Source organism: Macrobrachium rosenbergii, chromosome 55 (assembly GCF_040412425.1).
Source record: "Macrobrachium rosenbergii isolate ZJJX-2024 chromosome 55, ASM4041242v1, whole genome shotgun sequence".
NCBI classification, from domain to species: Eukaryota; Metazoa; Arthropoda; class Malacostraca; order Decapoda; family Palaemonidae; genus Macrobrachium; species Macrobrachium rosenbergii.
Window position 1 is genome coordinate 64,974,505 of NC_089795.1, and position 64,980 is coordinate 65,039,484.

The 64,980-nt window shown below is 36.5% G+C and overlaps 3 protein-coding genes across 3 annotated transcripts; all 3 read left to right on the forward strand.

Moving 5' to 3' along the window:
* The first annotated feature begins 738 nt into the window (after positions 1-738).
* Positions 739-4,929, forward strand: LOC136835345 (legumain-like). The gene is made up of 10 exons (XM_067098727.1): positions 739-853; positions 1,122-1,273; positions 1,411-1,508; positions 1,643-1,949; positions 2,295-2,364; positions 3,075-3,193; positions 3,463-3,633; positions 3,869-3,985; positions 4,110-4,277; positions 4,489-4,929. The coding sequence occupies exons 2-10, from the start codon at positions 1,145-1,147 to the stop codon at positions 4,612-4,614; spliced, it is 1,305 nt and encodes a 434-aa protein (XP_066954828.1). The 5' UTR covers positions 739-853; positions 1,122-1,144; the 3' UTR covers positions 4,615-4,929.
* A 5,035-nt stretch (positions 4,930-9,964) lies between these two features.
* On the forward strand, positions 9,965-14,148 carry LOC136835346 (legumain-like). Its single transcript, XM_067098728.1, has 10 exons — positions 9,965-10,082; positions 10,348-10,499; positions 10,637-10,734; positions 10,869-11,175; positions 11,539-11,608; positions 12,383-12,501; positions 12,757-12,927; positions 13,161-13,277; positions 13,402-13,569; positions 13,787-14,148. Exons 2-10 carry the CDS (start codon positions 10,371-10,373, stop codon positions 13,910-13,912), a joined length of 1,305 nt encoding a protein of 434 aa, XP_066954829.1. The 5' UTR covers positions 9,965-10,082; positions 10,348-10,370; the 3' UTR covers positions 13,913-14,148.
* Positions 14,149-17,499: 3,351 nt separating this feature from the next.
* Positions 17,500-28,584, forward strand: LOC136835347 (legumain-like). Its single transcript, XM_067098729.1, has 10 exons — positions 17,500-17,661; positions 20,192-20,334; positions 20,471-20,568; positions 20,714-21,020; positions 23,073-23,142; positions 26,713-26,831; positions 27,087-27,257; positions 27,499-27,615; positions 27,772-27,939; positions 28,152-28,584. Exons 1-10 carry the CDS (start codon positions 17,628-17,630, stop codon positions 28,275-28,277), a joined length of 1,353 nt encoding a protein of 450 aa, XP_066954830.1. The 5' UTR covers positions 17,500-17,627; the 3' UTR covers positions 28,278-28,584.
* Positions 28,585-64,980: the final 36,396 nt, after the last annotated feature.

The window sequence follows — 64,980 nt, forward strand, 5'->3', positions numbered from 1 at the left end:
AATCATCTATGGTAGTAACAGCAAGTAGGAACATGGTGCTTAACAGAACCATCCCTACCTCTCATACCTGGAGGACCTCTGATATTGGGGAATGTGGCGTCAGTACCTCTACAGAATGTGGATATCGGCTCTCGACAAAGCAAATAACACTATTTCTTCAGGTGTGACTCTAAAGATAGTAGCACAAGTACCAATTCCAAGACAGCTTACGGAAGATACTCAAAATTGTATTGTACACATAGAACAGAACTTCAAAAAATCCACGACAATGAAAAGGGCACTGTCAGATTACTGTAATGAACTGTGTAGATTCACTGGGCATTCACTAATTTAGGCAAACGTTAGAGCAGTTCTCACATTTTTTCTGAATGTTGTGCAATCTAAGACGTAAACAACGAAAAAGTGCCAAGAACAAAGAAAACATCGGAATTTTTGAAAATTTCCTCATGCATGTAGCAGTACACTGAATTATTCATAAAAATTTCTATTTATGCTAATTCATTACTCGTTTAGTAACTCATGCCTGCAAGAGAAATGTTGCTCAGCAACAATAAACATATAAAGAAATATCACCTTTACAATTTTAGTTTTTATTTCAATGAAAAGTTAATTGATTACCATCACAATAGACAACAAAATTTTGTTTCTTAACGCAAGATATATTTGTACCTAACCGTGTCTGGTACGATATTTAATGAAAGTCTTATCAAAACCAAATAACTTTTATCGTTTTTTCTTTTACCAATTTGCATCAAGCACCAGATACCATCATATCTGTCGCAACATCAGGTATAAAAAGACCTCAATCTCGTCAGCATAATCACTCGGCACGGTTGACTCTCCTGGTTTACAGGTAACTATCTCTCTCTCGTTAAGTCTGAATCCCATCCTATAACGGCAAAGTAAGAACTTCGCGTTTTTCCATTAATCAAAACAACCAAAAAGCGATTTACTCCTATTAATACACAAAAATTACCTTTTCACTAAGATAACAGTAAAAAATATACTCTACCTCTTATGATATTATATACTTCATACGGATCTCAAAAGTGACTGCGTTTTCATATTACTCGAATGTATTTCCAAAGTAACAACAAAGCTATTGACGACATCTCTTCCAGCACTATCAAGAACCCAACCAACAATGAAGCTGGCAGCTCTGTTGGCGCTGCTGCCTCTAGTAGCAGCGGCTGGAATACCCCCAGAAAATGAAGGAGTTAACTGGGCTGTCCTTGTTGCTGGATCCAGTGGATGGTTCAACTACCGACATCAGGTACAACCAAACGATTTTTGCAGTTAGAACTGAAAATCCGTGTGAAGCATTCACCACAGACTTTAAACTAATGTCAAGCTAAACATACAGTACTTTGTGAAAGATGAACGACTCTCAAAACATATTTTCCATTGCAGTCCGACATCTGCCACGCATACCAAATTATGCATGACCGTGGTATTCCTGATGAACGTATCATTGTGATGATTTATGACGACATAGCCGATAACTCAGAGTAAGTATAATTACCATCTCAAAAAATACTCATTCCAGCTGAAATTTTCTTGCATTTTCATTCCCACCCTGCACAGTCAAAAATTATCGGCGAGATTTTCCAACTTCATTCATCCTTATCTTCAAAATTCCTAGGAACCCATACCCAGGACAGATTTTCAACCATCCTGAAGGATCAGATGTTTACGCTGGAGTTCCCAAGGACTACACAGGTACAGAAATCACACCTGAACTTTTCCTAGCTGTACTCCAGGGCAATGAGCAAGCTGTCCAAGGTGTGGGCTCCGGAAAGGTGGTCAAAAGTGGTCCCAATGACCGTATCTTCGTCAATCTGGATGACCACGGAGCAGTTGGACTCTTCGCTTTTCCTTGGGGAGAACTAATGGCAGATGAATTCGCCGCAGTTGTCACAAGTATGCATGATGAAGGAAAATACAAGGAGGTAAGCAAACAAACTCTTCCTATTAAAAAACATGAAAAGACATGCATTCCTTATCAAGATGATTCGGTACGTGTGTATACACCAATTTATACATGACCTTAATCTGCTCTCTATTCCAGTAAAAACAATATTAAGAATATCCTGCACCGTTGTCACCATCAGAAGCATTTCTAACGACTTGATATATTAATGGAATAAGTCCTCTTCCAGTAAAAACACTACAGGTGATATTTAACAAACCTAACTCGATATGAGTAAAAACAGAAAATAAAAAGGTTTTGCAAGCACCAACAACAAGCACACGTGGGGAAACGGCTAAAGCTTTATTCTTTTTTCAAATGTCAGATTATGATTTACATCGAGGCCTGTGAGTCGGGATCTATGTTCGAAGACCTTTACCCAGCTTCTCTTAAAGGTGAGCACTCACATTCATGCTAAATATTATCACAAGAAAGTTGATACGTCAAGTGTGTGTGTGTGTATATATATATATATATATATATATATATATATATATATATATATATATATATATATATATATATATATATATATATATATATATATACATATACATACATACACACCGGTATATATATATAATGTAAATATGTGTGCCTGCGCACTCACAAAGCAACCATTACGTAATATCATTATTTTACAAACTGCGAAGGTGACAGTTAATCCAACAGTCAAGAGGAAAACTGCACAAAAAAAAAATCACATAATAACCTAATATATCTATTCCCTGTGGGTTGGCTACAGAGAATATACTATATAATGTATAATATATTTTCTAAAAAAAATTCCACCAGTTACCAATAATTATCACTAAATCTGAAACCATCTTGCAACACAGAAAAAATATCTCTTAAATATGATGACAATGAAATTCACACACAAATATTATAATGACCGAAATTCAGCTCAAGTTAAATCTAAAAAAATTAATCTGATACGCCATCGTTGGCAAAGCAAATAAAATGTTCGAGGAAATTAGGAAATCACAGCCAAACTCAAAATGTGAAATCTGCCACCATCACATCTAAAAGGAATAGCTGGCAGCCAATATTAAGAACTTTACAGACTATTCTTTGACAGACAATACTCTTCTTATCATTTAAGCTTATGGCCTGTCTGCATCAAGCCCCTCAGAATCGTCCTGGGCAACCTACTGTGACAATCCATACGGAGTTTGCCTTGGTGACGAGTTCAGTGTTAACTGGATGGAGGATACTGAAGCCGTAAGTTTTACTCTAAGAAGCTTCTATGTAGTGAACTGTAACGAATTCAGTCACAACTAAGTGCTAGTTAAAGCTCCAATTACAACTTTCCGAAATCCTTGATGATGAGTAACGCAGTCTAAACATTCAATACTAATCTTCTAAATGCATAATGGGGCACGTGTTGTATACTCCAGTTCCAGTATAAAATATACGAATGTCCAATTTATAAAACACACTATAGTAGGCACATAACAATCATTACAAAATGGGTCTAATTTTCATTACAGAATGATCCAACCACCGAGACCCTCAAAACTCAATTTGAAAACACAGAAAAGCTGACCTTAGGATCACAGGTCATGCAATGGGGTGACACTTCAATAGACGCACAAGTTGTAGCCACATTCTTTGGTCCTACCAGTTCGGCACCTAAGAAGTACTCCACCAAACGTACTCAGGTATCTTATTTTTAATAATATTGAGATTTAAAAAGAACCAATTTGTTGATAAAGCTACTCAAATACTTTAACCCTTCCTGCCTCTACAACATAATCATTCTCCAAATATATGAATGTGCAACTCTCAAATATCAAAAACTTTACTCATTTAGCACGATTCCTCTCTGCCTATTTTCATCATGAAGTAACCACCCAAAACTATAAAGACTCTTGAAGGATATTAATGCATTTTCAGGAGACTTCTATACCAGTTCAAGACGTGCCCCTTGTTATGTTGGAACGAAAACTGAAGTCTGCAACAAATGAGTTAGATAAGAAGACTAAAGCAAAGGAAATTGCTGCCCTCAAAGAGGTATGTGCATACTGTTTCCCGCCAATTGGAAATTACAAAATATCAACTTGCTAACAGTTTTGTACCAGCTTCACATTTTATTTGTTACATGAAACTTATTCTGTTTTTTTTTACTGAATTTCAGAGGCGTGAGTTTGTCCACACAACAATGAAAAACATTGCCCTTTCTGTAACTGGTGACGAGAAGCTCATCGAAGAGATGATGGTGAAGAAGAACACAAAGATTACTAACTGGAGTTGCTACAACCCAGTTGTTCATGCTTTCAGCGAGAACTGCTTCAATCTTGGCCAGGTAAGATCAACAATACACAGGCGTTCCTATTGTGCCAAATTTACAGTAATCCATACTTTTACTTTTATCAGAAGAACAAGTATTATATAATTCTACGCCTCTGACACCTACACACAATTACTGCAAATGATTCGAAAAAAAAATGCTTCCTATGAAAACATTGTTCAGTTATATATTAGGCCCTAGTCTTAACCATTCATTATCTTTTCAGAGCACGTACGCCCTAACTACTGTTCACACACTGCTCCATCTGTGCGAGGCTGGATATAGCACCAGTGATATTATCAACAGCATGAAGTCAGTGTGCTACTTCCCTACAATTGAAAATGCCTTCTAAACATTTCAAGACTGGTGAATTAGAAATGCCTGTAAAAATGAATTATTCTCAATCTAATAATGTAAAATCATTATCACTCTTCATATGATAAATAATACAATTCTCATAAGTCTAAGAAAAGAAGTGTCACATCAGAACTTTCACTCTTAAGGAAAGTGTAAAATATCAGTCTTTTTTAGAAAGTTAATGTTAGGAAATATATTCATACACTACATGCATGTGAATACAATATTAACATTTCACGGTATGATTGTGTTGGAATGAGAATATTCAACTAATCTAAGTAATCAAATATAATGCTCTCAACAGCTTTAACGGGAATTTTTATTATCTTGAACTCTTTGAGTCCTAAACCCAACAGACTCACTTGACCCAATACTACTTACGACATGCTTCTAAAGCCTGCTGTATGACTGTAAGTAAGACTTTTGGGATGAGGTTGCTAGTTCAGTGAACAAGCCTTCAAGATAGTCACTGGAGCTTCCAACCCAACAAAATCAGTTACCAATTTCGCGGCATTGCAAATGCATTACTGTTCTGCATTTATTCCCTCCATCTGTCCTAACCCTCAATGTTAAACATCACAGATCATACGGCATGCAATGTATCAAAACTCTAACATATGTCCGTAACAACGTATCTTTCATTTACCTTACTGACCTTCAGGGCCTCATTTTCACTTGTGCTCATATCTACCATAATCCTATAATTTGTCAGTTTTGACGAGTATTATTGGAGCTTACAGACAAAACTCGATCTATTTTACCATATGGGTTGAGGTGTGGTCACAGCTGAAACCATAAACTCCAGCGCCTTACAATTCCTTCCATGCCTAGCTGTCCTCCTAATCATAAAAAGTCAAACAGACCTTATGGAGAGGAACATAAGTTTTGAATGCCTGTCCCATGCGTTTGTTGTATCCACATCAATGGTTGATAGTTTACAATTTGATTAAAGTACAATTTGCCAGATACTTACTCATGAATAACTCTGGTTTTAAATACACAATATAAAACCTTAGCATAGTTTTAAGCTTTGTCAACCAATATTTTCTAAAAAAAATTGTGTAATGCACTAAAAAGCAGTTCATTTTTTTTATCTTTATTTAGTACTCTTTATAGAAATTACAAATTTTTTAGAGTAATTTGTATTTTACTTATGTATACAAACAAGGGTCTTTAAAACAAGTATCCTTCAGCAGGAGCTGGATATGGGCACTGAACTTAACAGGGTAGATAAATTGCTATTACGGGGGTGGTGAGCGGGGGATTACCAATAGCTTATCATCATCCACAAGCACGTTCTCCTTCGGCCTCAGGGACAAACAAGACTGACTGTGGGCAATCTGATAAAGTACTCTGGTTTGTATACTTTTGAAATATACAAATTATTTCAATATTTTTTTAACTGCTCAAACAGAATTAGAAACCACCACCTTTCTATAGAAGACTCAGATCCCAGGTGAGGCTTATCTCTGTCAACAGACAGGAAGCTACATGCAGAAATATCATGAACACAGTCATGAAAAGGGGACAATTAATGACTCCTGTAACCTCCTACTCAGTCTGACATATGGGCACCTGAGAGATAGGGGCCTGAGACTGATTGTGTGGGAAGAGCTCCTCTCCAATGGAGAGAGAGAGAGAGAGAAGAGAGAAAAAAAAGCGGGGGTTGGGGGGTTGGCTTAATGAAATTTTTACCAAGATGTTCCAGTTATCCAGCCACCAAGCAATATTCTCTCTGTTCAAGGGCATTAGCTGGGTGGAGCTGCTTGGGGCTGACCAGTGCTGATTCAGCTGCCACTGGAGAGAGCACAGGCGGAGACAGCACAGGTGAAGCACCCTTGTAGAACAAGCTTCTCCAATAATGACCGCTAGCCAAAGATGACCTGCCAAGTTGATCTGGTTGTTCCAGTCTAGAAAGGAACTGCAGTACTACTTCAATAAGCTTTGTTCACACTAGAGTTGGAAACTCAATCACTACTGGCTTATCTACGAGCTTGCCTTAGTACTTTGCCACAATCCCAAGTTAATGGCAAAATTGAAAGAAGGCAGACTGTTCTGAAATAACTGTCTCGTTTAGATAATGCAGCTGGCAAATACTTTGCAAGTGACGCCAACCTGAACCAAAGTGAACACGTGGGTGAACACCTGGGGGTGTGTGTTTTGCTTCTATCACTAGCCCTTCACATCATTGAAAGAATGAAGTCGCCCACTGTGAAGGAACCTAACTCTAAATATGACGTTTCCATCCTGTAGCAAGTCTTTATACAAACATACAGCAAATGGTTTCCACGGATAAAGTTTTTTATGCACAATACAGCTTATTAACTTTGCTGATAGTATGGGTACTATAAGCATATTTTAAAATGCTTATTATAATGGTAATAATTTTTTCACTTATGGCACAGGGCAAAGAAAATGGAACACTTTTACCCTTGCCTAATTTTTTTACCTCTATTAGCATTCAAGAACTGACTTTGAACAAGTAATTAAATAATGAACTTTACATCTTAATTAAGATGCTGCCGCGTAATCATTTTACAATCTGGCAATATTTTTCAACAATGTGGATACACTCATCATTACCATCATTGCCTACAACTCAATGTGAAGCGAGGGACCTCAGAGAAATTCCTTCACTCCTCTCTTTCTTGAGCTTTCTATTCCATGTCTCTGGGAGACCTCCTCATAATTCTCATCCACAGGCGCTCAACTCCTCGAATTAATCTGGCGCCAACAGAGCCCAGCTGACACTATCACGTATCATTCCCATGGGGTGGTGCGAAGGGCATGCCCAAGCAATTTTCCTTTACTTAATGCCTCATTTAATCATCGAGTTTCTGCATTTTCCCTTCCAATATTCTATATGCTAGTTACTACATATTAGAAAGACAACCTATTTCATGCTTTCCCCACTTCATCCCATTGTCATCAATATTTCTTACTGGATATATCTTAGGTCACGTATCTATACATGATGCATTCTATTAATCACACTTTGTAAATTTTGTGATATTTTTCTGATTAAAACAGAATTATCTGCGTATTCTGAGCAAACCGTCTTTCGTTTTCAATATAAACATTCTCTTCTAAATCCTACCACGCTTTTCATTATATAATCCATGACAACGACAAACTGCAAAAGTTAAATTAATATTATTGTATACACAATCATGTGTATGCATAACTGTTAGTATAACAGCGTAAATGCAATAAGAAAAATGCACATCCTAAATAGTATATACATTTGCTTCACTGTCATCCGAGGGGCAAGAAATAACCGTCATATCCTTTGGAATGTCACTGAGTTTATCCATATTGCGCATTATACACGCAACAGGTACTCTAAAAAAAAAACCCATTGCAAAACCTACTGGTACACATCTTATCAGACAACGAGTTTCAAGATGGAAAATTTCCTTTGCCTAGATCAGCATGACGAACCTGAACCCAGCGGCAAAAAACAATTGTGTTTAACTGCAATTCAGGGTAAGGATATGATGTAACTTAGCATTTAAATCAACCTGGGTAAATAATACCTGGAACTCCAATGACAAGCAAGTCTGATGTTAATAACAGAAAACATTGCCACAAAGACCTATACAAAGACAACACGATGAATGGAGGGAAAAATTATCTTGAAAAGTTATTATGACAATGCGTACAGAAAAATCGGTATTATTAGACTTAGTGGAACTTGAAAACAACCATTATTTGGATACTGTCATACATTCCCAAAGATAATCGATAATAAACTATTTAAATCTAACCTAGATGTCCAGCAATAACGTAATTATAATTTTTTGCTAATTGAATTGAATACAGAATTTAGGCCAAATGCCAAGCACTAGGACCTATGAGGTTATTCAGCGCCGAAACGGAAAATGACAGTAAAAAGGTTTGAAAGGTGTTACGGAGGAGAACCTCGCAGCTGCTCTATGAATCAATTGTCAGGAGAGGGTGGAAAGTAAGAAAGATGAAAGAGAATATGAAAGGGGGTACAGTAAAAGGAACGAGAGGAGTTGCAGCTACGGGCCGAGGGGACGCTGCAAAGAACCTTAAGTTTTGCCTACAGTGCACCGCGTGAGGTGCACTGACGGCACTAGCCACCCACGGGGTTCGTGCCAATTTAAATTCACTCAACTGAAAGAGGGGCTCTCAAAAGAAAATCACTTAAGAAATTCATTCACTAACAAAGGTCTAGTCTAAACCCATTTTTATTTGTTTATTATTGCGCAAGCTTTGTCTGTCCGTCCGCACTTTTCCTGTACGCCCTCAGATCTTAGAAACTACTGAGGTTAGAGGACTGCAAACTGGCATGTTGATCATCCACCCTTTAATCATCAAACATACCAAATTGCAGCCCTGTAGCATCAGTAGTTTTTATTTTATTTAAAGTTAAATTTAGCTCTAATCGTGCGTCTGGCAATGCTGTAGGATAGGCCATCACTGGGCCGTGGCTGAAAGCTTCATGAGCCGCGGCTCATACAGCAAACTTGATTGCGCCGAAGAAACTTCGGCGAAGTTTTTACTGGTTATTATTGAACATAATAAATGTCAAGAAAAATCAACAAGGGGTAAAACATATTTCAGCAATCATCTATGTCAGTAACAAGTAAGGACATGGTGCATTACAGTATTTTACCAATTTCTCATACCTGGAGGACCTTCAATAGCAATACCTTAAATGGAATGAAAGACCTCTGACACTGGAGAATGTGACACAGGTGCTTCTGCAGAATGTGGATACTGGTTCTCGAATAAACAAATAACACAAACGAATTCTTAAGGTGTGACTCTATTATCTAAAAGTAAACAGCACAAGCACCAATTGCTAAACCCCTCAAAGAAGATACCCAAAAATAAGTTCTGGACATTGAACAGAACTTCATAAAATCCATGACAACACAAAGGACACGATCAGAACACTGCAGAGTATTGTGTAGATTTACTGGGTAATCACTAATTTAAGCAAATGGTACACAGGTTTTGACGTTTGTTTTTTTCTGAATTCTGTACAATCTGAGTGAAAAAAATAATGAAAATGTACTACGAAGAAACATAGAAATTCATTTCATTTTCCACAGGCATCTAACGGCATACTATATTATCAATAAATATTTATATTTATGTTAATTCACTGCTAGTTTACGAACTCGTATCTGCAAGAGAATTCCTGCCCAGAAACAATAAACAAATAAAGAAAATAGTGACTTTACGACTTACAAAAAAATACCCAAAATATTTTCTTGCTCAACACAAAATATATTCGTACCTAACCGTTTCTGGCACGAGATTCAATGAACGCGTTATCAAAACAATCGTTTTTACCATATTTTTTTTTATTTGTAAAGTAAATTTCCCTCAAGCAATAGATACCATCATATCTGTCGCAACATCAGGTATAAAAAGACCTCAATCTCGTCGGAATAATCACTCGGCACGGTTGACTCTCCTGGTTTACAGGTAACTATCTCTCTCTCGTTAAGTCTGAATCCCATCCTATAACGGCAAAGTAAGAACTTCGCGTTTTTCCATTAATCAAAACAACCAAAAAGCGATTTACTCCTACTAATACACAAAAATTACCATTTCACTAAGATACCAGTAAAAAATATAATCTGTCTCTTATGATATATACTTCATACGGATCTCAAAAGTAACTGCGTTTTCATATTACTCGAATGTATTTCCAAAGTAACAACAAAGCTATTGACGACATCTCTCCCAGCACTATCAAGAACCCAACCAACAATGAAGCTGGCAGCTCTGTTGGCGCTGCTGCCTCTAGTAGCAGCGGCTGGAATACCCCCAGAAAATGAAGGAGTTAACTGGGCTGTCCTTGTTGCTGGATCCAGTGGATGGTTCAACTACCGACATCAGGTACAACCAAACGATTTTTGCAGTTAGAACTGAAAATCCGTGTGAAGCATTCACCACAGACTTTAAACTAATGTCAAGCTAAACATACAGTACTTTGTAAAAGATGAACGACTCTCAAAACATATTTTCCATTGCAGTCCGACATCTGCCACGCATACCAAATTATGCATGACCGTGGTATTCCTGATGAACGTATCATTGTGATGATTTATGACGACATAGCCGATAACTCAGAGTAAGTATAATTGCCATCTCAAAAAATATTCATTCCAGCTGAAATTTTCTTGCATTTCTATTCCCACTCTGCACAATCAAAACTTATCGGCGAAATTTTCCAACTTCATTCATCCTTATCTTCAAAATTCCTAGGAACCCATACCCAGGACAGATTTTCAACCATCCTGAAGGATCAGATGTATACGGTGGAGTTCCCAAGGACTACACAGGTACAGAAATCACACCTGAACTTTTCCTAGCTGTACTCCAGGGCAATGAGCAAGCTGTCCAAGGTATGGGCTCCGGAAAGGTGGTCAAAAGTGGTCCCAACGATCGTATCTTCGTCAATTTGGATGACCACGGGGCACCTGGATTCTTCGCTTTTCCTTGGGGAGAACTAATGGCAGATGAATTCGCCGCAGTTGTCACAAGCATGCATAATGAAGGAAAATACAAGGAGGTAAGCAAACAAACTCTTCCAGTTAAAAAACATAGTCTACTATCTACGCTAAAAAGACATGCATTTCTTATCAAGATGATTCGGTACGTGTGTATACACCAATTTATACATGACGTAAATCTCCTGTCTATTCCAGTGGAAACAAAATTAATGAATAACCTGCACCGATGTCACCATTAGAAGTATTTCTAATGACTTGGTATATTAATGGAATAAGTACTCTTCCAGTAAATACACTACAGGTGACATTTAACAAACCTAACTCGATATGAGTAAAAACAGAAAATAAAAAGGTTTTGCAAGCACCAACAACAAGCACACGTGGGGGAAACGGCTAAAGCTTTCTCTTTTTTCAAATGTCAGATTATGATTTACATCGAGGCCTGTGAGTCGGGATCTATGTTCGAAGACCTTTACCCAGCTTCTCTTAAAGGTGAGCGCTCACATTCATGCTAAATATTATCACAAGAAAGTTAATACGTCAAGTGTGTATATTATATATATATATATATATATATATATATATATATATATATATATATATATATATATATATATATATATATATATATATATATATATAATATATATATATATACATATATATATATATATATATATATATATATATTATATATAATATATAATATATATATAGTGTGTGTGTGTGTGCGTGTGTGCGCGCGCACACACACAAACTCACAAAGCAACCGTTACGTAATATCATTATTTTACAAATTGCGAAGGTGACAGTTAATCCAACAACAGTCAAGGGGAGAACTGCAAGAAAAATAATCAAATAATAACCTAATGCATCTATTCCCTGTGGGTTGGCTACACAAGAATATACTGTATAATGTATATTATATCTACTTCTAAAAAAAATATTCCACCAGTCACCAATAACTATCACTAAATCTGAAACCATCTTACAACGCAGAAAAAAATCTCTCTTAAATATGATGACAATGAAATTCTCACACAAATATTATAATTGCCGAAATTCAGCTCAAGTTAAATCTAAAAAAATTAATCTGATACGCCATCGTTGGCAAAGCAAATAAAATGTTCGAGGAAATTAGGAAATCACAGCCAAACTCAAAATGTGAAATCTGCCACCATCACATCTAAAAGGAATAGCTGGCAGCCAATATTAAGAACTTTACAGACTATTCTTTGACAGACAATACTCTTCTTATCATTTAAGCTTATGGCCTGTCTGCATCAAGCCCCTCAGAATCGTCCTGGGCAACCTACTGTGACAATCCATACGGAGTTTGCCTTGGTGACGAGTTCAGTGTTAACTGGATGGAGGATACTGAAGCCGTAAGTTTTATTCTACGAAGTTTCTATGTGAATTCAGTGTCACAACTAAGTGCTAGTTAAAGCTCCAATTATAGCTTTCCGAAATCCTTGGTGATGAGTAACGCAGTCTGAACATTCAATACTAATCTTCTAAATGCATAATGGGGCATGTGTTGTATTCTCCCGTTCCAGTATAAAATATACGAATGTCCAATTTATAAAACACACTATAGTAGGCAAATAATAATTAAAAAATGGGTCTAATTTTCATTACAGAATGATCCAACCACCGAGACCCTCAAAACTCAATTTGAAAACACAGAAAAGCTGACCTTAGGATCACAAGTCATGCAGTGGGGTGACACTTCAATAGACGCACAAGTTGTAGCCACATTCTTTGGTCCTACCAGTTCGGCACCTAAGAAGTACTCCACCAAACGTACCCAGGTATCTTATTTGTAATACTAGTGAGATTTAAAAAGAACCAGTTTGTTGATAAAGCCACTCAAATACTTTAACCCTTCCTGCCTCAACAACATAATCATTCTCAAAATATATGAATGTGCAACTCTCAAATATCAAAAACTTTACTCATTTAGCACGATTCCTCTCTGCCTATTTTCATCATGAAGTAACCACCCAAAACTATAGACTCTTGAAGGATACTAATGCATTTTCAGGAGACTTCTATACCAGTTCAAGACGTGCCCCTTGTTATGTTGGAACGAAAACTGAAGTCTGCAACAAATGAGTTAGATAAGAAGACTAAAGCAAAGGAAATTGCTGCCCTCAAAGAGGTATGTACATACTGTTTCCCGCCAATTGGAAATTACAAAATATCAACTTGCTAACAGTTTTGTACCAGCTTCACATTTTATTTGTTACATGAAACTTATTCTATTTTTTTTTACTGAATTTCAGAGGCGTGAGTTTGTCCACACAACAATGAAAAACATTGCCCTTTCCGTAACTGGTGACGAGAAGCTCACCGAAGAGATGATGGTGAAGAAGAACACGAAGATTACTAACTGGAGTTGCTACAACCCAGTTGTTCATGCTTTCAGCGAGAACTGCTTCAATCTCGGCCAGGTAAGATAAAAAATACACAGGCGATCCTGTTGTGCCAAATTTACAGTAATCCATACTATTACTTTTATCAGAAGAACAAGTATTATATAATTCTACGCCTCTGACACCTACACACAATTACTGCAACTGATTCCCAAAGAAACAACACATGCTATCTATGAAAACATTATTCATTAATACATTAGACCCTAGTCTTAACCATTCATTATCTTTTCAGAGCACGTACGCCCTGACTACTGTTCACACACTGCTCCATTTGTGCGAAGCTGGATATAGCAGCAGTGATATTATCAACAGCATGAAGTCAGTGTGCTACTTCCCTACAATTGAAAATGCCTTCTAAACATTTCGTGGCATGTTTACTGAACATCCCTATGAAACTGAATTATTTTTAATCTAATACTGTAAAATCATTACCCCCTCTACACAACATGATACATACTTTAATTCTCAAAAAAGTCTCGGAAAAGTAGATACGCTGGAACTTTACTGTAAGGACAACGTAGAACTATTTATATGTCTTTTTGGAATATTGTCTTCATACTTTATATACATGTGAATAAAATACTAATATTTCAAGGCAAGATATTTATTTGAATGAAAACATCCAACTAGCCATGGTAATTAAATAGAAAGCTTTCTATGTCTGTACTGTTAAGTTTATTTTACCATGAATTCTTTATAACGAGCCAGCCACTCTGCTAGGTTCTTAGGGACCCCTTTGACATAATACTACCTACATCATGCTTAAAAACCATGCTACAACACATGAAAGCACTGAATTTTGGAATAAGGTAGCCCACTAAACAAGCCCAAAAGTTGGTCGTGGGAGATTCTTATAAATCAACTTAACCTGTCAGCAAAAAAGGCCATATGGGATGGGCAACATAGCTCGCTGGATGAAAAAGGAGAGGTTAAGAATGGGTAATACCTCCAATTTGACTGCATCTTGACAGATGGGAGATTTCGGACACCAGGAAACAGAAATGAGAGGAATGAATTACAAAGTTTTAGTAGAGGAAATAATTCCAAAGTAAATGTGGAATAAGGTGTTAAAACTATGGAGTAGCTCTAAAGGAAAGGAATTTTGCCCTTCGGTTTGCCAAAAGAGGTACATGACTGAGTTCTAAACGAAAGAGGAAAAAAAAAAAAAACTTGGACTTTACACCTAACATGATTTCTCTTTCAAGACTCTTCTACTATTAAAGCTATATATGCATTAATGCAGGAAAACGACATCTAATAATAAAGTATACCGTCTTATATAGGACATGAGTCAACGGAAAAAACTGTAGTGGTATGTTAACACTAAACCCAATGATGGCATTAGGATTTACATGTTTTTCCTAATGCTGACGGTAATGGTGCTTATGCATCATATATTTCTACCTTTACCATAGAACTTGATGATACCTTACCAGTGCTGAAAAAAATTTAAACCAGTCATTTGAGAATTCTTATTTCACTTGGATATTTTTACTGGTACAGACGATTACAGAGATGATAGGTGGTTAAAAATTAAATTTTGCTTGGAAGCAGCACATACAAGCATGACAGTAAAGGAAGAGGCAGCTAGCCTGACACAGAGTATAGTAGTATCAAATACCATACAAAGAATGATTCATTTACCGTTTAGGGAGATATTACAACTACAGTAGGGAAAACAAAGACCTGGCCAATCTACTGTGAAGCTGATTATTAGTAGCCATTAAATTCTGGAAATATAAAATTGGCTCTCACTTGAGGATACAGCACTGTGCCTACAGAAGGTGCTAAACTACCCTTTGCTGATCGAGATTAGGCCACGCATAACTAACTCAGAGGTTTTTAATGGTTAGTCAACCTGGGCAATTTTGATTTGCTTAGTCCCCTTGACAGCAAGGTGACCTTTAGTTGAATGCCCGTCTTTAGGACTTGTAAAGATGTTTCTTCTCCAAATGCTAGGATGGAAATTATCTGCCCTATCAAGGATATTCTAGTTGTTTTAAAACCAAAATGAGATTAAATTCTGAGAACAGCTCAGTCGTCTTCATAAAATATACTTTATCTTTAAAGAAATGAGTATTTTCATACAATTTCATGATTCTACTCGGGCCATGTGGAACCCAAAGTTAACAAAAATGAATCAATGTCCATTTGAACGGCAGACGGCTTTAGAGAAACTAAGCACAGCTGAGTACCGAATTACCCTCATTTGGTCTAGCAAATTTAATGTAGTTCCGCTACCAACTTTTGTATTTATTACTGTTTCTCTCTGATCTCTACACAAATCTCCCTATTTTTTACCATGTACTGTTCCATAAATGGCATGAATCATTTCATGTATAACATTTCTATACATAATATACAAAATAGTTGACATTGCGGCCTCTGGTTTTTTCTTCACATAACATTTCTAGCCAGTGGTCTACTTGAGACTTAAGGTAGTGCAGAAATACACAGAATACAGCACCTATGAATAGCAGTACACTCATAGCTTCAACACCAATGACCACTGGCAGGGGATATAAGAAGGAATTTGCTTATGAATGATAGACAACTATGATGATGGGCAGATTTCAAAACAGGTTTTATATAAAACTTCTCTCTCTCATCAGAATAGTGAGCGGCAACTTCTGAAGCAAACAACAGCTTAATCTTTGAGAGACAACATTCATAGACAACGAAAAGTCTTGACGCAATAACTTCCTTTCAGAAGTGTCTATAAGAAAAAAACAAAGCTTTTTTTTCAGCAGCGACAATCAAGAATTAGAACATTTCGATTATGCCCAAGAATATACCATTATCATCCAGACGAGACATACCTGAGGCTAGAACATATTCTTGTGGTCTTTTTTCACAGGCGTAATTTGCCTTACTCAAAATTAAATTTCACTCAAATAGTACTAATTCATAAGTTGATGAAACATAAGGAGCAATCTTTCGCGGGTAAGAGTGGAAATACTCGAGGTAGTGCAAGCATGTAAGTTCATCGTAATCAATAATATGATTTTATGAAGTCTAACAAACTATTTACATGTGCTTCCTGGAAATATACAATATGACTCTGAAAAAGATTAATCTTCTAACACAGTTTTGGTGACATATTTCCAAAGTTAATGTCCATTTTTGAGAGAGAGAGAGAGAGAGAGAGAGAGAGAGAGAGAGGATACAATTTCACGTTGAATAAAAAGAATACTACTAATAATAATCATTTTACTTTTAATATATAAAAAGTAAGATGTATCCATTAATTTTTGTAATCAATCAATCAATCAAGTTTACAGAAATACACTCCACGTTTAGCCTCCCTGTAATCCCGCACCGGGGAACAGCGGCAGTGTTGCCATCTGCTGTAAGTTTTGGACCTACGTTATGAAAACAAAGTCGTTATTTCACAAGAAGCGGTACATTGTCATGTTCACTCATTATTAAGCGAGTTTTAGATTCAGAGTTCTTAGATCATATGTTCTCAAGACGTGTGTGAGCGACATTGATCAGATTCTACATACTAAACAGTATACCAAGATGTTAATACAAACCAATTCTAGTTATATCTTAAGGCAATGTTTGGTAGATTACTTATATATCACAAGATGAGAACAATTGCCCACGAACTTCAAGAGGTTAAGATTTCAGCTCTGAGTGTTATATCGTATATTATCAAAATTATGAGTGATTAACAACTCAATTCCAAAGTCCGAAAAGTTGAGGAATGTACGGTTAGGGACCTCTTTCACCAAGCACAGAATTCGCGTCTACTTCTAAACATTTTTAAGTAGTCCATGCTTTGTGGTAAAAGTGAATATTAAAAATCATGGATGTAGATGACCAAAAAAAAAATATATATATATAATAAATACTCATTCGATTAATTCTTGAGTATATGGCACCGAGGTTATCTTTCGATTCTTCAAAGCCGGAACTTGACGAGGGTCGCTGTTATTGTGCATGCATGTAACACTGAAATGGAAGTGGACATGTCATCTTATCGTATGGGCGATAAGTAAGGCTGAGCAGTGGGTTACATAGTTACTGCCTTGCTAACCTCCTCTCCACACAGTCAGTGTCGTCCAAAAATGTCTCCATTCAGGTGGCTTACCGCAGGGAAAGGTAAGTGCGTGTGTTACTGATTTTAAAAAGTCTAGAGTTGTAAGTGCCATAACCTCAAGGTTATAGCTAATTATAGATCATTCAGCAACTGCTTTATATAAATAAAAAAAAAACAGCCTACACATGCTGGGGAAAATATGTAAATTTGCGATTTCACTTGCTGCCAGTACAGTAATGGGTAAACGGAAGCGAATATCCCTTACGAGAATTGATATTAGCTCACTTACACAGAAAGCGTCCTTCCAATTCAGTTAAGCCGCTAAACCCCAACGACAAAACAGGCCTAAGGACACATACAATTACCCTGCACTGGAATAAAAATGAAGTCTAAAAGAATGACACAACGTTCTTAGATGATGACACAATACCATGATCCGTATTTTCACTAATACACTTCTATCTCTTCTTTACAAACATATAACTTAGCACTACGTCAGAACTTTTTGTTTCCCATAAAAGCTCCCTTGTATATCTATTTCCAACAACCAAACCCTTTTCCTAACATTTTGTACAGACTTCTCCATTAACCCCAAGGAAATTCATACCCAATGTAATTTCTTTCTGTTACCTACCGTTTAAACCACCAAGTACAACCACCTTTTCATATTCTACAAATCCTGTCAGACAGATTCCGAGTCATGGTTTATGTATGTATATTTATATATATAAATTATATGTATACAGTACATATATACATATAGTGTATATATACTGTCTATATACATATATATATATATATATATATATATATATATATATATATATATATATATATATATATATATATATATATATACACACAGTATATGCATGCATCTTACAGTTACTTTCCAATTAGCGTAAAAATACAACTTATGATTCTATAATGATAAGCAAGAATTATGTATAAAGCAATTATTTGAAACCATCACACAGAAAAAAATATTCCACAAAATCCTGCGTCACTAAGTCACACTGCCTGATTGTGTCAACAAGACAAATGGTGTCGATGATGTCAACGAGCTTCATACTTCTGCTATGTTATTTTGTGTGTCAACAAGACAAATGGTGTCGATGATGTCAACGAGCTTCATACTTCTGCTATGTTATTTTGCTATGTATGAGGTACTGACTATAAAATGTGTCAGTGCAAGAAAAAAGGATTGTACACATTCATTACACATTTCTATATGGTTAACAATACAGTGGACTATCTTGACTCGAACTCGGATGAAATTTAACTCACACTCCTACCTAGACTTATTCCTAATGGTGATCATTCTTGATTGGATGCAAACACCCAGTTTTTCTCTCATTATGAATTTCCAAGACATTTGTGTGAGATGAGACAACATTTCGAAATTAACTTGGACAAAAAATAAAAAAATTACTGTAATTTTAAAAAAGAAAAAAATGGCAAGCTTTCTGTACTAAACACATTATTACAAGTCTATGCATAAAAACGGCGGAAATGGTCAGAGAAAGAAGGTTGTAATTTGTTTTCAAGGGATACTTAAGGACTGATTTTGGAGCTGTGCGGCGTGCAGGGAGATAATTTCTGGTTACAAAGGTGGTATTTATTCTTGTTCTTCTCCATAAAATCAGATCAGCAGTACGGTTTGCAACATGGGGAGGGTGCAAAAATCGCTGGCGTTTCAGTAGGAAAGAATAAATCATATTTGGTTATCCAAAATTGAATTTCAAGAGAGGAAGATGCTTGTGGGTAGACTGTAATAATTAGGCCTTGTTAAACTGGATCGTACTAGATTTCCTAACTGATATGACAGTACAATCTTTAGTTTTATGCGTCCATCATGCCTTTTGCCGAGGGATAAAATGGGCGTCTCTTACTTCTCTGGACTATAAACTACACTGATCTGCCTCCAGTGGGCAAAGGGCTAAGAAACTGCGGGTGAAGAATTTAATTTATGGAAGTTAGCTTTGGGATTTTAACAAAGGTGTTAACGGAATGAGAATGTATGGTGTGTGCTGGAGTGATGTGTTTGGAGAATAAGCAATTAATAAGTAAATATGCAAGTAGTGCATATTTACAAGCGTGATATGAATAAAATTGTGCAAGACATGGGTGTTTTATGAATGTCCATGTTTTCGTGAATAATTTGAAAATTCTTGCCTATTTTGCAAAACAGGCAGACATGTAAATATTCATCAGAATTTTTTAACGTCCAACCGCAGTCGTAAACTTAACTTTATAGTAATATCTTAACATTGACACACATCAAAACTTTTTTTTTTTTTTAACTGGAGTAATAAGCATTTTTGTCATCCCCTTTAGAGTGAAAACACCTCAGTCTCCTTTAATAACCACCCACCAAGGTTGACTCAATTGACTGCGGGTTTAGTCGAATATTTATGTGAAAACATACCATTTACCAATTAACGCCATTAATAAAAACTAAGTACCAAATCACATGTACGGTTCGTAATTTACCAGACAGAAAACTTCTAACAATGAAGACTTTTTGAATGCAACTAATTAACGCATCTCCTCACATTTAACTAATTAACTTATCTTTTGCAATCATATCAGGAACCCAACCAACACTGACGTTGGCAGTTTTGTTTGCTTTGCTGCCCTTGATAGCAGCAGCTAGAATCTCGCCAAAAAATAAAGGAGTGAACTGGGCAGTCCTTGTTGCTGGATCAAGTGGGTGGTCCAACTATCGACATCAGGTAAAATTACAACAATATATATTTTGTACATAGGAAATGCAAAATTCATATGGAACATTCACACAGGAATGATACTAAAATCAACCTAAAAGCTGTTTACATGAAAAAATCTTTCAAAAGCTATATTTAATTCCAGTCCGACATCTGCCATGCCTACCATATCATGCACGCCCGGGGTATTCCTGATGAACGTATCATTGTCATGATGTATGACGATATAGCCAACAACTTGCTGTAAGCACTATTAAAATTTTACTAATGTCAATTTGACCTGAATCTTTATAGTAGTGTAATTTTCATTCCCGGGTAACATTTAGTTAATCACTAGAAGTATTATGGAATTTCAATTATAACCGATACATGCTTTCAAAATTCCTAGGAATCCCTATCCAGGAAGAATTTTCAACCAGCCTAACGGATCAGATGTATATGCTGGGGTTCCCAAGGACTACACAGGTAAAGAAATCACACCAGCACTTTTCCTGGCTGTACTGCAAGGCAATGAACAAGCTGTCAAGGGTATAGGTTCCGGAAAAGTGGTCAAAAGCGGTCCTAATGACCGTATCTTCGTCAATTTGGATGACCACGGAGCTCCTGGATTACTTGGTTTTCCTCACGGAGAACTGATGGCAGATGAATTCGCGGCAGTTGTCACAAGCATGCATAAAGCGGGAAAATACAAGGAGGTAAGGAAGGATCATTGCTACTAGACTAGTATTCGGAAACTGCAAAACTCGCCAAGGCTGAGCTTCAAGCCAACTGGTCCCTGTCCCCCCAACCCCTCCCCTAACACGTTCTTCATCCAGGCCCCTTTATCCAGGTGAAATTTTCGTAAAATCTTTCAAAACTTTTATGCCTAACCCTGCGAAAACACAAAATCTGATAAAAAATTGACCATAATAATCTAAAGAAAGCTAAAATTTCAAGCATTCCTAATTGTGATGCGTATGTGGTATTGTGACGTAATATTCAAAGAATGCATGACACCATACAATACAATACTTATCAGTTTTACAATTATAAATTTTGAAAATATAATACATAAAAATACCGACACTATCACACGCATACGGCAATTCACGTTCATCAAAATGTATATATATGTGCATAAAAGTTATATAATATATGTGTGTGTGTGTCTGTATGTATAACTGAATCACAAAAATATGGAATGTGATGAATATATAAATAAAGACAAAATCCACGAAGGAAAGAGAAACTCTGGAGTGGCCTCGTAGCACTCCAGAGTTTCTCTTTCCTTCGTGGATTTTGTCTTTATTTATATCTTCATCACGTTCCATACTTTCGTGATTCAGTTATAAATACATACATATACTGTATATATATATATATATATATATATATATATATATATATATATATATATATATATATATATATATATATAATGTATATATACACACCTTTTTATGCATATATATATATTTTATGTATATAAGTGCATACGTTAACATACATGCATGCATACACATCTAATACATTACTTAAAAACGAAGTCACTTGTACGTAAAAACAAACAGCTGGACTGTGCTCTCGGATATGTCCATTCTCAGGATTTACCTTGTCCTCGAGGTTAATCTTGAAAGTGTACCTTTTTGAATTAGGATTAAATACCTCCTTCAGCAAAATGGGAAACGTGTCAACGCCGCTAACTATAGGAAAGTCTCAACCTTTCGTAGCTACAGTATAGGACACATACAAAAACAAAAAATTTGCATTTTCAAAATCAACATTATTTGTGGAATTCTACAACAAAAATGTGTATGCCATTCAAAATCAAGAACACTTATGAAATCTTCAATCTGACCATAAAAATAGCATTGACAGATAAACTTTTGATATGCAAAAGCAGCTAACACTGACCTATGCCTTTTGAACACACAAGTTACCTGTAGTACTGGTAAGCCATTTTAATCATATCCCACAGTGCCATATGAATTGCAAGATACTGATTATTTACAAAGTAATAAAACCTTTAAAAAAATATCAAAGGCCAAGTTCTTGGATACATACATTAACAAGCCGATACGTGAAATAACTTCGCGTCAACTAGCACGCGTTTTGCCTTGTAGGTTCTAAAAGGCCAAATACCTACGCGTCATTCTTTTACTGTTGAAAATGTAGAATGGTGTACCTGGCAGTTCGTCAGTGTCAACAGATATCGCAATGCTACACCAATGCGTCACGCAGCGCTGCCTTAGGTTTTATGTTTGTATTCGTTTGCTGCATGATTTACCTTCGTTGATATTCCCTATGCTCTCTTTTCTCTCATCTACAAAGATATTCTATTCTGTGGAAGCTTTCCTTTCGAATTTATTGATTTTGGCTTGTACTTAAGTACACTCATTTCGCATAACAATGACAAAAAAGTTCAGTTTACTCCATCAGATTCATCTATTTGTCTGTATGAAAAAAAAAAATCTGAAACAAGCGACAAGCGCAATCATTTTCACGATACACTGGCTTACGGCGATTACAAACATGACTAACGCTATCATAATTAGCACGCTAGAAGAAAACAAAGATTTAATTTTCAGTTAACCTCACAACAACTATGAGATTAACACAGTAATAGCATATGGCACTCTTTAGGTTCCATTCAGCAACCCTCAAACTCAAACATTACTGGAGAGACTTGGTCGAAATCATTATAAGTTTTCAAAAACTAAGAACAGAGGGGAAAAGAGACTAATGGTTCGTTCTTTCTCAAATTTCAGATAATGATTTACATCGAGACGTGTTACTCTGGTTCTATGTTTGAAGAACTTTACCCTTCCTCGCTCAAAGGTAAGCATCTTACATTCATACTGATAAAATGCGAAACATCGCAGCTGATTATGTAGAATATATTAACTTTTCACACAAAATTATATGTAAATAACATGAATATCAGTTAAGGCATGTATAAACTTGATCTTATAATTTCAAAAGAAATTTGTAGAATGTGCAAATTTTAAGGACGGTGGCAAATAGGTATGAAAGAGGGATTATCATATTTGTAAATACAGAACTGGGTCCTAACAACAATAAGCTTTAGTCTCCAACGGTTGGTATATTTGTCAGCATTGTCCCCGTAGTAAATATATTGTGATTTTTACCACTATTTATAAGTCTTTCGTTAATGACTTGGAGATAAAGTAGAAACCGGTCAGGACCTATGCCCAGTTTCCTATTTTTCACCTGTGGCAATATAATATGATATATATATATATATATATATATATATATATATATATATATATATATATATATATATATATATATATATATATATATATAATATATAATTTACACAGGACAATTTGAAACTCAGATAAACAAGCCCCAAATATCCATTACTATCGATTAACTTTACTTAACGAACAATTTTCACCAAAAAGGGGATGACGTGAAAGTCCTCCAAGATTCGAACTTATGTCTTTTTGGATAGGAATGGGGATTGTGTGACCTTATCCATTCAACCGTCGTGAAATATCAGTTGATTCCGACTCTACAGTATACTCTATCGAATTCAGGTTCCATAATTATTATCAAATCTCCAAACTCAGAGCTTATGTTATAAAACTTGTATTCAGTTGTCATGGTGGAAGTGGGCTTATTTTAATTCCAAGTGCAGATCCTGAATTCGACAGCAATATATATCGCAAAGTAGAAATCATTTCCCACATGTTCCGACCATAATTGCCCTGGTCCGAATCCTGGCCAAAGTGAAAGTATATATATATATATATATATATATATATATATATATATATATATATATATATATATATATATATATATATATATATGTGTGTGTGTGTGTGTGTGTGTGTGTGTGTATATATATATTATATATATAAATTATATATACAGGGTGTTTCGAAATTAGAGCCCCCCTCTACAGCATAAACTAAAATTGACAAGGACAAAAACAAAAGTAATTTAGAACAGGTATTTATTTAAGTTTGTCTCTGAGTATTTAATATTTTGTGTGGCCTCCATCTGCCAATACCACAGCCTGCATTCTTGAGGGGTATGATGTCTTTTGACTCCTGAGAAAGGACTTCAGGCCTTCCAAGATTCTCACTCTTTTCGCGATGACAGTCATATGGATTTTTGTTCCAGTTTCTTTTAACAAAGGATTCATCTCTTTTAATGTATTTAGCTATCCAGGAACGTGAAATGAAGGATGCGCCAGCATTCCTGGCTTCTCTGAAGGTTAAAGCCCGGGTTCGGTCAATCCATCTGATTTCCTCCGAGTCGTTAGCCATGGCTGTATCTAACTCCGTCACTCAGTCTGAAAATACAAGAAATGTAAAATGAAAAATAGCTTAATAGAAACTTGAAATAATGTACTTGGAGACAGGCTATGGCAAAAACTTCATAACTTTCCATTTGTTCTGTGGAGGGGGCTCTAATTTCAAAAACACCTGGTATATATATATATATATATATATATATATATATATATATATATATATATATATATATATATATATATATATATATATATATATATATATATATACATATATACCTCTATATATTCCATTTCGTTGCAAGTTATTCACAAGATAAAGTGAATTAGATATTAAAAGGATGCTCTGGCATATATTTGAAAGTATAAAAATGTCAAGATAAAATTAATGACATGCTGTCATACATATAGTCACATTTTACAAACTTAGTATTCGGCTATCATGGTGGACATGAGTTGATTTCAAAATTAATAGAGGTGCAGTTCCCGAATGTGGCGTGACAGTATACAGGAAAGCTGAAATCAACTTCTATGCCTCTTGATGGATCGTGCACTCAGCTACTATCACCTCAATTTGAAGACAAAAAGGTGTAGTTTTATATAACGGTCAAGGCGAGAGGGCTTATCACATGTAATTCCATTTGGGCTTATCATATTTAATTCCATTTTAGTGTGGGGTATTCTTAAAGTTAAATTAATTCGATATTAATGGGTAACTAGTGGTTAAATATTTGAACGTACAAAATGCAAGTTCAAAACTGACAAACATACATACATATAAGCCAGTGATTTGAACCTAGTTTTCAATAATCATGGTGGAAATCACAAGGATAGAAATAGAATTCTATGAAAATACAAAACGTTTACAGTAGGGTCGTAAGAATCATTAGTTTTCTTGATGGCTGAATGGAATAGTCACTGCTCTCCACCAATCAAAGATGTAAAGTATGCCTTAGTTTTACCAGACCATTGAGCTGATTAACAGCTCTCCTAGGGCTGGCCCGAAGGATTAGACTTATTTTACGTGGCTAAGAACCAATTGGTTACTTAGCAACGGGACCTACAGCTTATTGTGGAATCCGAACCACATTATAGCGAGAAATGGATTTCTATCACCAGGAATAAATTCCTCTAACTCTTCATTAGCCGGCTGGAGACTCAAACTCGGGCCTAGCGAGTGCTAGCTCGCAACTCTACCGACTCGCCCAACGAAGAGCTTGATCAAAGATTCCAATCCTGGTCAGGGTAGGAGGACTTGTTATATATAATACCATTTGGGTACAAGTTATACTTTAGGTAAAATGCATTCATTATTAATGGGTTATTTGAAAAAATTAATTTCCCTTGAAACAGAGCATATCATTAAGGAAAAAAGCGAGGAAAAGTTCAAAGCTGATAGTTAGCCAATGTCAACTGAGAAGAAAACTTGTTACAAAATACTATAATCGTAATGAAGACTACAGGAAATTAAAATATTTGATAATAAAATCTGCATCCCTATATAGTTATAGTACCAGAAATCAGGGCAAAATGTTTAATACGTTCATTTTATAGCGTATTATGTTGTTTTGACAGAGAAATAACGCCATGTTTAAAAAATGACATTCACCTGGTAACACTTGCGGACACGCTGCCAAGAACAAATACTTGATACATATCAATATCCTCAGTGTTACAAGAAAATATTGACCATTCTCTATTAACAACTTTTGTAACAAACCAACAGTCATCCGATAGCCCATGTTAAATAAATTGCTCTGACTCACTTTAAATATGACAAGAATGACAGACAGGCTAGTATGCTGACTAAAAAGTTCAGTCTCTCACTGAACGACCAAAACACCAGAAAAAAATCTCAGTTCAGTAAAACACAAAATAAATCTACTTTAAGCATAATATTAGTAAATCTTTCCGATAAGTTGAAAAAACGAGGTGTAATAGGTAAAGATTGTTCAAGTAAAAAAAATCAAGGATAAAATCAACAAATCACAACCCTTCTGAAATAAAATACGACAATCTGTAAACATCAACACTGCAAGGAATAGTTAGCAGCCAATGATAAGAATTATATGGAATATAAACTGAATTATTAAAATATATTCTTTTTAACATTTAAGTTTACGGCCTGTCTGCATCAAGCCCCTTGGAATCGTCCTGGGCAACCTACTGCGACATTTTAAACGGAGTTTGCCTTGGTGACGAGTTCAGTGTTAATTGGATGCACGATACTGAGGCCGTAAGTTATATAATTTGAAGCTCCAATTACAGCTTTCAGCAATCCTCGCTGATGAGTAATGTAGTTTAAACATTCAATACTGATCTTCCAAAACTTGAAATAATAAAATACATAATGGAGTTATGTACTGTATACTGCGCAAATTTTTTGGCCGCATAAACATACAGTTGTTCTAGTAATGCAATATATTATACGAATGTCATATTTATAACCACAGTCAAATAATATAAAAAAATGGTCCGATTTTGATTACAGAATGATCCAACCACCGAGACTCTGAAAACTCAGTTTGAAAACACGAAGAGACTGACCAAAGGGTCACGGGTCATGCAGTGGGGAGACACCTCAATCGACGTTCAAGTTGTAGCCACGTTCTTCGGTCCTACCAGTTCGGCACCTAAGAATTACTCCACCATACATACTCAGGTATCTTATTTATAATATACCGAGTTTTATAGGAGAAAAACTTGTTGACAAAGCTACTCAGATGCGGTAACCCTAATTGCCTCTAGAAAACATAAATCACTGACCAAATACATAAATGTGGTTACTTAAAATATTAAAAACTTGACTAGTTTAACACAATTCCTCTCCCCAAACATTCATGGTACGTGCAAAAACACCCAAACTATAGAAAAACTCTTGATGGATATTATTGCATTTTCAGGAGACGTCTATACCAGTTCATGAAGTGCCCCTTGTTATGTTGGAACGAGAGCTGAAGTCTGCAACAAATGAGTTTGAAAAGAAAACCAAAGCAAAGGAAATTACTGCTCTCATTCAGGTATGTCTATACATTTTCCAGCAAAACGGATCTTTTAAACAATCATCAATAATAAAAATTAAAATCTAAACTGATTACCTCTTCTCTACAAGCTTTACTTTTCATTTGCTCCATGAAACTTATTCTATTATTAGTTTTTTCTTTACTGATCTTCAGCGACGTGCGTTTGTCCACACAACAATGAAAAACATTGCCCTCGTTGTCACCGGTGACGAGAAGCTCACCGAAGAGATGATGGTCAGGAAGGACACACACATTACCAACTGGAGTTGCTACAACCCAGTTGTTCATGCTTTCAGTGAGAATTGCTTTAATCTTGGTCAGGTAAGACAAAAAATTTCACAGGCAATCCCTTTGTGTCAATTTACAATGATCCATAATTTCATCACATTAAACAAGTATAAACTACTCTGATGCCAAAGAAATTGCTATATACCGTATTTTGCATTCATATTTGTTATTAACGGCCCACTACAATGTGATATGCTCAAGTTTAATAGAATGAAATATGTCTCAAACAAACTCCATCTTTTCAGAGTACTTACGCCCTAACCACTGTTCACACACTGCTCCATCTGTGTGAAGCTGGATATAGCAGAAGTGATATCATCAACAGCATGAATATCGTTTGCACCTTCCTCACTATTGAAAATGCAATCTAATAATTTCATCGAACAAGAATTGAATTCCCTACAAAACCTAACTATTCACATTTAATCTAATACGGTAAAATCACCGCCCTCCCCTTTATATAGCAGATGATTTGTCCCGCAATCCGCAGCGTGAAAAAAGAACTCTCACCTCAAATAGAGTAGGATTAAATACATATCTCCTTAGAAGGAAAAATGTAATAATGCACTACTGTACACCCATAAGCAGAAAATATTTTTTCCCCTTTTCAACAGCTATCACTATTGGGGTATCAGATTTAACAAGAAATACCTATTAAATACAAAGCTTTCATTTATAGCTGGTAGTGTCAATTTTTACTACCTTGACCTCTTTGTAATGATCAACCGACTCACTCTGTTGGCTTCTCGGGGGTCCCACTTTGACCTAATGCTACTCTCACCATACTTTTGACTTTTAAGATGACGTAGCTAAGCCTAATATCCAAGCTTTAGATATGGACATAGGAGCTCCTAAATAAACAAGAAGATGGGACAGAGAAATACAGCAAGTTGCAGTAGAGTAATAGGAAATTTGCTAAATGACCTCTTTGGGTCATAGCAATCGGTTCACCATGCCTAATACCATCCAACAGACTGGATGGCAGTCACCCATGATGGGAGAAAAATGTTAAAAGAATACCAGAATGATCCACGATAACTCAAAAGTCAAAAGGAGATTCACTGCGGCCATCCAAAGTCCAGCCCAACCCCGGTGCGAAGGAACAAGAAGGGCAGGGAGAGAAAAGTTAATTTTGCTCCATTTAAATCTTGTAATAAGATGTCAAGGTCAACCTAATGATGATGACCCCCTTGGCCTCTTGAAATTCTAGATGGCTTAAGGGTTACACATATGAAAAATCACACTTTAGCTGCTCCCTGTGCTAGAAAAGTTGGTAGCTGACCTACTCTACAATTTGTTAATCACTAAATTTTTTTCTTCATCATAAGCTAGGTGTGTAAGCTTTTGTAAAAGTGTCCCAAGTGAGAGTGAATATAGAATGCAATATAACTAAGCACTACTTAATTACTGAACAATAAATGCAAAGCTATTTTTATGATCAGAACGGAGTATTATGACCTAGTTCATCAGTATAACCAAGTTCATTACCTTTATTAGCGATTCTTTACAAGGTTTAGTCAAGTTTACGGCCATGTTCCCACCTTTATTATGTGTTAAAAGTGATTACCATAAGCTTTGAGAGGTTGTGTAAGGAGATTTTCTACAAGTTACAACTTTGGTTAAGGATGATGCAGAATAAACCAAGTATGCAAAGACTTTGAAATATCATACATAGGTTCCCAATCTTATATTAAATTTTCACCAATAATTATGAATGGTAACAAGGTAACTGTCAGAACAGTTATATAAGTATATGAAAAAATAAAGTAATTTTCAATTAAGAACTTGTAAATTTAGCAAGTCATAAAAGCTAAAAACAGAGGCAACATTTAGGTTGAAAGGAGAATGAAGTACTGTTTCTTACGTCATTCGCTTATTTATAAAGAAAAACTGTCCTGAAATCTGTTTTATCAGGTGGTTCACCAATATGCTCCGAGTACCACTGCAAACTCACAAGAAGTTTTTTTTTTAAGTGGAGAAAAGTTTTTTAATCCTTAAAAGTAATCACCCTCAGTTCAATATAAAACCCACAAGGTAAAAATTCCATTTTAGTTACACCATTACTGTCTTTAAATATTTTTAACAAAATATCAGGAAGTAGTTTTTCAAAGTACAATGATTTCCTCTCTACTTGAAGTTTTATGAGAAACAAGGCTCTATCTGGAATGGAATATAGAATTTTGGCCAAAGGCCAAGCGCTGGGACCTATGAGATCATTCAGTGATGAAAGGGATATTGAGAGTATAAAGGTTTTAAAGGTGTAACGGGAAGAAAACCTCGCAGTTGCACTTTGAAACAATTGTTTGGAGAGGGTGGAAAGTTAAAGGAACGAGAGGGGTTGCAGCTAGGGGCCGACGAGTCGCTGTATAAAACGTGAAGTAATGCCTACAGTGCACCGCATGAGGTGCACTGACGGTACTAACCCCCTACGGAGAGGCTCCATCTGGAATCCAAATTTTGGCTATCAGAATACTTGAACTTCTTGAGAAAGCAATTGCCTTCTCACTGTAGACAGAAAGTTTTTATTTCCTTTTCTATTTTTATTGTTACTGAACGAACCAGTGTTTTTTTTTTAAGAATACATTTTCACTTATGACCTAACTTCAAGAGAGCTACGAGATTAACACTGCCAAATGTCAACTCATCCATACAGTCTTACCTCCAACCCACTAAACTAAGCATCTACATTCAATGTTGCATATTTGATGATGGATTCCGGATCAGTAACTGTGGCATCCTCATCATCTTAGTCATCAAACAATACTTGTACACCATGTAACTATAAACGTTAAGAGTTTGAGACCTATGTTGATTTCTAGAGAGACGACGCAACTCTCATTCAAGTTGTTTGCCATTCTTCCTGTGAACTTAACATTAGCTAGCCATATAAGAAACTGTATGTAGATTATAACTGCTTTTCATACTGCGAAATTTTGTACAATGCTTCATTTATACCGTACTGTATTTAAACAAGTCTCATTTAATACTTCAAATAAGTTTGGAGTTAAAAGGCATTTCTATATTTGATAGCAGACACTCCTGGTCTTCTCACTTGGCAGATTGGACAGCCACGTATCATGTGCATATATCTGTTAAGATTTATCTCTAACACCACCTGGGGTGCATATACAGATACTAATGATAGCCTTGGTAAGCAGGCTAGAGTGGAAGTGGTGGACAGGGAGAAAAGGCTGAGAGAAAGGATAGCAAAAAAGGTGAATACTTACATAAACAGTGAAAGAGAATTCATTAATTAGTGGAAAGATCCGACTGTTTAGTAGCTTACCACCATGGACGTTGCATATTTTATTTCAAGAAGAATTAGTGGACTTATTACCGCACGCGTTGATAGCCGTTACCATGGAGACACTAAGACGGGAAAAAGGCCATGGAGGATTCTGACTGGCGGTGAGCCGTCAGAGCGACTCTCCAAAACAATGCTCTCGCTCAAACATACAAACCTATTGTCGAGAATTTTTATTTATTTTCACGTATCCATTGTTTTTTATTACTTTTTGTGTTACACTGAATAGTCAATGGTCTTATTTCTTTTGGTGCTGCACTGAATAGTTAATGTTTCCCCATTCACACTATTGTATTCCTTCATTTGTAATTTTATCTTCATTATAAATATGTTTAATTTATTTTTCACTTCAATTTTTGTTAACAGCTAACGCAGACATTCCCAGTCAACAACAACCCACGGATTCAAGATCGCCCTTATAATAACTCGGTTAATCAACAATAATTCACTAATAAAAAGACAGGTCGCCACCCGATAATGCTCGCACTGATGAATTTCATAATCTTTTGCTTCTATCCTCTTCTACTGAGGCTCAGTACACACACACACACACAGAGAGAGAGAGAGAGAGAGAGAGAGAGAGAGAGAGAGAGAGAGAGAGAGAGAGAGAGAGATTGCACAGCATCTCGATCAGTCACCAAACCGTTCAAGAATTCTAAATTCCTAGTTCTAATAATACCTACATTTACATCTAATAACGAATGTCAATTCACACCCACACAATTATATATATATATATATATATATATATATATATATATATATATATATATATATATATATATATATATATATATATATATATGAATTAATTTTTCCATTATTAATTTATTTAAATTAGAACGATGTAAACTTAAATTACAGATATATTTAAGCATTTTGAGAAGACCACTGAAGTGCTTTACCACAATTTATGGTTTCTTCAGTACAAAAGTATGGTGCTGTAGATGTAAAAGTAGAGTATATTAGGACCAGGAATTTAGAATTTTTAAATGGTTTGGAGACTGATCGCGATGCTGTGGCATTCTCTCTCTCTCTCTCTCTCTCTCTCTCAATGAAACTGAGCGGTCATTTGGATCACAAAAAATACAATAAAAAATAAAATTGAACTAATAAGCACACTGACAACATATTTAAAAAGAGCAATTTGGATAGTTGTAAGGCTGAGGGAGTTCCAGACATATTTGATAGCCAGGAGGAATAAATTCTCTTTATCTCAGTTCTTTAAGTATTCCAGGCTCAAGCTTTACTTTTCATTCTTCCACTTAAAAATAAGCTATCCTTACATAAATCAAGTTCATACCAAAGTACAATCTTGAATTTTTCTATGATTATATATATATATATATATATATATATATATATATATATATATATATATATGTGTGTGTGTGTGTGTGTGTGTGTGTGTGTGTGTGTGTTTTGTGTATTATATACTGTATAGCGATATATATCAAAAAGCGTTCACCCGTGTAACAGTGACCTTTAATACTGAATTGTGGAGCTAACCTTCTGCAATATCAGTAACTTCAGATCCCCACAACTTACAACTTCCTGGACATTAAAGCCCTTCTTCTCCCATACCTCTTTCGCTATGGGTTGCTGTAGCAGCACAAGCCCGTGCCTGCACAAGATTTGGTTAATCTCAAACAACAACGAATATCTCTTTCAAGCCATATGTCCAACCCATTCTATGTTTCCCTTTCCGTTCCCCTAACACTTTGTAATTGAATTTTCATCAACTTAACACAGTCCATTCTTTTCTTAAAACCAACTGAAAATACTTGAACTATCCTTTAACTTACGATATAGTTTTACCAGTTTACGTATCTCCACATTCTCCAATCTTTCAATTCCTGGTATGCCCCATTTATAATACTAAGAAAATAGTTCATTCAAAAGCTTCACCTTTATCTTTAATTTTCTTTATTCACGCAGTACATGAATTCCATGAAAGAGTTGGCTTAACAATCCGATCATGCATTATTACCTTAGTTTCCATACACATTCACGTATCCTCCAAATATTCTGCACACACACCTTGCTACCTTTCTTGCTGCACATATTGAGATTCTCTTTTTCTCTTATCCTACCTTCAGCCATTATATTTACACCCAATATTAACAAACAATACTTGACCTTCCTAATTCAATTTACCCTCATAAGGTTATCCTTTATCACATTTACTCTCAAATATATAATATATATATATATATATATATATATATATATATATATATATATATATATATATATATATACACACACATATATACGTGTGTGTGTATATAGGCTATATATGTGCATGTGTATATATGTATGTAGGTGTGTATGTGCATACACTATACATAAATACATATAATATATAAATGTGTGTAGGTATGTATATAGGTATGCATGCATGTGTATATACATAAATATATATATACGAGGATAAGTCAATAAGTATCCGCACTTTTACTCTAATTGTTTGTGAATAGGCTTTATGGCTTCGTGTGCTATGCCGGGTTGTAGATGGCTCCGCCCTCCTCCCTTGTGGTTGGTTTCAGTGTTACCACTTCAGTGCACTCTGCGCTGTTGAGAAGTAAGGATGGATGCACCACTCTCCATTTGCACCAAAGAAGAACAACGCTCTGTAATCTGTTTTTTGTGGTCTGAAGGTGTACCAGGAGCTGAAATCCATAGAAGACTTTCAGTACAATACGGGGGCAATGTTTTGCCACAACGTAGTGTTTATGAGTGGATTGAGTAGTGGCTGTGGCTGGGCGTCCATCGCGTTTCTCATCCTCCACGCTTGTCCGACTGCTTTTGAACTGCTCAATCCACTCATAAACACTACGTCGTGGCAAAACATTCCCCCCGTACTGTACTGAAAGTCTTCTATGGATTTCAGTTCCTGGTACACCTTCAGACCACAAAAAACGGATTACAGAGTGTGGTGTGTCCATCCTTACTTCTCAACAGCGCAGAGCGCACTGAAGTGGTAACGCTGAAACCAACCACAAGGGAGGAGGGCGGAGCCATCTACATCCCGACATAGCACACAAAGCCATACAGCCTATTCACAAACAATTAGAATAAAAGTGCGGATACTTGTTGACTTGCCCTCGTACATAAATACATATACATATATATTATATATATATATATATAACATTCTTGCAAGCTACTTAATAGCACATGACAATATATTCAGTTATGGCCACTTTTTCTTTTATTTTCCCTGTGGCCTTACCTGTGTGTGTGTGTGTGTATGTATGTATGTATATATATATACATATACATACATACATACATACACACACACACACACACACATATATATATATATATTTTTATAAATATTACTGCTGTTAAGCCCTCGATGTAGTTAGGTGTAGAATATTAGTCCAATTGACCTCGACAGAACATCTCTGCCCGCCGGCAGGGTAGGCAATTTAAAAATAACAATCACCGCCGTAGACAAATGGCGCCGCATAGGCTGGAAAGTTTGTAAACAAAATATGTTAGGGCATTAGGGACCTAAGCCTCAGAGAGGGTTTACGCTCAATGACCCCTAGTTATGGTGGCCCTTAAGCTTTATTCTATGCATTCGACGATGCCTTTGTCAAGGTCGGATTGCCCGGGGCGTATATAAGCCCTCTGGAAGAACGGCGAGGTCGGGTCAGTGAGAGAGATCCCAGCGGTCACGGAACCAGGGTGGCGCTGCGTGCGTGCCGAACGATATTCTTTATTCTTTATTACTTTCTCTCCTACGTCTATCTTAATTAGTGAATTGGGAAGACTGCCAGAATACGACTCTGAGGTCCCGACGTTTGCGCAGCGACTCGCGTTCATAAGTCCGATTCTTGTTGAAGCAAACAATTGAATAAAACTTTTCTGTATTTCACATTTTTTCTTTGTTTTCTTTCAGCCACCACTTACGGTATATGTGTTCACGAAGTCTAGATTAAGTCAAATTATTTTATTGTTATATAACATTATTCCAGTAAAATACCTAGGATTTAGGGTAAGCAAAATCAGGTTAAATCTCGATGCTTTTGTATGCCTCACGTCCGAATGTTTGGAAGAACCGTTGCGTTTAAAATCAAATTCATCTCAAATATTCTTTGTTAAGGTTAATAACCCTTAACTGGCGACCTTTGTAATTAACGTCTGTCTTTGAGGTTAACTTTTGGCTTCAAGTGACAGGTTATGTAATCTTGGTTTGCAGGGCCGTAAAAATTACATAAATTGAATAATACATGATCACAAGACCCACACACATATATATATATATATATATATATATATATATATATATATATATATATATATATATATATATATATATATATATATATATATATATTTCGGCTAAGGCCACAGGAAAACAAAAGAAAGAAGTACCAAGCACTTTCATGTTATTTCCAGCACATTTTCAATAACACAAAAGGCAGTTAGTACTTTTTCTTTTATTTTTCCCTGTGGCCTTAGCTGAATATATATATATATATATATATATATATATATATATATATATATATATATATATATATATATATATATATATACATATATATATTATATTATATATATATATACATTATATTATATATTATATATATACACATATGTATATATATGTATATATATACATATACATATATATATATATATATATATATATATACACACATACGGACACTTTCGTTATCATCGTGACTGTGCTTTCCTAACCCGCTGTAAAAACTGGATTATTTTTAGATCCCTGTACTGTCAGTAAGTCTACATGATGGTTACTCATACATAAGTATATATACGTATACATGTATGTATATATAATTATACACATATATATATACATTATATTATATATTATATATTATATATATATATTATATATATATATATATATATATATATATATATATATATATATATATATATACGGACACTTTCGTTATCATCGTGACTGCTTTCCTAACCCGCTGTAAAAACTGGATTATTTTTAGATCCCAGTACTGTCAGTAAGTTTACATGATGGTTACTCATACTATCAAAAAAGCATGCCTATAACTGAAAAAGGGCAGTTAACATGGGTTTCCTAAATAAATTTAAATAATTACAACTCCAAAAACATAGTAATACTTTAATAACGAGTGCTACATTTTCATAAGCTCTATTCAAGCGTTTGCACAGCAATATATACACATATACACACACACACACATATATATATATATATATGTATGTATATATATATATATATATATATATATATATATATATATATATATATATATATATATATATATATATATATATATATATATATATTACTATTCAAGAATATCACATTAGAACCTGCGATGGACATTTTCAAGCCATCTCCGTTTCGTCAATCTCTTCTAAATATGGAACTTCCATCACTCCCCTTATGGTATCATTTCCTCACTTTTTTCTGGTATAGGACTTTTAATATCCTTTAAGCTTTATTCCAAAATCGAAACAGTCTTTCATATATACTTTCAATGTCAGCTTTTCAGATTATACTGTAGTAAGATCCGTACTGATAAGCGTGATTGATTGCTTGACTGATTATGGCTACCAAAACTGTCGTCATAACCTAGATGTTGCGAAGCCAGTTTTAGTAGCCATAATCAATCAATCAATCAATCAAGCTTATCAGTACGGATCTTACTACAGTATAATCTGACTTACGTATGCAATTACAGTCTGATTCCCAAAATGGTATATTGCATTTAATATTAAGTTAATCCTAATCCTATTACATTAAATGAATAAAGATGAAACCAACTGAAGTCAACAAATAATCAAAATAATAATGGGAAACGGCTTGGAAATACTGCAATGAATCAAACAACGAAAAGGAAAGGATGTATCTATGAAATGTCATGGATTATCAACAACTCTCCGAACAAAGAAGCAAACCCAGCTGCTATGCAGACACTAGGGAATACGCGACCTACTGACACCTTCAGCATTCACTCCATCATAATTAAAGGGTCCCACTGGTATAGCAACAATGCTGTATTTACCAGGGGACACGTTAAGCAGTCAACTAAAGAATTGCAATTTACATACTGAGACTAAACATTAAAGTAAGAATTGCAATTTACATACTAAGACTAAACATTAAAGTATCTTGTTAAATCAGAAAAAATTACAAATCAAACGTAGGAATGAACTGGTCTGATACATTTTCAATTTAAAAATGAAGAAAAATCTGAAAGCATATTCCAGAACAATATATTTCACTGACCAAAAGGAAATTCAAATGCAAACAGCACACAACGAAATATATTAGCCAATTAATATGAAAGGTTGCATATAACAACATTCACGATTGAGAACAAAAGAACGAATATGAGAGAGAGAGAGAGAGAGAGAGAGAGAGAGAGAGAGAGAGAGAGAGAGAGAGAGAGAGAGAGAGAGAGAGACTGATGCACGTATTCTCACTATCCAAATAAGCTAACTAATAACAATGGCAAATAGTTACGCGTACCTACGATGTTAGAAATTACAATACAAACATTCAAAGGCAATTTGCTAAGGTGAATTACTCGTAACAATAAGTAAAAAACGAAAATAAGGAACTAAAAAGGAAGAAGGAAATGTTACTTGCAAATGGACGTACGCACGAGCGAGAGAATTAAATGGAAATTATTTAAAAGCATTTCCAAAATTCGAATCCAATTCTCAGTAGGGTCGTTCGGGGCACACTGGTCTGCCATCGTAGGAAAACCGCCTTAAATCATTCAAGGGAAGGAAACTGCTTATGGGCCTCGTCAAGTAACTTCAGTTGAGCTTGTTTTAATGGACTTTACTACCCGGTCTAGGAGTTTATGAGGGGCTGCCAGGCTCTCTGACGGACATTAAAATGTTCTCACTGCTATGCAGATCAATAGGTGCTAAACCGTGGAATTACAAAGGACGTTTCCTCATCTATCTACCTCGACACCACACACATATTATATATATATATATATATATATATATATATATATATATATATAATATATATATATATATATATATATATATATACATACATATACACACATACATACACACACACACACACACACACACATATATATATATATATATATATATATATATATATATATATATATATATATATATATATAAAACAAAAACCTCAAACCACATGGGCTGGGGGTCTCACAACTAATGAAGAATTATAAAAACTCATGAAACAATATAGCAATTAACTCATCGCACAACACTATACAATAGCCAATTAAGCTAAGACCTCAGATATCAGCACTGATGCAATAAAAGCACATGAAACGCCAACTCAAATTCTGCAAAAATGAGCTAGAAACTATGCTACTGATAAATCTTAATTGCTAACAGAATCAATATTTGATGCTGAAACGGCTTCCATGCTTATTAGCAAGTTAGGATGATTATTTAGTTCAAGAACATTTCTACTGTAAATAAGTAATGCCGTACTAGTTTCACTTCCTAACAGTGATTCTACATAATCCAAGGCTTCACTAAAGAAATCACCATATACATCAAAGGAGTATGTAATTTCCTTGCGTTTAACAGACATGTTCCTCAAAAGAGACTGAATTTTCTTAAAGGAAATACAACCAACGTAAGATACTCCTTAGCTCCATAATACCCACCCAAATACCACAACAATACATTTAATGATTAACGTTATAAAACCTTCAATGGTGTTACTCAAGATATATACTACTGTGAAAATGCATGCCTATATATTTTGTTAAATCGCAAATGCACTACTGGAATTTACGAAAGAACACATTATCCCCATGAGTCAGAAGCCTCTTAGTCGTAGAATCTGGTATAATTTGCAATTCAAAAAATTAAACCAGAACACACTAATACGTGTTACATATTAAAAAAACCAACATCACACACAGACCACGGTTATACGTATAGTAATTACTGTAATTTTTTTCTGCCTAACGATATCGAAGGCATTAAGGGAACAACATTAAAATATTCTAGTTACTATACGTTGTAATACTGTAATACAAAGTAGCTGATTAGTATATGCTATTATCTTCATTTTACGAAAACAAAATACAGAAAAACGATAAGAAAGGAAAGTTCATTCTAGTACGCGCGACAGTATGGGAGGGTGGGGAATTTTTTCCTGTTCATAAAGCTTTCTTTTCTATTACTAACTCCTACCACACCTTACTTTCAGCCGCTGGATAAACGAAACTATGAAACGGGCAAGAAAGTAATCTGCAATCACTCCTTTAATCGCTATTTTCTACATTAAACGAAAATGCAGTATCCTATACGTGTTCCCTAAGAAAAAAGCTTTTAATAACGGACATTCGCACTCTTTATGGTAATTTCAATTTTTCACTGATTTCTTCGTCATGACCGATTTATGAGACTAAACGAAAAGTCACGTCTTTTATTCTTATTTTTCTCTTAATCCATTCCGTAAGCTGAAAAATATCTACTCATAAAACTGGTCCTCTCTCATCCTATGCCGTACCAACCTACCCCATGTAACCCCTATATGATTCACATCCCTATAAGGTTCCTTTAAATACTTTTGACTAAACTGGTTTGACTTCTTCTCACTTTTCAAATCTTAACATAGTGTCTACGCTAGCTTATGAAAGCATTTATTCCTTTGTCTAGTCTAGTTATAAAATCAACGTATCTGCTCAAATTTTCAGACTAATTCCACTCCTATCTTGATTTCCTGATTCCTGTATAATGCCCCATTTTAAGAAGTGGGCCCATTCCTTCAGGCCTGGGAAGATAAAAGCATCAAGTTACTTATTCTGTTACCTTTACACATTCATAACACTGCACACAGACGAGTGGGTCGCTGGTTTGGGCTAGATAATATTATGCGCTTAACAAGAAATGCAGTAAATAATTTCAAGCTGTACCATGCTTATAAAACAGGATAATTCAGTAATATTTGTACCATATCACTGATCTGTCCAGGTCAAACTGCAGTTTTCCTGGTAGTTTCGTTTATTTTCATCTTTTCAAGCCCTTTTATTTTTTACTCCCATTCCCCTCAATTCATCAACTTGATTGATGCACTCGGTTTTCTGTTACTTTTTTCAATATAATTCATCTAACTTATGAAAGCATGCAAATATGTATATGTATATATATATATATATATATATATATATATATATATATATATATATATATATATATATATATGAGAGAGAGCAGACAGACAGACAGAGAGATCCACAGATATCATGTATATACCGTTGCTACAACAACAATGGCCATCGACAGTTGGATAAGATTTACGATTCACTTAAAACTGAAAATTCTAACTTTCAAGTTCGTCAAACTACCCTCAAAAATATATATAAAAGCAGTAAGAAAATAAAATAAAAATTACAAGCATTTAGCAAAGATTAAAATGGACGAAGCTAAAATCACATAAATTTTTTTCGCTGCTAAACTTCGCATACGGATAATTCGCTCCCTTCCTTGTTAGCCACCAATCTTTTTTCTCTTTAACTTGTCTAAGCAAAGTAGAGTAATCAGGACGCCCAGCCCAGCCGAGTCACCCTCATCAAAACAAACTATTACATTAACACTGAAAAATGATAATCAAATTGGAATTTTAAAAAAATGTTGAGGTTGACAGTGTAACATTATCACAATCATACACTAATATATATATATATATATATATATATATATATATATATATATATATATATATATATATATATATATATATATATATATATATATATTAAAACATATACATAAATATTTATATATAATCTTCCTAAACATTCCTTTTTTCTATCAATATTTGATAAAAGTGGTTTTTCCCCAACACACCACTCCTCCGTAACCTTCGACATTTCAAATGTTTCCTTTATTCTCGAGAAAAAGTGAGATTTAAGAAACTCTCCGAAACCTTTATGAATACTGAACGACACATCAGGGGATAAATGACGTCTTGTGGGGAAGCGAAAGGCCGGTAAAATATTATTCCTTATTGACTGTCAATCATAGGGCAGCCAGCCAAAGTATTCTTTTACTTTCTTATAAACTTTGTTCGGTAGACTTGATGCAATGCGACAGGTGATCTTTAAGGGGGTCTTTGTTATTTACTAAGAAAGCTTAACAGGTGAATTGATCATCGTCGCGCAAAATACGATGTTTCAAAAGAGATGCAAAACCTAAGTCCTCTTCTACAAAAGAAATCATTCACCCGATGTAAAAATGAAATAGCAAACGTCGTAAACCTTCAAGATCAATGACAATTTTCATTTCTAACACTGCCCAAATATAACATCGAAAACCGATCAGCCTCTTTAAAACGTTACATACAGTATATACCTACAGCCGTGATAAATACAAGATTAAGTTCCAAAAAAGCACATGACGAGCTGACATCGACATGCTACGGATGCATCAAAAAACCATTATTCTATCAGCAACGTGAAAGACAATAAAAGCATATGCCTTCACTACTTCAACAAGACCAGAATCAGATTTCACAGAACGGAACAATTTTACACGCACATATATATATATAATATAATAATACACACACATATATATATATATATATATATATATATATATATATATATATATATATATATATATATATATATATATTTTGTGCGTGTGTAAATAATAAACTTAATTACTTTAAGGAATTTAAGCAGAGGGAGACGAGGAAATGATGAGGTGTTCTAGTGATAAACACAGGAGCTCGTGCAAGCCTTAGGGATTTTTGCGAAGAATACCGTTCCTGTAGAAACCAAGATTTTTCACCGTACTAGCTCAAATCTATGAAGTTTAAGATAAGGTCAATTTTGAAGCTGTACTTCATTTTGTTATATACAACGTACTGTACTGACTGCAAACAACAAGACCCCCACACACACACACACACACAAAAAAAAAAAAAAAAAAAAACTGCCTTCACACAAAATGTTACCGGTACACAAATGATCATGATCCTAAATCTTTTAAGAGCTTTCAATTTACATTAATGGCCACCAAGAGTCAATGGTCATATGATTGGAAAAGTACCACAGACTGGCAAAAAAGGGTGAAAACCTAACCCTGTTGAGGAGTAAATTATCAAAAATATCCTATAGGCTTCAAGACTTTGGAGATGTCATACAAGTGAAATTTGTCAGAAATTCCTGACAACTACAATATAAGGAAAGAGTTCTTGCAGATATTGTACGATGTCCACGTGCCGACAATAGCTCGGAAAAAAACCGGTAGACGAAAGAAACAGAGTTCAAACAATTATATGTTTTTTCTGACAGCGTAGAAGATATGACATAACCGGGATAGTTATTCACGATGAAAAAATTAAATTTTTTTAATCGGTTTTCTTCAACTAACATCTTAAGGAATTAATTGGCCTATTAGTACCTAAAAAAAAAAAATAAAAAGAATCTTAGCCTATGACAAGAAAAATGTGGACTAATTATTTTACTGCAAAATTGGTAACAAATGTAATAAATGAAAATTCAGTAGTGGGTGTTGCCTCCTCTTGCACTAATGCATTCCCTGCACCTAGCCATGCCTCTGATCAGTCGATTGATCATGTCCTGGGGCAGGTTGTTCCATTCCTCGACAAGGGCCTGTGCAAGCTCCCTGACATGTTGTGGGGGGTTTGGGCGGCCTGAAACTCTTTTGTATAATAATAAATCCCACACGTCTTCAATTGGATTGAGGTCTGGCGACCGAGCTGGCCATACCATCACTTCAATTCCTTGTCGATTCAAATAATCCTGTACCATTCTGTCAGCGTGAAGAAGGGTATTATCGTGCATCAGCATAGAGTTTTCACCGACTGCCCCAGCAAATGGTCTGACAATGGGTTCTAGAATCTCATCACGACATATTATGGCTGTCAAAGATCCTCCATTAATCACATGCAAGTCCGTGCATACCTCCAAGCAGATTCCACCCCAAACCATTAAAGATCCTCCACCATACCTACTGGACAATGTTACATGCAGCATATCGTTCACCAGGGTGTCTCCACACACACTAACACGTCGGTCACAAGTAGAAATGTGCTATCTGCTCTCATCAGTACAGAGAACAGACTGCCAGTGAAGCAACTGCCAATTTTGGTGATCATGTGCAAATGCCAGACGGGATGCTCGGTGTTGGGGGTGTGTCTGAGCATCTAGCAGGGCATCTGCTCCTCAAGCTATCTTCATGCAACCTGTTCCTCACTGTCTGATCACTAATACGCCTTTGAGTAGCCTGATGGAATGCCATTTGGATGCTTCTAGCAGTCGACTGTCAGTTTCCTTGAGTTAACATGCAGATATCGATCCTGTGATGAGGGGTTGTGCATTGTCTGCGACCCTGTCCATGAAGGCTACCATACCTTCCTGTTGCATGATACCTCAACACTTCTGCACACACCCAGCCTGTCGGCTGCATTCCTGTGAAAAACCATCCTCCAACATCTGGACAGCCCTTGCTACCTCCGGTTCCTGCAAGTACCACCTAGCACATTCCACAAGCATGGCAGGGCAAAACATCAATAGAAAGATGAAGAAGAAACTCACTGTGGCAGTAAGCCTGAGAGTACACTATATGGACTGCAGCCTAAAGCTAAATATCAATGAGGGGTATATACTTGAACTGAACTGCTTTCTACTTCACAATAAAGATAGATAAGGAAGGAGCTGAAAACACTTGGAGTCACAAAGAAAACAAGGACCTTAAAAGCAGTAACAATACTTCGTAGCTTGCTGTCATTTACTCTATATAGCAAAGATTAAAAGGAGCACTCCTTTAATTTTTTTGAGTCCTTCAGAGTTTCCCTGGACAGTGCCGGGTTGGTCAGCTAGTGTGTGTGTGAGTATATATATATATATATATATATATATATATATATATATATATATATATATATATATATATATATATATATATATATATATATATATTACTAAAAGGACCTCATTCAAACTGGATGGTATCTAATGGAGTTTTTATTCAAAAAGTTACAAGCTTTCTTGGACAAACAGTCCACATTATCAAGTATCTGTACAATGAGCAAACGCATAGTCCGGCTGTATTTATATCTGTGTGCTGGGTACTTTTAATCCTATAATCGCCTAGCTCTTCCTGTGTGACCTCCACCCTCTCTTGACCTTGGTCTTTCTCTGATCCTGGTTCCAGATGTCCGTTTTCCGTGTGTTCTCTTGCGTTTTTTCTTCGTTTCCTTGCTACTGTGGAGTATACGATTTTTCTAGATATGCTGTCTTCAAAGCCGTTTCCGGTGTTCCCTGCCATCGTGTTGTTGGCGCAAGTTATGAAGGCGTTCTCTACAACCAGTCTAGATGTTTTGTTGGTGTTCCTGTACAGAAAACTCATATTTTCCCAGTCTATTCTGTGATCATTTTCCCAACAGTGTTTGGCAACTGCCGACGTCTGATTATAATGCCTTATGTTCTGCAGATGTTGTTTGCTTCGCTCTTTACATGATTTGCCAGTTTCGCCATGGTACCCTTCTTCACAGTTTAGACACGCTGCCATATAAACCCCCCCCTCTAATCTCTTCCCCCTCTACCGACTTTTTGTTTCTAACTATTTTATTCCTAATGGTGTTTTTGTAGCTGCCTATCAATTTGAAATTATTTAGCTTCCTGTTGATGGGTGCAATAGAGTTGTTGTCCGGAACTGTAATTATTTTCTTTCCTACCAAATGTTCCTTTTCAATCCTTTCCCTCTCCCCAAAATAGTTTTCCTTGCTTTGATATGTGCCCACTCCACCAATACTTAGGGTAGCCTAATCTCCTAAAACTCTCCCCTCAGGTAATCCAACTCTTCGTCTAAAAATTCCGGACTGCAAATCCTATAAGCCCTGATGGCCAACCTGTCATTAATCCTGTTTTTATTTCTTTCCTATGACTGGAGAACCTATGTATGTATGAATTGGTGTGTGTCTTCTTCCTATATACCTTGAATTTTAAATTCTCCCTACCCTCTTGACCAGGACATCCAAGAAAATTTCTCCTTCCTTCTCTTCTTCTAATGTGAACTTGATGTGTTCATTTAGTTTATTTATGTTTTCTAGAAACTTGTGTAGATCTTCCCTTTCTCCTTGTAAATGATCAAGATGTCATCCACGTATCTTACCCATTTACGATATTTAAGTTCCTTTATTTACTTTGCCCACCTCTTCCTTTTCAAACCATTCCATAAAAGATATTGGCTAGGGTTGGTGAAAGACTTGAACCCATGGCCACGCCATGGCAAAAATAAATAAATGGCGTGGCCATGAAGTCTTTCACCAATTCTAGCCAATATCTTTATGGAATGGTTTGAAAAAGGAAGAGGTGGGCAAAGTAAATAAAGGGAACTTAAATATCGTAAAATGGGTAAGATACGTGGATGACATCTTGATCATTTACAAGGGAGAAAGGGAAGATCTACACAAGTTTCTAGAAAACATAAATAAACTAAATGAACACATCAAGTTCACATTAGAAGAAAAGAGAAGGAAGGAGAAATTCCTTTCTTGGATGTCCTGGTCAAGAGGGTAGGGAGAATTTAAAATTCAAGGTATATAGGAAGAAGACACACCCAATTCATACATACATAGGTTCTCCAGTCATAGGAAAGAAATAAAAATAGGATTAATGACAGGGTTGGCCATCAGGGCTTATAGGATTTGCAGTCCGGAATTTTTAGACGAAGAGTTGGATTACCTGAGGAAGAGTTTTAGGAGATTAGGCTACCCTAAGTATTGGTGGGAGTGGGCACATATCAAAGCAAGGAAAAACTATTTTGGGGAGAGGGAAAAGGATTGAAAAGGAACATTTGGTAGGAAAAAAATAATTACAGTTCGGACAACAACTCTATTGCACCCATCAACAGGAAGCTAAATAATTTCAAATTGATAGGCAGCTACAAAAACACCATTAGGAATAAAATAGTTAGAAACAAAAAGTCGGTAGAGGGGAAGAGATTAGAGGGGGTTTATATGGCAGCGTGTCTAAACTGTGAAGAGGGTACTATGGCGAAACTGGCAAATCATGTAAAGAGCGAAGCAAACAACAACATCTGCAGAACATAAGGCATTATAATCAGACGTCGGCAGTTGCCAAACACTGTTGGGAAAATGATCACAGAATAGACTGGGAAAATATGAGTTTTCTGTACAGGAACACCAACAAAACATCTAGACCGGTTGTAGAGAACGCCTTCATAACTTGCGCCAACAACACGATGGCAGGGAACACAGGAAACGGCTTTGAAGACAGCATATCTAGAAAAATCGTATACTCCACAGTAGCAAGGAAACGAAGAAAAAACGCAAGAGAACGCACGGAAAACGGACATCTGGAACCAGGGATCAGAGAAAGACCAAGGTCAAGAGAGGGTGGAGGTCACACAGGAAGAGCTAGGCGATTATAGGATTAAAAGTACCCAGCACACAGATATAAATACAGCCGGACTATGCGTTTGCTCATTGTACGGATACTTGATAATGTGGACTGTTTGTCCAAGAAAGCTTGTAACTTTTTTAATAAAAACTCCATTAGATACCATCCAGTTTGAATGAGGTCCTTTTAGTAATTCTACTAATGCACAGAACAATTGAGTGGCGCAGTGTAATAAGGTGCCAAGCGCCGTTTTTTAAAAAATGATAAAAACGCATTTAAAGTTTGCCAACTATGAAAACGCTTATAAAAGAAAAACCAGCCAAACGATTTCTATGAATCATACCTCATTTTAAAGGAAATTTATTCGCCTATTACATATGCAAAAATCATTATAGTATGTTTTGTCATTTAGCGGCCACAACCACAAAAGTGAGGTAATGTAAGATTGTAAAGTGTTAATGAACACAATGAAAATGTTTTCATACGGCAATTAAAGCATGTTTTTGTGAAAACAACCTAAAATATTTATCCTAATAATGCTCTAAAATTATTATTATAACATATCTGAGTAAAATTTCCATGAAAATATTATAAAACAAAAACATCCACCCACGCACCTCCACTGGTTGCCGCTTGCCTCCTTTTTATGACGAGTCTTATGATGTAGCAGTGAGAACTCGCTAAGGGCGAAATTTCCCTTTGTTTTGCATGGATTTTCGAACCTTTTGCCAGTAACATAAGGGGACAAAAGTGTGTGTACAGGATAGTGCTGTACTTTAGCTGCTCGCTCACAATAAAAAAACCAGTTCGGCCGCGGTGGCGCTGCCACCTTGTTACGCCGCCGCCCAATTGTGTATGTGATAAAGTTAATATATATATATATATATATATATATATATATATATATATATATATATATATACTAGCTGTCCAACCCAGCACTGCACAAGGAAACTCTGAAGGACTCAAAAAAATTTTCCTGCACCACCTTGTGCTGACTGTCCCTTTTATCCAGAAATTACTGTGGGAACTGTCCCACATACCCACGTATTAGTGTGGTAACTGTCCCATTTATCCAGGAATTACTGTACTAACTGTCCCTTTTATACAAATATTACTGTTTTCACTGCCCCAATCATCCAGATACTACTGTAGCGACTGTCCTATTTACCCATGTATTACTGTGGTGACTGTCCCTTTTATCCAGGTATTACTGTAATGACTCCCATTTATCCATGTATTACTGTAGTGACTGTCCTATTTATCCAGGTATTACTGTAGTGACTGTCCCATTTATCCAGGTATGACTGTGGTGACTGTCCCTTCTATACAGGTATTACTGTACTGTCTGTCCCATTTATCCAGGTATTACCGTTTTGACCATCCCTTTTATCCATATATTACTGTAGTGATGTCTCTCTTATCCAAGTATTACTGGGCTGACTGTCTCTTTTATTCAAATATTGCTGTGGTGACTGTCCCTTTCACCCATGTACTACTGTGGTGACTGTCCCATTTATCCAGGGATTGTGCTGTCCCTTTTAACCAGGAATTACTGTGGTGACTGTCCCTTTCATCCAGAAATTACTGTCCTAACTGTCCCTTTTATCCATATATTACTCTGCTGCCTGTCCCATTTATCCAGATATTGTGGTGACAGTCCCATTTATCCAGGTATTACTGTGGTGACTGTCTCCTTTAAGGGTATGACTGTACTGACTGTCCCATTTATCCCGGTATTACTATACTGACTATCCCTTTTCTCCAGGTATTACTGTAGTGGCTGCCCCATTTATCCAGTTATTCCTGTGGTGACTGTCCCATTTATCCAGATGTTACTGTGGTGACTGTTCCCTTTTACCCAGGTATCACTCTGCAGACTTTCCCATTTATCCAGGTATTACTGTTCTGACTGTCCCTTTTTATCTACATATTACTGTGGTGACTGTCCCATTTACCCATGTATTAATATGCTGACTGCCCCATTTATCCAGGTATTACTGTGCTGACTGTCCCTTTTACCCAAGTATTACTGTGCTGACTGTCTCTTTTATCCAGACATTTCTGTGTTGTCTGTCCCTTATTCTAGGTATTACTGTATTTACTGTCCATATATCCAGGTGTTACTGATTACTGTACTGGCTGTCCCTTTTATCGACGTACTACTGAGGTGACTGCCTATTTTATCCAGACATTACTGTGGTGACTGCCCACCAGGTATTACTGTGGTGACTGACCCATTTAAACAAGCACTGGTGTTCTGTCTGTCCCTTTTATCCAGGTAAATACTATGCTGACAGTCCCTTTTATCCAAGTATTACTGTGGTGACTGACCATTTTATCCAGACATTACTGTGATGACTGTTCCATTTATCCAGGTATTACTGTGCTGACTGTCCCTTTTATCTAGGTGGTATGACTGTGCTGACTGTCCCATTTATCCAGGCATTACTGTACTGTCTGTCCCTTTAAACCAAGAATTACTGTGCTGACTGTCCCTTTTACCCAGGTAATACTAAGGTGACTGTCCATTTTATCTAGGTATTACTCTGGTGACCGTCTATTTTATCTAGACATTACTGTGGTGACTTTCCCACAGGTATTACTGTACTAACTGTACATTTTATCCAGGTATTACTGTGCTGACTGTACATTTTATCCAAGCATTAGTGTGCTGACTGTCCATTTTATCCAGCATTACTGTGCTGACTGTCCATTTTATCCAGCATTACTGTGGTGACTGTCTCATTTGCCCACCGCTAAACCTAAACACATCCCCTGCTAGGCTAAACCTAAACACTCCCCCTGCTAAACCTAAACACACACCACCACTAAAACTAAACACGCCCCAAACTAAACCTAAACACAGACCTTGATACAGAATTATTGCTCACAAGAAAGAAAAGCATTTTCAACAATATATTTCTATGGTACCGAGTATAAGAAATGAGGTATGTTATCATCTAAATTACAGAGGGAAGGGGGAAGGGGGCACGGGTTTGAAACCTACCCTATTACCTAAGTTGGGTCAAATAATGGCCACACGCCAAATTTTGTCTATATCGGTCAAGCGGTTACCATAAATTTACAAAGGGGAGGAAGGGGATGGGGGAAGGGGGTACAGGTTTGAAACTTACCCTATTATCCAAGTTGGGTTAAATGATGGCTACATGCCAAATTTTGTCTAGATTGGTCAAGCGGTTACGACATAAGTTACAAAGGAAGGGGGAGGGGGGAAGGGGGGAAGGGGGGATGGGGAAGGAAAAGGGGGTACAAGTTTGAAACCTACCCTATTATCCAAGTTGGGTCAAATGATGGCTACATGCAAAATTTTGTCTAGATTGATCAAGCAGTTACCACATAATAGAGATGCTCCTATACCAAAATTTTGGCCAATACCATTACCGATACCAATACTCAATGAAAAGCCGATGCCGATACTTTTCAGTAAGCTCTTTCTGGATGTTTCCATTACCTTTGTCTATCATATTTCTGCTTTCTTGCTGGGCAGATTGTTTTCTACAATGTGGTATTGTTGCTATATAAATTATAAACATTAGCACAGCTAGTGTTTGGAGGTTTAAAAGTTATCTCTATCAAATAGAAAATAACCATTTTTAAGTAATGAATATGCCTCCTCAAGTTCATTGCTAATCGAGTTACTACTAAATTCCATAGTTGGAATTAGTCATTTAGTATATTCTGGTAGCTAAATGTATACATAGTTACATGCATTAGTTTACGAAGTATTTAGTTAGTAACAGGAGCAAAGCGTATAATGCAGTGACTAGGACTGTGAACTGTGACAAAATGTGTGCTGTAAGATCTAAATGAATGTGATCTGAAGAGGGGCTCCGAGTCGACTCCAAGACCCAAGTGTTAGACTGAAGAGAAACATGTACCGGACAGGTCTGCTAACCTGTAGAAGTATTGCTTTAAAGCTGACCTGTATTGGACAGGTCTACTAACCAGTAGAAATATTGCAGTAAAGTTATGCTCTTAAAATACTTTTCCTAACAGTAGATCAATTATATATCTATTAATAGTGTTTGATTTAGGTCCTTTTTCATTACATAAATAAGATAATGCCTTTCAAATATGAAAATAAAACAGCTTTGTTGCAAACAGCACTAAGTCCTAAGATGGCAAGTGTTGTTTTTCTGTCTACTTTGGCTATATATATTATATAATGTTAACAGTTGTGAAAACTGATCTAAAGTTAGAAATTACTGAAAATACTGTTATGAGATTTTTACTCTAAGTATATGTATATACTATATACATACATACATTAAGTCCCAAGATGGCAAGTCTTGTTTTTCTGTCTACTTTAGCTACATAGATTATAGAATATCAACAGTTGTGAAAACTGATCGAGAAGTTAGAAATTACTGAAAATAAAGCATAATTCTCATACAGTAAGTATATATATATATATATATATATATATATATATATATATATATATATATATATATATATATATATATATATATATATATATATATATATATATATATATACACACATACAGTATACAGTACCTTCCTGTTAGTACAAAACTAGTCACTGTGACTATAGTAGATTAGGTAACTGCTTAATTGTTCAGCTTTCTTATGATTGAAGTTTTAAATTATTGCATTTTCTGAAGTTAGATACAAAAATAGCGGCCCATTTTTACCAATACCTAAAAATTTAGCCGATACCACCAATACCAATACTCTGGCACATCTCTACCACATAATTTGGCCATGTGCCATATTCTGTATCGATCAGTCAAGCCATTACCAAATATGTTACAAAAGGAAGGGGGATGGGGAAGGGGGAGGGGGTACGGGTTTGAAACCTACCCTATTATCTAAGTTGGGTCAAATGATGGCCATGTGCCAAATTTTGTCTAAATCGGTCAAGTGTTACCACTTAAGTTACAAAGGGAAGGGGGAAGAGGGATTGTGCCAAATTTTATATAGATCGGTCAAGTGGTTACCATGTAAGTTACAAAGGAAAGTGGGATGGGGGAAGGGGAAGAAGGGAAGTTGAGTATGTGTTTGAAACCTACCCTATTATCTAGGTTGGGTCAAATGATGGCCACATGCCAAATTTTGTCTACATCAGTCAAGCAGTTACCACATATATAAGTTATAAGGGGAAACGGCATGGGGAAGGGAAAGGGGAAGGAGGTACGGGTTTGAAACCTACCCTATCATCTAAGCTGGGTCGAATACTGGCCATAAGCCAAATTCTGTCTAGATCAGTCAAGTGGTTACCACATATATTACAAAGGAAAGGGGGTAGGGGAAAGGGGAAAGAGGAAGGGGAAGGGGGTATGGGTTTGAAACCTACCCTAATATCTAAGTTGGGTCAAATGATGGTCACATGCCAATATTATATATACATATATATATATATATATATATAGGCAGTACTCGGTTTACGATGGGGGTTCCGTTTTTACACCGCGTCATAAACCGAAAATCGTTGTAAACCAAAAAATCGTCGAAAATCGTCAAAAATCCTTAGAAAACCTTACTTTTAATGCTTTGGGTATATTGAAAACGATGTAAACTTCATTTTTATTGAGTTTTTCATCAAAAAAGCCTCCAAATTTCTATTATTCTGCCGTTTTGGAGCCATATTTCTTCCGTCAGATCGGCGTACAACGCGTCGTAACCCTGGAACATGCGTCATAAACAGGGAAATAATTTCTGATGAATATATTTGAAAAGCGTCATAACCTCGGAACGTTGTACCCTTCGTAAACCGAGGACTACCTGTGTGTGTATATATATATATATATTTTTTATCACACCGTGATTTATATACAATCATTACATTCACAGGTATCTCCGATGGAAATTATCACGAAGGAATGTATATAAGTGATAAATGAACAGGTAAACATGGACCCGTAAACCCGTCATAAACCGGAAAAAAGCAGACTCGGTTGTTTATACCTCTCTGAAAACTGAAAAAATGGGTCCATGTCAAGGGTTCGTCCCAGTGGTAATTTATCACTTATCAAAACATCGGAGATACTCGAGGTAGAGTGAATTAAACGACATTTGTAGCTTCATGATTGTATATAAATCACGGTTGATAAAAATTTTAATGCTTCATGGGTATATTGAAAACGATGTAAACTTCATTTTTATTGAGTTTTGGGTCCATCATGTTCAATCAATATAAATTCCTCCATAATTTCTATTATTCTGCCGTTTTGATATTAAACGACATTTGTAGCTTCATTTCTTAAATCACGTCAGATTGTTCCAAACGTACAACGAACTATCATGGCGGAGGTGGGTCATTGCCGAGGCTAACCCTGGGTAACATGGCGTCTGAGTCGTTGAATGGGTCCATGTCAGGGAAATTTATCACTCTGATAAATATACTCTGAAAAGCGTGAATTTGATATTGTAACGACATTTGTAGCTTCATGATTGTATATAAATCACGGTGTGATAAAAAATTTCAAACAAGAGCTGGAAACGTACTATCATGGCGGAGGTGGGTCATTGTGTATAATGATTTATACCTCTCTTGATGGCGCGGTGGTAACGCTACTGAGTCGTTGAATGGGTCCATGTCATTCGCGTATACCTGTTCATTTATCATTATATAAATTCCCCTTCGGTGATAATTCTCCATCGTATACTGAGTAGCAATTTGATATTAAACGGATGATTATATGTATATATATATGTATATATATATATATATATATATATATATATATATATATATATATATATATATATATATATATATATACCATATATATACATACATATATATGTATATATATACTAGCTGACCAACTTGGTGCTGCCTGGGAAAACTGAAAAAGAAAACCCATAAACCCTTCCACTCTCTCTCTCCCTTTCCTGTTAAGATAGTTGCTTCAGTAATATTGCCCAGCACTGAGGACTTTTATATTTCATCCCTTCTCACCCCCCTGTTCCTATTGGGGCTGAACTTGGACTTAAAGGGCATCAGGAGCATCATTATTCATCTCAGCGGCGTCAAAAACTATGGATTAGACACTAATACCTGTCGTTTTTGACATTTTATATTTCACCCCTTCTCAACTAACCCCCTTCCTAAGGTTAAACTTGGACTTAAGGGGCATAGGGTGTCACTATGCATCTCGGTGACCTCGAAAACTATGAATTAGGCACTAATATCTGTCATTTTCACTTATTTTTATGTCACCCCTCTTCCTATCAGGGATGAACTTGAACTTGAAGGGCACTGGGAGTGTCACTATAGCTCTCAGCAACCTCAAAAACTATGGATTAGACACTAATATCTGTCATTTTTCCCACCCCAACTTCCTATCGGGGCTGAACTTGGACTTAAAAGGGCATCAGGAGTGTCACTATTCATCTCAGCAACCTCAAAAACTATGGATTAAACACTAATATCTGTCTTTTTCGGTTATTTTTACATGTCACCCCTTCCCACCCCCTTCCTATCGGGGCTGAGCTTGGACTTAAGGGCATTGGGAGTGTCACTATTCATCTCAGGAACTTGAAAATCTATGGATTAGACATTAATATCCGTCATTTTTGGTTATTTTTACATGTCACCCCCTTCCTATCGGGGCTGAATTTGGACTTAAAGAGCATCAGGTGTGTCGCTATTCTTCTCAGCAATCTTGAAAACTATGGACTAGACACTAATACCTGTTGCTCTCTGTTATTTTACATGTCACCCCGTTCCCAACCCCCTTCCTGGCCCAAAGGATGAGGAAACTGCGGGAAAATTAGCATGCCAATGTTCCCCCGAGGTGACACAAGGAGGCAAGGCCGAAGAAGTGCAAGCAGCGCTACCAGTCATCAAAGAAAACAGGAAAGGCAGGGGAGGGGGAGGGAGAAGAATAGGCTACACCTACCCCACCCACCTCCTCCAAACGTGACTCGATGGGTTCCAGAACATTCCCAATTGACAAGTTATTAGCACATATGGCAGCTAGAACAGCATCTAGCTTGGAAACCACCAAAGAATCTGAAACCATAGTCTGATGAGAAGAAACATTAACAAAGCCAGAGGAAGTTGATTCACCAAAAGCTGATGAAACAGCATGTAAAGAGCAAACAAAAGCAGTGAAACGAATAGTTGAGAAAGTCTAAGTCTGAGAAGCAGCAAGAGATGAAATAAGAGTAATAATAGGCTGAGTCAACATAATCAAGTTTTGACAACTCACTATGGGCATATTATCACTAACAATGTCTAGACCTTCCTTCTTACTCTTATTTGTGTAAAACAATTCAATACAATCCACTGAAGATGACAAAGTCGAAATATTATGCGATGATTTACATTTACAAAACCGACCCTTAAGGCGAACTCGTTAAATGAGATTCAGACCGGGAAAAAGAAGAAGAAGGTACTGCATTGGAGAGCACAGAGCCCCCTCATCCCGAAAACCGACCCGGTTCCCTGGTAGCTGACTCTTTCGCAGACCCATTATCGCAGGCCAGCTCAAGGGTCGGGCTACGTACAGGCGAGGGCACCAACACCTTACTTCTAACAGGGGAACGCGAAAAAGAATGCACACTATGGGGGATTCAGAATGGTTTCCTGTCATGAACTCAATTAAACTTGTGATAGAGCTTAAAATAAGGTTAAAGTCTTGTTCTAACTTCTCTAAACGCTCTTCCTGAACCGAAACGGGAGCAGAAGGCAGAGCTACAAAGGAAGTCTCAATACTAGCACTATCAAAATGCCTAGCCTGAGTAGATATAGCTGCAGATCAAGGGACCCTAGGTAGGGAAGAACTGACAGGCTTAAGTCCTGACCTAACTAATTGCTTTCGCAATCTATCAGCTTCCCTTCTTTTCCTATATCTGACATATTTAAGCATAAAATCCTCAGACCAATCCCTACATTCCTCACATCTAGTTTCGAGATCACTCTGTACCCCTCCAGCCGGTACAAACTGAATGTTGATCAACTTCAAATTTCAACATCCTGCTTACACAAAATACACTCCTACATAGCCTGATGTTATTGGTTTTGCTTCCAGTGGAAGGCATCATAGGAAAATGAAATTACAATACTGTAAATAGGTGCAAAACAGCAAAACTTCACAAAATAACAACAACTGCCTATGGGTAATGGTGGCAAGGAGAATTCTGACTCAAGCTTAAAATGTTTGGACACACCTGGTGGAGAAACAGGTGAACTAGACAGTCTTCCAGGTCAGCCAAACGATCTTTTTGTTTGAATGCAGACTCACCATCGGCGCAGGAGATATTAAGCGAATTTAACAGTAGGTATGGTTCATCCCAAATAACCTTTGTTCTTACAAAGGAGACTCACTCATTAGTGGGAGGAATCTGGGTACTACTCTCTGAACATTTTAGTGCATTTTAATAGAAGCATTTTAAACAAGTTTATATTTTCTTATTTTTATACTTTTTAGTTCTGACAGAAATTGTAACCGATTTATGATTGTAGCCAATGAAACTGAACATGACATTCTGTCGAGCCAATGAAGGTTTGAAAAATCTTTATTTTTTAACTTACTCTACCAAGTCAAAATAAGTATGAAAAATCTGAAGTTTCATACAAATCCTGAGATACTGGGAGAGGCCACTGTAGGGTCATTAGAGGTCACTGCTGACCAGGACTGAGTAACCATGCAAAATTTCAAGTCCATCAGATGAAGGGAACAGGTCAAAAATTGGGTTACAAGTTTTGACCCAAACAGACAGACAGAGACAGACAGACGCAGAAGTCAAGTTAAATCAAAGCACATAAAAATACCCATCCTTTTAGTCCCTTAAAAAAACAGAAGTCACTCTCCCTAAACTTCTAACTCCAATCTATAGCATTGCAAACCCCCCTACTATGGGTGAGGTCCTATTGTGAGCTGAGAATAAGGCAAGGGAATGGACCAAAAAAGAGTAAGAGATGTATGGGTCTGAAAAGAAGCAGGCACTCTCTTACAAAAGGCAGCTGCAGGAAAAGAATGCTGCCCTAGCATTCCCCTTTCTCTTCTTCCCCTTACCACCTTTCCAAAAATAGAGGAGTGATGAAAGGCAAAATGAAACTCCCAACAGCAGAAGTCTAAGAAAGTCCACAAGAAAAATGAAGTTCAATCTCTGCTGTCCCAAATAAAAGGAAAAGAAAAGGAGCTTATGGAACACTGCCCGGCAAAAACAGGTGCTATTAGTCAACTGCACCAACTTTGCTGCAGCCTCTACTTCATTCCAAAAGGATTGAAGTACAGTAGATCCCACGCCTGGACCAATCCTCAGTGCCAACATCAACTTGGTGCAAAAATTTTGTCCAGGAACTCAAGATTAACACTATATCCTGTTCTCCACACACAAAACCAGCTCACAGGAAGTTGACCAGTGGGTCAGGTAGTCAACAAGGACTACCTCCAGAAAATGAATATAGCCTCCTCCTTAGTCACCTTCCTCATAGAAGATGCCACATTTTCTACAGTGAAGGAACAAAGGTCCTGCACAGAGAATGCCTAAAACATGCATGGTAGACAACTCTAAGCCATTACCTTCACGAGAGAGAGAGAGAGAGAGAGAGAGAGAGAGAGAGAGAGAGAGAGAGAGAGAGAGAGGGGGGGCTCCTTGCTTGAAGACTGTCTAATTACAGACTAAAACAAGGGTAAGAGAAACAAACTCAAGTTTACTTGTGGTATTGGTTTGGCACTGACCAAGATCAAGTTCTCCTTTTGATGAGTCGGGTGCGCAGGATGAAAATCACTACCCTGGATTGGCCCTAAGTGAATACCTGTACAGATTTAGGTGAAATCATGGAGCCTAGGATTTTTTTATGACAGGAAAAAAACTGCCCACAATGCCCACGTGCTTCCCCAAGGCCATCTGGCTTGCAACCATGCTAGATGGCCTCTAGAAAATGCAGCTCCTGCACCTCAGTATCTGAATCCTGGTGTACAGGCCCGCAGGTCCATTTCAAGCCCTGAAAAACCTGAGATACCCCTCCTGTAGGAGGAGGCCCACTGAAAATCCCCACAGGATTGTTCCACACTTGGATGTATAACCCCTTCGGTTCCAATGCCAATACGAGTATACACTCCATGAAAAAGCTTGGGGAAGCTTGAAAGCTTCCTATACTAACCTTGATGCTTATTCAGCTCCTGTCTCTTGGAAGCCTTTGAAGAAAAGGGGGAAAAAGGGGGATGGTCCCTGGCACCCTTGCCCCATCTAGTAAAATCAAGGCCTCCACCAGGTGAACAAGGCTGTGAATAGTCCCCAAACCACAAACCAACCCCTGGGTCATGGAGAGTGTGCTTGTGAAAACATGGGCAAGGACTATCCGTGATCATGCCAAATCCTTCTAAGATGATGATAATTCTACTGGAAAGAAAGGGGAACCGCGAAGTCTGGATGACAGCACCACATGGGCCGTCACTTCCCTGGACCACCGCAAGCAAAGGATCCCATACTGGTGGTACAGATACCTTGGCTGGCCTAGATAGCCTGGCTAGCTAGGCTGGACCAGCATCCATGGGTTCCAGGGAACCCGTGAGAGAGGTTGCACCTGTGCATGGAGCATGGGGAGCAGCAAGGGGTCCCAGCAGTTCAAGAGCATTGACCAGATCAGTACCCCGAGGACCAGGAGGTTCTGGGGTAATGGTTGCACCCCATGCACAAAACAGCCAAAAATAGTAGCCCTCTTCTTCCTCCACTCTAAAGTACCAAAGGAGGAAGGTAAGAGACAATAGAAAACTCCACTATATCTGCCACTACTGAGCAACCCAATCTGAAGATCGAACATGTCGATAGTGCCTGAGCTGAAGATCAGGTAATGCTAGCCACTCATGAGCCACACAAAAGCTTGATGAACTACTTCTCTCAGACAGAGAATGAGAGTACAATTTGAAGCAAGCTTGAAAACTTAAACGAGAGATGAGATGAAGAGGACCTAGAGTCTACGGTAATGACACAAAGTGCCAACTCTGCCCAGGAAATCAATCACAGACAGCAGTCGAGACTCCTTGCCCTACCCTGAAGGAAAATGTGCTCTGGAAGAAGCTAAATAAGCCTTCTAAAGCAGGGCAGATTCAGCCCATTCTACACTTGCAGCTGTAGTCAGAGTTAAACTGAGGTTGAGAACAACAACATAGAAGATGAAAAGGGGAATCAGAACTCCTTCCACCACTGTCAAAACTCACCTCGTCTGCAACAAAAATCATAGGAACAATGCTACGTAGTCTACTTCCATTGCATACAAAGAAGACCATATCAAAATTACCTTAACCTTTACTGGACAGGCATGATCATGTGAGGCATAATAATAGCTATACAGTGCTGAGCAAACCGCCTCTGGTGAGAATCAGTATTTCGTGGCATACAGTTTGAACGAATTTTGTGGGAAAAACGTTCAAATCACTTCAATGGGCCATAAATGACTTATGGCATCTCACATATATTTTACCATAAATATACTCAGAACTTGTTACTGATTTTATTTCTTATCTGTTATGATACTGTGCGAACTGTAATTATAATTCTACAAACTAAAAAATTAGAAAAAACATGTATAACTTGGTAAAATTAGCATATTTTTATGAGCGTCTTGGAAAAGAGGCCCAGCACAGGGTTGGAAATATAGTCACTATCAACTTCCCATGGAAGATACAGAAAACTTCTTTGAATTTTTTTCTTATACCATGTGTATTTGTATATCGTCCTCTTTCCATTGATATGGTTTTTTTTTAAATTGGCCAACCTTAAAGCTGCCTGGTCTAGGGGTGTGCTTAAAATATATTTTAGCTTGGCTTGTAAGGGTTAAATAAAGTTAACCTTACTGTTACGGAACTTCCTAGTGGCTTAATCTATCGTACCTGAAAGCTACTGTAAATATACAGTATGTATGTCAGAGAATGATACAGATATTTTGTAACTACGTAAGATGTTATGTGTCCAAAAAATTAGTATTCATAACAGCATGGAAAAAACACACTTAACTCCTTGCAAGAAGGCTTATTTGACCGATGGGTTTGAAAAATTCCAAAACACAGACAGACACCCAAAAATGGAAGAGGAATACTCAAGTTGAATCAATTAAAGTTCAAACAGCAAAAGTTGGGCAGCGAGTTGTGAAAGACATCTCATCTCAACAGCAGTGACGCAACCAGCATTAGTGGCGCCCCGGGAAAGAGGGCGGACTCTGAAAGTGCTGCCCAATTCCTGTGCTAAAAAGTATACTAAAGTGGTGAAAATTAAACACATGTTAAGCCTTAACATCTCAATCATCTATTTTATTTTATAAAGCCAAAACAAAAGCATCACAGCAGATTTACAATGGAACCCTACGAGCATTGTTAGAAGCGAACTCGCTAATAACAACATCGAAGTCCAATAGCACAGTCGATAATTTGCTGTGAAGCGTACCCATCAGACAAAATATGCCGGAAAATCTAGAATTATGCCAGACCAGACCTGCTCAAAAGATGAAAGACTTTCGGCCATCCAGACACTGCTGCCTAGGGCAGACTGCCTCCACCCTTTAGTTACGCCACCGCTTGAGTGGCCATTCCAGCTTGCATTCGCAAGCTAAACCCTATGTAAAGAACTTCAGGTTTGTATCTGTATAGGAACAAACAAGAGTTTCACTTTAGTTGTCAGTAAGAGTAGCAAGATGTCATTTTACAGCAGCCAAAGAAAAAGAGCTTGGTGATGGAAGGTGACAAGAGATACTCCTCACTCAACCACCACTAACTATTTGGTTACCAAGTTTCAACAACCAATTCGAGCTTGAACATAGAAATACTCCTATAAAAATGGTGATGGTTTGTATTATCACATGAAAAACCTAATTTACAAAGTAGTTGTTAAGATAAAAACTAACATGGGAGGGTATTTTTTACACTTTAGATTCAGTATTTGGTATTAAAGTTCCTGTACTTTCCTCTGAAGTCTCCTTAACATGGACAATATGAAAAAAATACTAAAATCCTGGATTTTGTTTTGTCCCAATGCGCTCTGAGTAAGGATGGATGGAATATCTGAAATATCTTGAGTTATTTTTATCTGGAAATTTGGTACATAGGCAATGCTGACACCTGACTGGTTCTTTTGTTCTAAGGTCACCAATAAAGTGGTATTTTGGAATTTTTATGTTACTTGAAATATCTGCTTCAGTTCTTAAATCATGACTGCTTGGGTGCAGGTGTAACCTGTTCCTTGGACTATTTTGGCTTTTAAAGTGGTTCAAATTTTCACACAATGATTTGAGTTTGTTTTGAACATTTTACAATGCTCATTTTGGTAGCAAGTAGCATTTTTAAAGATACTGGACACCCTTATATCCAATAGTTATAGGGGACCACAGCTAGAAGCTGGGTTTTTGTTCAGAAAAGAAAAATACAGAGAAATACATGGATGTATTCAAACAATCCCATGAATCTTCTGCAAGTTCTGATTCTGATTACAGTAAGGATTATTGAACATTTCCAAAGTGACACCATACACTAGGTAAGGAACTAGACTGTTAGATGGGATGGGAGATTTAAAGGTAATGGCAAAGCTGCCATTCCGGTAGGCTTAGAACCAGAAGTCCTTGATTAGTTCAGGCTGGTAAGGCTGCATTAGGTCACAACCAACATTAATGATTTTAATTCACGGCGCCACAGGTAACGTGAGGCGTTCAAGAGGAAGGAACCCATCAGATATATAGGACCAACGTCATAGATTAAGTTGGAAGTTACAGTTGTGTATCATTTTAGTTTAGTTTGGTCAATAGATAGAATACACAATTTAGGCCGAATGAATGACAATGGAGTCAGTCAGTGCTGAAAAAACTGAAGTAAGAGGTTTTAAAGGTGTATATATATGAGGAAAACCTCACAGTTGCTATGAAACAATGTTAGAGGAGGATGGATGGTAAGATGAAGAAAGAATATGCATGGAGGTACAGTAAAGGAATGACAGGGAGTTGCAGCTAGGGGCCAAAAGGATACATAAAGAACCTTAAGTAGTGCCTATAATGGCCGAGGTGCACTAAGTGCACCCTATTTAGTTTGGTGTCAAGTTAGGTAATGTAGTCCAGTTTGCCTCACAAAACCAGGCAAAAAGGATCCGACATCCCACAGTAGGTTTTAGCACACACCCCCATATTTTGATGTTTTTCTCAGCAAAAAAAACTCAGTTTCCTATTATCGTTTTCATAATTGTAATAAGAGTGGTCTAATATCTCATAAAAAAAAATTATTTGCATATATATATATATATATATATATATATATATATATATATATATATATATATATACACACACACACACACATATATATATATATATATATATATATATATATATACACACACACACACACACACACACACATATATATATATATATATATATATATATATATATAGGTATTATTTTTGAAAGACCAACCCAAAATGACATGAAAATATGTTTTCTAGGTGATTTTGATCACGATATCACCTTCATTTTCCTCGGAAATTAACGGTTTTAGACTTTACTAGCACCAGTTCCCGGGATCGACTGGCGAAACGGAAGAACTGGCCTTACTGTATGCTTCATGGCTATTTCTTACTTGAAAATGTCGTGCTTTAAGTTTTCTCAAGCTACTGAAAAACAGGATCATGTTGGTTTTGTTCTTCCGCCGATTTTGTCATAGGCGGAGCACAGGTTTCAGTGAAGTCTAAAACCGTTAATTTCCGGGAAAATGAAGGTGAATCTATTATCTCATATATTTTCATGAAAAAAAATTTAATGTATATATATATATATATATATATATATATATATATATATATATATATATATAATCTACCAATATGAAGGTCAAGTGTTCAAGGCACACTAAACCTGTGGAAAACCATAACTCCAGAATACAACGTTCACCTCCGTTCTATACCCTGGGACTATTTAACTTTAGCCAGGCTGTCTCTAACTACAACTTTATTGTGTGATCCCACGTTTAACCTAGAAGTGATCAATGCAACCTACTAGTAATACTGCAGAACAGGCTAGGTGTGCGCACATTTACCCACAACACTCAATAGCAGGAGGGTTCTGAGAAATCAGCCTCCACTCCAGGAAAGTTGAGGCACGACAACCTATGATAACGAGTTAAGATACATTCCCCTCTTGAAATACATACATATTTGATTTACAACCAGGCTGTTTCATCCTAAACATGACACCTTTAAGTAGTAAAATTAATGGCTACTAGCCTACTACACACTCCTCTAGTTTGGTAACTGTCAGTACTGTTTGTGTGCAAAAACTGCATAGGCCTAAACAAAAGATGATAAATATCAACTGCATAGGCCTAGGCTACACAAAAGATGGTAAATGTCAACTACCTACACCTAAACAGAAGACAAACAACTGCATGGCCCTAGGCCTAAACAAAACAGTAAATATCACAAACATTACACAAAAGACAGTAATAACTGCATAGGCCTAGGCCTAACCAAAAGACGGTAAATGTGAACTGCATAAGCCTAGACCTAAACAAAAGGCAGTAAATGTCAACTGCATACGCCTAAACAAAAGATAGTAAATATCACTGACATTAAACAAAAGACGGTAAATATAACTATAAACAATCGACATAAAAATACACAGACGCTTAAACAACAGGTGGTAGACTTAAATGTTCCGGTAAGCGACTTGAGGGGAACCAGGCCGCGGCAGTAGGCTAGCCTCTATTAGGTAATATCGCATAGCCTAGGTCTACAACATGTACGAGACTTGCCCTAGTCTATTCCTGGTTACACAACTGACAAGGGATGCCTTCTGGTAGATCTAATACCTATTTATTATGCAAACACTGACTAACCTAAAAGAAATATTGTTACTCACTGTTAAAAAGACCATTTAACCCATGCAGTCTCATCATAGGACTGGTCTGAAAGACTAACAATGTCCTGGCTCATGAAGGTACAACTGTTCCTGTTTCACAACGCTTGTTATAGATTAGGTTCGTCCAAGTTAACTTAGGACACCACAAATTTCAAAGCATCATACAAAGCACTTTAATCACATACAAAATTTATATTACCGCGAGTAATTGAAAACGCATCCCGCGATAACGATTTCAAAAACACGGATTTAGTATAGTAAGGAATCGAACCAGTCTTCTAAAAAATATATTTAAGCCCACAACTATAATAATATTCACATATTTTATGTTCTCATGCATCTTATAATTTCTCTCTAAAATAACATTTTATTTACAGCATTCCTATTGATGTTTCTCCAGTAGTCAACAACCCATCAATTGAGTGCCAATTGCATCGTGGCTATTTTTAAATTAACCTTCCGATGTTCCAATACATACTGTGCTCAAAGAATCGGCGGCAAGTTTGAAGGTCAACGCAATCTCACATCCACATAATATCTGCAAAGCATCTTTTATTTCAGCCCTGAGGTTATGCTTCTAAGGCTTATTATAACTACCAGATGATCGGCTTCCTTATATATTGCCTGCCTGCAAAAGTTAAATTCCATAGGCCATTATGCAGAATATTTGCTGCATCTGATAAAATACACTTGGGTTGGATGTCTGTATTGGGAGCGCTGAATATTCAGCAGGAATAACAGCAAACAGCCAACGTAACACTCTGCATGTTGGCCAAATTTTCTTGGCTAAAATAAAGATGTCTCATCATCGGGGCTGTAAAAACACATAACATAAAAACTTACAAGAATAGATTCAGGATAAAAAAGGGTTTTAAAACACAGGAACCCATTGACTAGAAAATTTTAAAACTAAAAACATTAATCTGAAAAAAATATAAAATATTTAAAAACAAAAAATAAGAACGTTTACCACCAACTAAACTTGGGCTAAAAAACTGAGTGATGGTCTCAGTACTTAGCAGGACGACGTTGCTATAGGCTGCATATGAGGTGAAGAGAGATCTGGCTGTTTCAGAAAGGAACAGGCTGCTTATGAGTTAAAGTTCCAGGGTGGGAAGTAGTCACTTTGAAAAGTTGTTGGGTGATATATTAGAAAATTCTTCTGTTTTTAACTGACATCCTGCGTATATATATATATATATATATATATATATATATATATATATATATATATATATATATATATATGGCAAGAAAGCATTCAGAATAATTAGAATCGCGAAGTTCATTCCTTCATCAACATACGTTAGTAGCTTATTTTATAAAGTGAACAGCGATGACTGTCAGCACAGTTAATCGCGCCCAGCTATTCTAAGAAAATGAATAACGTATCAGACGGTCCTTATTTTGTAAGGCAAGGTTTTATAGCAATGAAGTACAACGATAATTACTTATTATTATTATTATTATTATTATTATTGTATTATTATTATTATTATTAAATTATTATTAAAACTAAAACTACGA

Excerpts from the sequence above, each read along its gene's own strand:
- LOC136835346 (XM_067098728.1), top strand. The coding sequence starts at position 10,371 with ATGAAGCTGGCAGCTCTGTTGGCGCTGCTGCCTCTAGTAGCAGCGGCT. Across the intron at positions 11,176-11,538 it reads ATGAAGGAAAATACAAGGAG|ATTATGATTTACATCGAGGC; the intron begins GTAAGCAAACAA and ends TTCAAATGTCAG. Across the intron at positions 12,928-13,160 it reads ACTCCACCAAACGTACCCAG|GAGACTTCTATACCAGTTCA; the intron begins GTATCTTATTTG and ends ATGCATTTTCAG.
- LOC136835347 (XM_067098729.1), top strand. The coding sequence starts at position 17,628 with ATGTCTCCATTCAGGTGGCTTACCGCAGGGAAAG. Across the intron at positions 20,569-20,713 it reads GATATAGCCAACAACTTGCT|GAATCCCTATCCAGGAAGAA; the intron begins GTAAGCACTATT and ends CAAAATTCCTAG. Across the intron at positions 21,021-23,072 it reads AAGCGGGAAAATACAAGGAG|ATAATGATTTACATCGAGAC; the intron begins GTAAGGAAGGAT and ends CTCAAATTTCAG.
- LOC136835345 (XM_067098727.1), top strand. The coding sequence starts at position 1,145 with ATGAAGCTGGCAGCTCTGTTGGCGCTGCTGCCTCTAGTAGCAGCGGCT. Across the intron at positions 1,274-1,410 it reads GGTTCAACTACCGACATCAG|TCCGACATCTGCCACGCATA; the intron begins GTACAACCAAAC and ends TTTCCATTGCAG. Across the intron at positions 1,950-2,294 it reads ATGAAGGAAAATACAAGGAG|ATTATGATTTACATCGAGGC; the intron begins GTAAGCAAACAA and ends TTCAAATGTCAG.